A 72,089-nucleotide genomic window follows, 5' to 3' on the forward strand; every position below is an offset into this window, starting at 1 on the left:
GGATTCCCCTTCCTCTTACACTGTGAAAAATGTTGGTAGTAAAATTCAGGTGGGGAAACACCTCTGCCCAAGATTCCCCTCACAGTGGAAGACTGCTAACAGCCAGTACAGAGGAAAACATAACTGCAATCTAGGGTATCATCATGGCAGACTTGCATGTGACAGAACACTACATTTCTGAGAGAGTGGGCATATCTCAGGAACATGTTGGACATGTCATAAGAGTTGCGCTTGACATGCAGAATGTCTCATCTCGATGGGTCCAAAGAATGTGGATAGAAGAAAACAAATTCCAAAGACATGTTATGTCAGCCAGAAACTTGACCCTTTTGGAGTCTGTTTCTCAAACTTTCCATGACAATGGATGAAGCATGGTTCACCACATTCAATCCAAGATTCATTCAAAACAATGGGAACATCGCTCCTCACCCACTCCCCAAGAAGTTCAAGTGAGTAACATCTGCTGGCAAGGTGATGTCTTTGTTTTTTGGGATTTGCTATGGTGTTATCCTGGCTGAATATCTCAAAAAAGATGAAACAGTGATTGTAGCATATTCTGCTCAACTAATGCATTTGATGGAGGCCATCAAAGTGAAACATGTTGGGATGTTGACAGAACAAGTGGGCTTTTAACAGGACAATCTGTCCACACACACATATCCATCATTGCAATGCCTGCCATCAAGACCTGTGGCTTTGAACTGGCACCCACCTTATTCACCAAATTTGCCCCCCCCCCCTTTTCCTCTGACATTCATCTCTTTCCTAAGCTCAAGAAACATCTAGCAGGGACTCACTTTCGATCAGATGATGACTTAATGGCTGCAGTGGAGACTTTTATGCTATGCGGGAAGAAACATTCTACAAGGAGGGAATAGTGGACCCGCAGCACTGGTGGGAAAGATATGTGGCACTAGAAGTGGACTACATTGAAAAATAGTCATAAACATGTAGAATACTGATAGCCTGTATTCGGTGGTCCAACAACTGATCAGTCACCCATGATATGTGAATTTAGTGAAGACTTTGACATAAGTGACACTGAAAAAAGTATGTTGAAGATAGTGATGATGAGAAAATTATTGAGACTGAATATATTTCTTATGCACCTAACTTCAACTCCTCTTCATCCAGTGATACTGTACACTGGCCAATACATGTTCCAAAACATATCAGAACTGTGACTATGAAAAGGGTATTGAAGTATATCAAAACAAGAAGAGACCTTTTGAATTGTGAACACACCAAAGGGATGCATTGTTGTTAACTTCATTTTGGCTTTACTCACATTTGAATGAGACTAAATATTTCAGGCAATGGATGCTATCCTTTCCATCAACAAAGAAATTGTACTGTTTTTGTTGTCAATGATTTACTTCTGATGGCAGTACCAACAAAAATAAATGTATTTGTGGTTTCTGTGAGTGGTGGAAATGGGGCCCAAAAACATAAATCATCACCTGGACATCTATCAAATTTAGAAGAATGGAAAACACTGTCAATGGGCTTGAAATGTAATAAAACCACTGACAAAGATAATCATTAGGTTTTTTAATGATGAAACCAAGAAGTGGGGTACTTTTTACATCACTTTCTATATATTACAGCACTTTTAGCCCCATAAGAATTTCCTTTCCATGGTCATTTTGTAGGAATTTCATTATAAAACAGAAGAAACTGCTTAGAATTAGTTCAATTGATAAAATATGACCCAGTATTGAAAGATTATTGTTTAAAACGTTAAGATTCTGCTGGTGGTCCAAACAGAGTACCTTCTTATTTGTCAAAGAATAATTATTGAAAGCTCACTTGATGAAAGCAGAACTGACCAAATGATTCAGATAACTAGATATGTCCACACGGGGAACATATTGTGGAAGTTTGAGAATTCTCCTTAGGTTTTCTAATGTCAAGAAGATTGCAAAGGATATATCAAAAGATATTTAATAGCAGCTGAAAAGGTGGGCTGGATATTGCATTGTGTCATGTCAGTGTCAGGTATAAATAGTGAGCACAGCAAAAAATTCAAGAAGTCAATCCAAAAGCTCTGTTCAGTCCCTGTGCAAATCATTCTTTAAATCATTGTGCAGTTCATGGATTCTCATATGTTCCCTTACGCACCATCTGTTTAGGAACTGTAGAGAAATTATATTCATTCTTCTCACCTTGTACATATAGAAGGGAGTTACTTGTCAAAAAAACGGGGAAAAGTTTGAAATGATTTTTGAGACACTCTGGGGTGCCTACTACAGCTCGGTTAAAATCATAAAATGAATTCTGCAAACATTTGTGAGCGCTATGGAAATAAGCAAGATCCATCGGGTGATTTTACTTTTTTAACCTACATCAGCTTTTGGCAAATGATACTAGAGGAAGCCAATTAGTACAACAACATCTACAGTCTCCAATAATGACTTTGGATAAAGGACTACTGTGCGGCTGGTCCCAGCGGTGGTTCGAGTCCTCCCTCGGGCATGGGTGTGCGTGTTTCTCCTTAGGATAATTTAGGTTAAGTAGTGTGTAAGCTTAGGGACTGATGACCTTAGCAGTTAAGTCCCATATGATTTCCCACACATTTGAACATTTTGATAAAGGACTCACTGAATTAAAAATTCTGAGTGAATTATTAGTGACAAAACAAACTATGATTACAGACAGTGCTGTTATTTTTGTCACTAAAAAACTGCAATGGTATGGACATTAACATTGATGAATGGGGAAGATGGAGGGTAAATAGAACAATTCTGGGTTAACTAGCTCATGATGCTGGATTATTGATTCAAGAAGTAGTTCGGAGACCAGTGTTTGAATGCACAGATCAATTTATACAAGAATACCCATCCATGCACGAAATCATCAAAATTTTCTTTATTGTTGAAACAAAATTTATACTTGGTGCTCTGGATGTAGCTCTGCGGGATCTGGTAGAAATTTATGAAAAGTTTTCTAAAGAGCCACTGCTGTGAGAAAGAAAAGGGTATCTTAGGCATCTATATGCAAATCCTATGAGTGTGGATGTTGCTGATAGATGAACAGCCCAAAAAAAACTTCAGTTTACAATAAATGGTACTCCACCTCCCCAGCTGGCAGATAGTGGAAATTCTCCCAGATGTCAGTAATTTGTATTTGTATTTTATTTATCTCTACATTTACAGATCATCTGACCATGCTGTTAAGGAGACACATCAATTTTAGCCTTATGATATACATAATTACATAATTCCCTAACACTAATTTTTACCAGTACATGTTGATATTGCACATAGTAATATTATTAAATTGTTTTTCTTATGATGTAACAGTACATTATATTTGATATGTATACAATATTATACACAACGTATTAACATTAAACAGTCACACTATTCAAATGATGGCCATAGCAATATTATTAAATAGTTTTTTTCTAATGATGTAATGGTACATTATACATGTATACAATATTATACACTATGCTATAATATTAAACAGTCACATTATTCAAATGACAATTTCATCGTTCATAAATTTCTCAGTTGAATAGTAGCATCTTCCCACCAGAAGATCATATAGTTTTCTCTGCAGTGAACCTATCTCCATGCTCAGTACATCTTTACACTTGAGTTTACTGTAAATTTTCACTCCCATGCACTGGGGTGTCGGTAGGTAGAGTTTTAAGCAATGTTGTGGAAGCATGAAAATTTCTTTGCGTCTAGTGTTCTACAGATGTTTGAAATCGGTTTCTTCCATTAGTTCAGGGTTCCTATGTAAAAAGATGATAATATCAAATATGTACATTGCAGGGATAGGTAATATTTTTAGGTTCTTGGATAAGGGGTGGCAGGATGTTCTTGGAGGGGCAGCACACATTTTTCTAACAATTCTTTTTTGAAGTAGCAGGATTCAAGACATTTAGCTTGAATTTCCCCAAAAAATTAAACCACATTTAATCACAGATACCTAGTAACTGTGGTACACCACTTTTCTGCAGATTATGTCTGTTATACCAGATAGTACATCCATTGGAAAGGCAAGGCTCTTTAATTTTGAAGTTAAATAATCTATATGTGCTTGACAGTTTAGATTGTTGTCCAAGTTTAGTCCCAAGAATTTAATGGTCTGAGCTTTGTCCATAATTTGATTTTTATGTACAATACTGATGTCACTGATTTTTGATTGCTTGGTTGTAAGTTGCGCAAACAAAGTCTTTGAAAAGTTAAGTTTAAGGCCCTTTTGTTGAACCCATGTATCTAGGTTGTTTAGTGTGTTTATAACACCATCTGGAATTTCTCCCACATTTTGTTTTTCAAGGAGTACTGAAGTATCATCAGCGAACATGAGTAACTGGGCATTAACATTAAGAGGTAAATTGTTTATGTAAAAGAGAAACAATATTGGCCCTAAGATTGAGCCTTGAGGGACTCCTTGTGATACTGTATCCCACTGTGACACATAATTTATGGTGTTAGATGTTATGATTACCCTTTGCTTCATGTCTGTCAGATAAGACCTGAGCCACTCCAGAGCATTCTGTCTGATGCCATATCTGTGTAGTTTGTGGAGTGATTCACAGAATCGAATGCCTTTGGAAGGTCATAGAAGGTACCTGCTACTTTGTTGCTTTTGTCTAGTGGTGAGAAGATTTTTCTTCTATAAATTCATTAATAGCACTCATAGTGCACTTCCCTTTTTGGAACCCATAGTGGTTTTTAAGAATAACATCATGTTTCACAATAAAATTTGTTATTCGCATTGCAACTATTTTTTCAAATACTTTGTATAGCACTGGGCGGATATAGATGGGGGCAGTAGTTTCTCATATCCTCTCTTGATCCTTTTATGAGCAGTGGTTTTACCTCCGCATACTCAAGCGCATCAGGGAAGTTGGCTTCCTCAAATGACTGATTGATTGTTATGGACAGAGGGTGTGCTATTTTATCACTTCCAAATTTAATTACACTGGTGGGTATTTGATCCCACCCTGCAGCATTTTTCTTTTTAAGGACAAAATAGCATTTTTTACATCTTTGGCTGAGACTTTACAAAATGTCACAAGGGGGTCACTATTCTGATCCAGGCTGTTTTTATACGTAGTCACATTTACATCAGATTTTGTTATATTTATGAGAAACGTATTAAAACATTGAGCTATTTGTACAGGGTTTGAAATAGTATCGTTGTTTTGTTTGATTTTTGAAATTTTCTGGTGGTTAACAGTTGTACCCAATTCTGATTTAATAAAGACCATACTGCTTTAGACTTATTCTTATCTCCTAAGTGAACGTATCATTTGACATTCTTTTGGCAGCTTTAACAGCACTTTTAAATACAACTAGTTAACAAATTCAGGGTCTTTGCTGCTTTTCATTCCTTTATTCAGCTATCATTTTCGAACACTAGATACTTTTAAGCCTGCAGTAATCCAGTTTAGTTTTCCTTTTAACTTTTTGTCCCAAGTCCTAGATGGGAATGATTCATTGAATAACTCTAGAAAACTTCTTAGAAAATTATCAAAGTTCTCAGTATGTGACACACTAATATGTATGGGCCATTCCACTGCATCTACCATGTCACAGAATAGGTTCAAGTTATTCTTGGTAATGAAATGCCCAAGGTGGTCCAAATATTAACAAATTAGTGTCTCTTGTAGCATCCAGCAGCTGGTGGTCAGCATCTGTTCACCGAGTTGGTGCACCTGCTACAAATATTTATTTAGCAATAAATTGTGATCTCCAAAAGAGATCACAACCACCTCCAAACAGGAAAATAAGATGTGACAGAACAGGAAAGATACCCACTATCCCACACTAAGTAAATGTACTGGTCTATTCTGGTAATAGGATTCTGGGCCCAGGAACATCTTAAAAAGGAGACGATCCATAGCATCTCAAAATCTCTTTGCAAACATTATATTAGCACACTTAACACAAATATGCTGGTCAAACTAGACAATCTCAAACAGCTAATGGATGTACTATAAAAATGTCATATCAAAATCCTGACAATGCAACAGAAACATTTCAGAGATTAAAACAACTTCGTCCTGACGAAGCAACCGTTGGTTGCGAAAGCTAGAATTTTGTGTGTATGTTTGTGTGTCTAAAATATATATATATATATATATATATGGTTATAATAGAGGGAAACATTCCACATAGGAAATATATATATATATATATATATATATATATATATATATATATATATGGTTATAATAGAGGGAAACATTCCACATAGGAAATATATATATATATATATATATATATATATATATATATATATATATATATATATATATAATAGAGTGAAACATTCCACGCAGGAAAAATATATCTAAAAACAAAGATGATGTGACTTACCGAACGAAAGCGCCGCCAGGTCGATAGACACACAAACAAACACAATCATACACACAAAATTCTAGCTTTCGCAACCAATGGTTGCTTCATCAGGAAAGACGGAAGGAGAGGGAAAGATGAAAGGACGTGGGTTTTAAGGGAGAGGGTAAGGAGTCATTCCAATCCCGGGAGCGGAAAGACTTACCTTGGGAGAAAAAAGGACAGGTATACACTCGCACACACACCCATAGACAACCATACATACACAGACACAAGCAGACATTTGTAAAGGCAAAGAGATTCGGCAGAGATGTCAGTCGAGGCAGAAGTACAGAGGCAAAGATGTTGTTGAAAGACAGGTGAGGTATGAGCGGCGGCAACCTGAAATTAGCGGAGGTTGAGGCCTGGCGGATAACGAGAAGAGAGGATATACTGAAGGGCAAGTTCCCATCTCCGGAGTTCTGACAGGTTGGTGTTAGTGGGAAGTATCCAGATAACCCGGACGGTGTAACACTGTGCCAAGATGTGCTGGCCGTGCACCAAGGCATGTTTAGACACAGGGTGATCCTCATTACCAACAAACACTGTCTGCCTGTGTCCGTTCATGCGAATGGACTGTTTGTTGCCGGTCATTCCCACATAGAACGCTTCACAGTGTAGGCAGGTCAGTTGGTAAATCACGTGGGTGCTTTCACACATGGCTCTGCCTTTGATCGTGTACAACTTCCGGGTTACAGGAGTGGAGTAGGTGGTGGTGGGAGGATGCATGGGACAGGTTTTACACCGGGGGCGGTTACAAGGAGAGGGTAGGGAAGGTGGTTTGGGGATTTCATAGGGATGAACCAAGAGGTTACGAAAGTTAGGTGGACGAGGGAAAGACACTCTTGGTGGAGTGGAGAGGATTTCATGAAGGGTGGATCTCATTTCAGGGCAGGATTTAAGGAAGTTGTATCCCTGCTGGAGAGCCACATTCAGAGTCTGATCCAGTCCCGGAAAGTATCCTGTCACAAGTGGGGCACTTTTGGGGTTCTTCTTTGGGAGGTTCTGGGTTTGAAGGGATGAGGAAGTGGCTCTAGCTATTTGCTTCTGTACCAGGTTGGGAGGGTAGTTGCGGGATGCGAAAGCTGTTTTCAGGTTATTGGTGTAATGGTTCAGGGATTCAGGACTGGAGCAGATTCGATTGCCACGAAGACCTAAGCTGGAGGGAAGCGACCATTTGATATGGAATGGGTGGCAGCTGTCAAAAGGAGGTCGGTAGCATGTTGGTGGGTTAGATGTGGATGAATGTGTGAAGCTGGCCATTGGACAGATGGAGGTCAACGTCAAGGAAAGTGGCATGGGATTTGGAGTAGGACCAGATGAATCTGATGGAACCAAAGGAGTTGAGAATGGATAGGAAATTCTGGAGTTCTTCTTCACTGTGAGTCCAGATCATGAAGATATCATCAATAAATCTGTACCAAACTTTGGGTTGGCAGGCTTGGGTAACCAAGAAGGCTTCCTCTAAGCAACATATAAATAGGTTGGCGTACGAGGGGGCCATCCTGGTACCCATGGTTGTTCCCTTCAATTGTTGGTATGTCTGGCCTTGAAAAGTGAAGAAGTTGTGGGTTAGGATGAAGCTGGCTACGGTAATGAGGAAAGAGGTTTTAGGTAGGGTGGCAGGTGATCGGCGTGAAAGGAAGTGCTCCATCGCAGCGGGGCCCTGGACATGTGGGATATTTGTGTATAAGGAAGTGGCATCAATGGTTACAAGGATAGTTTCTGGGTGTGACTGATTGGGTAAGAATTCCAGGCGTTTCAGAAAGTGGTTGGTGTCTTTGATGAAGGATGGGAGACTGCATGTAATGGGTTGAAGGTGTTGATCTACGTAGGCAGAGATACGTTCTGTGTGGGCTTGGTAACCAGCTACAATGGGGCGGCCGGGATGATTGGGTTTGTGGATTTTAGGAAGAAGGTAGAAGGTAGGGGTGCGGGGTGTCGTTGGGGTCAGGAGGTTGATGGAGTCAGGTGAAAGGTTTTGCAGGGGGCCTAAGGTTCTGAGGATTCCTTGAAGCTCCGCCTGGACATCGGGAATGGGGTTACCTTGGCAAACTTTGCATGTGGTGTTGTCTGAAAGCTGACGCAGTCCCTCAGCCACATAGTTCCGACGATCAAGTACCACGGTCGTGGAACCCTTGTCCGCCGGAAGAATGACGATGGATCGGTCAGCCTTCAGATCACGGATAGCCTGGGCTTCAGCTGTGGTGATGTTGGGAGTAGGATTAAGGTTTTTTAAGAAGGATTGAGATGCAAGGCTGGAAGTCAGAAATTCCTGGAAGGTTTGGAGAGGGTGATTTTGAGGAAGAGGAGGTGGGTCCCGCTGCGACGGAGGACGGAACTGTTCCAGGCAGGGTTCAATTTGGATGGTGTTTTGGGGAGTTGGATCATTAGGAGTAGGATTAGGATCATTTTTCTTCGTGGCAAAGTGATATTTCCAGCAGAGAGTACGGGTGTAGGACAATAAATCTTTGACGAGGGCTGTTTGGTTGAATCTGGGAGTGGGGCTGAAGGTGAGGCCTTTGGATAGGACAGAGGTTTCGGATTGGGAGAGAGGTTTGGAGGAAAGGTTAACTATTGAATTGGGGTGTTGTGGTTCCAGGTTGTGTTGATTGGAATTTTGAGGTTTTGGAGGGAGTGGAGCTGGAAGTGGGAGATTGAGTAGATGGGAGAGACTGGGTTGGTGTGCAATGAGAGGAGGTTGAGGTTTGCTGGAAAGGTTGTGAAGGGTGAGTGAGTTGCCTTTCCGGAGGTGGGAAACCAGGAGACTGGATAGTTTTTTTGAGGTGGAGGGTGGCATGCTGTTCTAATTTACGGTTGGCCTGTAGGAGGATGCTCTGAACAGCCGGTGTGGATGTGGGAGAGGAAAGATTAAGGACTTTTATTAAGGATAGGAGTTGACGGGTGTGTTCATTGGCTGAGTTGATGTGTAGGTGAAGGATTAGGTGGGTGAGGGCAATGGATTGTTCAGTTTGGAACTGGTATAGGGACAGATGGAAAGAAGGGTTGCAGCCAGAGATGGGAACTTTAAGTGTGAGGCCTTTGGGGGTAATGCCAAATGTCAGACAAGCCTGAGAAAATAGAATATGGGAGCGTAATCTGGATAGGGCGAAGGCATGTTTGCGGAGGGAATGTAAATAAAACTTAATGGGGTCATTGTGGGGGTGTTGTGAGGGTGACATGGTATTAGAAGGTGGAAAGTGTAAGATGAGGCTGAAATGAAAATGAAAATAAAAATATATGGGAAGAGATAAAGGTGGACTGGAAAGTAACTGGAGATCTGGTGTGAAAAAAGGTGAGAAGGTGTTGGTTACAGCTGGGCTATGTTGGACTTGGGTTGGTAGACAGCGATGTGCACAAAGGTTAGGTGGTTGTGTTGCCGCCAAAACACGTTAAAGGACGGAGAAATTCGGGAAAATTTCGAAAAAACTGCGTGTAATATATTAAAAGGAGTGGTTTTGTGGTGGCAGATTGTGAAAATGAGGCTAACAATTGTAGGAAATAATGACGTTAAAACCTGTGGGAAGCGGATAAAAATTATCAGTGATGTGGGAAAAACGGAAATGGAAATAAAGCGAAAGTTATTAGAATTAGCCGAAATGGTTGTTTAAAAGGTGAAAGGAACTGTTTGTGAACTAGAAATGGTGGATTTTATAGCGGCGGTAGTGTTGAAAGCGGTAAGAAAATTTTTTGGTTATGGTTTGGAAGTGGGTTACGTATTATTAAGTATATGTAGGCGGGATAAAATTGTATAGCAGATTATGGTAAAAAGGAGAAGGTGAATACAAAGTGAAACTACTGGCAAAAACAGAAAGAGAAAATAAGACGACAGAAAAGATTTCGAAATGCAACAGTGACAATAACAAACGTAATTGTTGGGTTCAAATTACTGATATCAATATAATTGAGGGAAACATTCCACGTGGGAAAAATATATCTCAAAACAAAGATGATGTGACTTACCGAACGAAAGCGCTGGCAGGTCGATAGACACACAAACAAACACAAACACACACACAAAATTCATGCTTTCGCAACAAACTGTTGCCTCATCAGGAAAGAGGGGAAGGAGAGGGAAAGACGAAAGGATGTGGGTTTTAAGGGAGAGGGTAAGGAGTCATTCCAATCCCGGGAGCGGAAAGACTTACCTTAGGGGGAAACAAGAACAGGTATACACTCGCACACACACACACACATATACAGACACAAGCAGACATATTTAAAGACAAAGGGTTTGGGCAGAGATGTCAGTCGAGGCGGAAGTGAAGAGGCAAAGATGATGTTGAATGACAGGTGAGGTATGAGTGGCGGCAACTTGGAATTAGCGGAGATTGAGGCCTGGTGGGTAACGGGAAGAGAGGATATATTGAAGAGCAAGTTCCCATCTCCGGAGTTCAGATAGGTTGGTGTTGGTGGGAAGTATCCAGATAACCCGGACGGTGTAACACTGTGCCAAGATGTGCTGGCCATGCACCAAGGCATGTTTAGCCACAGGGTGATCCTCATTACCAACAAACACTGTCTGCCTGTGTCCATTCATGCGAATGGACAGTTTGTTGCTGGTCATTCCCACATAGAATGCATCACAGTGTAGGCAGGTCAGTTGGTAAATCACGTGGGTGCTTTCACATGTGGCTCTGCCTTTGATCGTGTACACCTTCCGGGTTACAGGACTGGAGTAGGTGGTGGTGGTGGGAGGGTGCATGGGACAGGTTTTACACCGGGGATGGTTACAAGGATAGGAGCCAGAGGGTAGGGAAGGTGGTTTGGGGATTTCATAGGGATGAACTAACAGGTTACGAAGGTTAGGTGGACGGCGGAAAGACACTCTTGGTGGAGTGGGGAGGATTTCATGAAGGATGGATCTCATTTCAGGGCAGGATTTGAGGAAGTCGTATCCCTGCTGGAGAGCCACATTCAGAGTCTGGTCCAGTCCCGGAAAGTATCCTGTCACAAGTGGGGCACTTTTGTGGTTCTTCTGTGGGGGATTCTGGGTTCGAGGGGATGAGGAAGTGGCTCTGGTTATTTGCTTCTGTACCAGGTCGGGAGGGTAGTTGCGAGATGCGAAAGCTGTTGTCAGGTTGTTGGTGTAATGGTTCAGGGATTCCGGACTGGAGCAGATTCGTTTGCCACGAAGACGTAGGCTGTAGGGAAGGGACCGTTTGATGTGGAATGGGTGGCAGCTGTCATAATGCAGGTACTGTTGCTTGTTGGTGGGTTTGATGTGGATGGACGAGTGAAGCTGGCCATTGGACAGATGGAGGTCAACGTCAAGGAAAGTGGCTTGGGATTTGGAGTAGGACCAGGTGAATCTGATGAAACCAAAGGAATTGAGGTTGGAGAGGAAATTCTGAAGTTCTTCTTCACTGTGAGTCCAGATCATGAAGATGTCATCAATAAATCTGTACCAAACTTTGGGTTGGCAGGCCTGGGTAACCAAGAAGGCTTCCTCTAAGCGACCCATGAATAGGTTGGCGTACAAGGGGGCCATCCTGGTACCCATGGCTGTTCCCTTTAATTGTTGGTATGTCTGGCCTTCAAAAGTGAAGAAGTTGTGGGTCAAGATGAAGCTGGCTAAGGTGATGAGGAAAGAGGTTTTAGGTAGGGTGGCAGGTGATCGGCGTGAAAGGAAGTGCTCCATCGCAGCGAGGCCCTGGACGTGCGGAATATTTGTGTATAAGGAAGTGGCATCAATGGTTACAAGGATGGTTTCCGGGGGTAACAGATTGGGTAAGGATTCCAGGCGTTCGAGAAAGTGGTTGGTGTCTTTGATGAAGGATGGGAGACTGCATGTAATGGGTTGAAGGTGTTGATCTACGTAGGCAGAGGTACGTTCTGTGTGGGCTTGGTAACCAGCTACAATGGGGCGGCCGGGATGATTGGGTTTGTGGATTTTAGGAAGAAGGTAGAAGGTAGGGGTGCGGGGTGTCGTTGGGGTCAGGAGGTTGATGGAGTCAGGTGAAAGGTTTTGCAGGGGGCCTAAGGTTCTGAGGATTCCTTGAAGCTCCGCCTGGACATCGGGAATGGGGTTACCTTGGCAAACTTTGCATGTGGTGTTGTCTGAAAGCTGACGCAGTCCCTCAGCCACATAGTTCCGACGATCAAGTACCACGGTCGTGGAACCCTTGTCCGCCGGAAGAATGACGATGGATCGGTCAGCCTTCAGATCACGGATAGCCTGGGCTTCAGCAGTGGTGATGTTGGGAGTAGGATTAAGGTTTTTTAAGAAGGATTGAGATGCAAGGCTGGAAGTCAGAAATTCCTGGAAGGTTTGGAGAGGGTGATTTTGAGGAAGAGGAGGTGGGTCCCGCTGCGACGGAGGACGGAACTGTTCCAGGCAGGGTTCAATTTGGATGGTGTTTTGGGGTGTTGGATCATTAGGAGTAGGATTAGGATCATTTTTCTTCGTGGCAAAGTGATATTTCCAGCAGAGAGTACGGGTGTAGGACAATAAATCTTTGACGAGGGCTGTTTGGTTGAATCTGGGAGTGGGGCTGAAGGTGAGGCCTTTGGATAGGACAGAGGTTTCGGATTGGGAGAGAGGTTTGGAGGAAAGGTTAACTATTGAATTGGGGTGTTGTGGTTCCAGATTGTGTTGATTGGAATTTTGAGGTTTTGGAGGGAGTGGAGCTGGAAGTGGGAGATTGAGTAGATGGGAGAGACTGGGTTGGTGTGCAATGAGAGGAGGTTGAGGTTTGCTGGAAAGGTTGTGAAGGGTGAGTGAGTTGCCTTTCCGGAGGTGGGAAACCAGGAGACTGGATAGTTTTTTGAGGTGGAGGGTGGCATGCTGTTCTAATTTACGGTTGGCCTGTAGGAGGATGCTCTGAACAGCCGGTGTGGATGTGGGAGAGGAAAGATTAAGGACTTTTATTAAGGATAGGAGTTGACGGGTGTGTTCATTGGCTGAGTTGATGTGTAGGTGAAGGATTAGGTGGGTGAGGGCAATGGATTGTTCAGTTTGGAACTGGTATAGGGACTGATGGAAAGAAGGGTTGCAGCCAGAGATGGGAACTTTAAGTGTGAGGCCTTTGGGGGTAATGCCAAATGTCAGACAAGCCTGAGAAAATAGAATATGGGAGCGTAATCTGGATAGGGCGAAGGCATGTTTGCGGAGGGAATGTAAATAAAACTTAATGGGGTCATTGTGGGGGTGTTGTGAGGGTGACATGGTATTAGAAGGCGGAAAGTGTAAGATGAGGCTGAAATGAAAATGAAAATAAAAATATATGGGAAGAGATAAAGGTGGACTGGAAAGTAACTGGAGATCTGGTGTGAAAAAAGGTGAGAAGGTGTTGGTTACAGCTGGGCTATGTTGGACTTGGGTTGGTAGACAGCGATGTGCACAAAGGTTAGGTGGTTGTGTTGCCGCCAAAACACGTTAAAGGACGGAGAAATTCGGGAAAATTTCGAAAAAACTGCGTGTAATATATTAAAAGGAGTGGTTTTGTGGTGGCAGATTATGAAAATGAGGCTAACAATTGTAGGAAATAATGACGTTAAAACCTGTGGGAAGCGGATAAAAATTATCAGTGATGTGGGAAAAACGGAAATGGAAATAAAGCGAAAGTTATTAGAATTAGCCGAAATGGTTGTTTAAAAGGTGAAAGGAACTGTTTGTGAACTAGAAATGGTGGATTTTATAGCGGCGGTAGTGTTGAAAGCGGTAAGAAAATTTTTTGGTTATGGTTTGGAAGTGGGTTACGTATTATTAAGTATATATAGGCGGGATAAAATTGTATAGCAGATTACGGTAAAAAGGAGAAGGTGAATACAAAGTGAAACTACTGGCAAAAACAGAAAGAGAAAATAAGACGACAGAAAAGATTTCGAAATGCAACAGTGACAATAACAAACGTAATTGTTGGGTTCAAATTACAGATATCAATATAATAGAGGGAAACATTCCACGTGGGAAAAATATATCTCAAAACAAAGATGATGTGACTTACCGAACGAAAGCGCTGGCAGGTCGATAGACACACAAACAAACACAAACACACACACAAAATTCAAGCTTTCGCAACAAACTGTTGCCTCATCAGGAGGATTCCTTGAAGCTCCGCCTGGACATCGGGAATGGGGTTACCTTGGCAAACTGACCGATCCATCGTCATTCTTCCGGCGGACAAGGGTTCCACGACCGTGGTACTTGATCGTCGGGACTATGTGGCTGAGGGACTGCGTCAGCTTTCAGACAACACCACATACAAAGTTTGCCAAGGTAACCCCATTCCCGATGTCCAGGCGGAGCTTCAAGGAATCCTCAGAACCTTAGGCCCCCTGCAAAACCTTTCACCTGACTACATCAACCTCCTGACCCCACCGACACCCCGCACCCCTACCTTCTACCTTCTTCCTAAAATCCACAAACCCAATCATCCCGGCTGCCCCATTGTAGCTGGTTACCAAGCCCACACAGAACGTATCTCTGCCTACGTAGATCAACACCTTCAACCCATTACATGCAGTCTCCCATCCTTCATCAAAGACACCAACCACTTTCTCGAACGCCTGGAATCCTTACCCAATCTGTTACCCCCGGAAACCATCCTTGTAACCATTGATGCCACTTCCTTATACACAAATATTCCGCACGTCCAGGGCCTCGCTGCGATGGAGCACTTCCTTTCACGCCGATCACCTGCCACCCTACCTAAAACCTCTTTCCTCATCACCTTAGCCAGCTTCATCTTGACCCACAACTTCTTCACTTTTGAAGGCCAGACATACCAACAATTAAAGGGAACAGCCATGGGTACCAGGATGGCCCCCTCGTACGCCAACCTATTCATGGGTCACTTAGAGGAAGCCTTCTTGGTTACCCAGGCCTGCCAACCCAAAGTTTGGTACAGATTTATTGATGACATCTTCATGATCTGGACTCACAGTGAAGAAGAACTTCAGAATTTCCTCTCCAACCTCAATTCCTTTGGTTCCATCAGATTCACCTGGACCTACTCCAAATGCCATGCCACTTTCCTTGACGTTGACCTCCACCTGTCCAATGGCCAGCTTCACTCGTCCGTCCACATCAAACCCACCAACAAGCAACAGTACCTGCATTATGACAGCTGCCACCCATTCCACATCAAACGGTCCCTTCCCTACAGCCTACGTCTTCGTGGCAAACGAATCTGCTCCAGTCCGGAATCCCTGTACCATTACACCAACAACCTGACAACAGCTTTCGCATCTCGCAACTACCCTCCCGACCTGGTACAGAAGCAAATAACCAGAGCCACTTCCTCATCCCCTCGAACCCAGAATCCCCCACAGAAGAACCACAAAAGTGCCCCACTTGTGACAGGATACTTTCCGGGACTGGACCAGACTCTGAATGTGGCTCTCCAGCAGGGATACGACTTCCTCAAATCCTGCCCTGAAATGAGATCCATCCTTCATGAAATCCTCCCCACTCCACCAAGAGTTTCTTTCCGCCGTCCACCTAACCTTCGTAACCTGTTAGTTCATCCCTATGAAATCCCCAAACCACCTTCCCTACCCTCTGGCTCCTATCCTTGTAACCGTCCCCGGTGTAAAACCTGTCCCATGCACCCTCCCACCACCACCTACTCCAGTCCGGTAACCCGGAAGGTGTACACGATCAAAGGCAGAGCCACATGGGAAAACACCCACGTGATTTACCAACTGACCTGCCTACACTGTGATGCATTCTATGTGGGAATGACCAGCAACAAACTGTCCATTCGCATGAATGGACACAGGCAGACAGTGTTTGTTGGTAATGAGGATCACCCTGTGGCTAAACATGCGTTGGTGCACGGCCAGCACATCTTGGCACAGTGTTACACCGTCCGGGTTATCTGGATACTTCCCACCAACACCAACCTATCCGAACTCCGGAGATGGGAACTTGCTCTTCAATATATCCTCTCTTTCCGTTACCCACCAGGCCTCAATCTCCGCTAATTTCAAGTTGCCGCCACTCATACCTCACCTGTCATTCAACATCATCTTTGCCTCTTCACTTCCGCCTCGACTGACATCTCTGCCCAAACCCTTTGTCTTTAAATATGTCTGCTTGTGTCTGTATATGTGTGGATGGATATGTGTGTGTGTGCGAGTGTATACCTGTCCTTTTTTCCCCCTAAGGTAAGTCTTTCCGCTCCCGGGATTGGAATGACTCCTTACCCTCTCCCTTAAAACCCACATCCTTTTGTCTTTCCCTCTCCTTCCCCTCTTTCCTGATGAGGCAACAGTTTGTTGCGAAAGCTTGAATTTTGTGTGTGTGTTTGTGTGTGTATATATATATATATATATATATATATATATATATATATATATATATATATCTTCAAATATGTCTGCTTGTGTCTGTATATGTGTGGATGGATATGTGTGTGTGTGTGAGTGTATACCCGTCCTTTTTTCCCCCTAAGGTAAGTCTTTCCACTCCCGGGATTGGAATGACTCCTTACCCTCTCCCTTAAAACCCACATCCTTTCGTCTTTCCCTCTCCTTCCCTCTTTCCTGATGAGGCAACAGTTTGTTGCGAATGCTTGAATTTTGTGTGTATGTTTGTATTTGTTTGTGTGTCTATCGACGTGCCAGCGCTTTCGTTTGGTAAGTCACATCATCTCTGTTTTTAGATATTTTTTCCCCACGTGGAATGTTTCCTTCTATTATATTCACATCATATATATATGCCATTGCTTGGTGAGTAGATTTTTTATCTATCCAATTTGTATATAAATAAAAAGCTTTTGGAGACAGTGGCTCCTTCTTCAGGCAGAAGGGTTGAAGGGGAAGGAATAAGGGTGAAGGAAAAGGACTGTAGAGGTCTAGGAAGAAGAGGTAGATTTTGGGAAAGTCACCCAGAACCACAGGTCAGGGTAGACTTACCATATGGGATGAGACAGAAAGACTGTTAAGGACTGCTTCGGATGAGATTTGAAGACCTGAGAGCTTAAAGGTGGAAGACGGGGCACCCCTTCTCCTAGATCTCTCCAGTCCTTTTCCTTCTTCCTTCCCCTTCAACCCTTCTGCCTGAAGAAGGAGCCACTGGCTCCAAAAGCTTGCCAATCACAACCATCTGTTATGTGTGTGATCTGCCACTGCTTGTAGATTTTTTTATCTATTCAATTAAATAATTTTGCCATCAGTGTGGAGAAAGTGTGATGAACTTGTGGTAAAAGGTACACTGTGCAAGTTCTGGATGCATGAAAGATGTGCCAAAGTGAACTCAAGTTTGTAAATGACTATTCACCTTGGTCATGTTGTGACTGTGTATGTGATAAACAGGCAGAACTGTTAAACACAATAAGCTCAAAAAATGAAATCATCAGTACACTAAACAGTGACATTGAGACACTTAAAGAGAAATAGTAGCCTTAAAAGAAGAAAATACAAACCTTACAAGTGATAAAAGTGCATGTAAGTGCAGAAATAGTACATCTTTGTATGAACAAAATCACAAAAATCAGCATGTTTCATATTCAGAAAATGTTGCAACAGAAGATACACCTGATACTCCTGAAAAAGTGATAAATAATACTAACTGCATGGGAACCACAAATCAATATAAATGCCAATAATGTACTAGGTACTGAAAGCTGGTTGAAACCTGACATAAATAACAGTGAAATTTTGAACTCGGATTGGACAATATTTAGGAAGGATAGGACTGATGTGCTATGGGAGGTGGTGTGTTCATTGCAGTTAAAAGTTGTTTAAGTGCAGTTGAGATTGATACTGAGTTGGACTGTGACATAGTCTGGATAAAGCTGTCAATCAGACAAGAATTGACCAAGATGGTGTTTAAATATGTTATATCATTACTGAAATGTACCTTTAAAAATTATCATTTCTGTATGTTGTTTGGATTTGTGTGTATATATAATGTGAAACATGTAATACCTTTGTATGCTTATGGATTATTTCTGTTTAATTATTTGTTTCATGCATATATAACGAAATCAAGTTTGATGTTAATAGCCTATTGTATGACACACCCAATACTCTCAGATGGATTTTCAGCTGGAGTCCATGGGCAAAGAATAAATAAATAAATAAATAAATAAATTGTATTAGGATGTTTTTATAGACCACCAGCATCCACAGCAAACATTGCAGAACATTTCAGGGAAAGTCTTGAGTACATATGAAATAAATATCTTAATTATCCATTAGTTATAGGTGGAGACTTTAATCTGGCATCCATTGACGGAAAATTACATGTTTATCACAGAAAGCAGAAGCAAAGACTCGTGTGAAGTTATTCTAGGAGCACTCTCAACATACAACCTTGAGCAATTGGTTAGAAAACCAACTGGAGATGGGAACATACTAGATATCTTGGTGACAAATAGACCTGATCTTTTTGATGAAGTTAATCTAGAAGAAGGTATTAGCAACCATAATGTCGTTGTGGTTTCTATGTCAGTGGAAGTTGCAAAAAAACCAAAGAAACAGCGTAGAGTTTTCTTGTTTGGGAAAGCAAATAAGTGTCATTAATGAATATCTTCATAGTTAGCTCCAAGCATTCACTGCGGGACACAAAGATATTGAGCATCTTTGGTCAGAATTTAAAGGTTTTGTCCAACATGTGCTAGAGAAGTATGTGCCTAGCAAAAATGTAGGGGAGGGAAAGGATCCACCTTCGTACAACAAACATATTAGGACGTTGCTGAGAAATCAGAGAATTTTGCACATTCATTTTAAACTTAGTTACTGCCCCATTGACAAACGGAAATTATGTGAAATGAAAGCAGGTGTCAAAAGAACAATGAGAGATTCTTTTAACGAATTTAAAAGCAATATTTTATCTGCAGAGTCTAAAAATAATCCCAAAAAATTTTGGTTGTATGTAAAATCTATGAACGCTACAAATAATTAAATACCTTTTCTTACTGACAGTACAGGTAATGTAACTGATGATGATCAACAGAAGGCCGAAAGCCTAAATCTAACTTTCAAAAACTCATTTCTGGTAGAGGACTGCAGCACCATCCCCCCTTTCAATTATCAAACAAATGCAAGGATGGCTGACATAGTGTTTAGTGGATCTGGGATTGTAAAACAGCTAAGATCCTTAGATGCCAGGAAGACATCTGGCCCAGACGGTATCCCTGTTATATTTTATGTTGAATATGCTACAAATATAACACCAGTCTTATCAATCATCCATCAGAAATCATTGGAACAAAGGAAAGTTCCACGGGACTGGAAGAAAGCCCAAGTCATAGCAATCTATAAAAAGGGTAGAAAATTGGATGCACATAATTACCGACCAATTTCACCGACATCAATTTGTTGTAGAATCATGGAACATATTTTGTGTTCAGACATAATGACCTTTCTAGACTCTGAGAAGTTCATCTGCAGAAACCAGAGGAAACAGCGGTCATGTGAGACACAGCTGGCCCTCTATGTGCATGATATACAACAGGCTCTAGATATTGGATCCCAGCTTCATGCCATATTTCTCGACTTTCGAAAGGTGTTCAACTCAGTTCCACACTGTTGCTTGCTCTGAAAAGTGCATGCTTATGATCTATGAAATGAAATATGTGGTTTGATAGATAGTTTTCTAACAGAGAGGGAGCAGTATGTCGTCCTGAATGGGGTGACTTCAACAGAAAGAAGCGTAACTTCAGGTGTGCCCCGGGGCAGTGCAATAGGTCAGCTGCTTTTTACAATTTACCTAAACAGTCTGGTTGATGGTATTGACAATAACATTAGATTATTTGCTGATGATGCTTTAGTCTACAGGATGGTAGTATCACACAAAAGTTGTGAACAAATCAATGAGGACTAGCAGAAAATAAATGCGTGGCGTAATGACTGGCAGTTATCTCTCAATATTAGTAAGTGTAACCTACTGTGTATAACAAGCCACAAATCGCCTTTGATGTATGAGTACGAAATAAATGCCCAGTCTTTGGAAGCGGTAACATCCGTCAAGCATCTGCGTGTGACTATTAGAAATGATCTCAAACAGAATGATCAGATTACACAAGTAATGGGCAAGGTGAACTCTAGATTGCGGTTTATTGGTAGAATCCTGAAGCGATGCAGTCCTTCAACAAAGGAAATAGTTTACAATACGTTAGTTCATCCAGTCTTAGAGTATTGACTCTTACCAGTTGGGTCTGATTCAAGAGATTGAGGAGGTCCAAATTAGAGCGGCAAGATTCATGACTGGTACATTTAGCCATCATGAGAGTGTTACAAATCTCATAGAAAGTTTGAAGTGGGACATACTTAAAAGTAGACAGCGCACTAAGCAGAAGGGGCTGCTCACTAAATTCCAAAATCCGATCTTTGCTGATGATATAGAGCATATATTATTACCACCAACTTTCAGATTGCGCAATGCTCACCATTCAAAGATGAGGGAAATTAGAGCTCTTACTGAAGTGTTCAGACAGTTGTTTTTCCCCTCACACAACCCATGAGTGGAACAGACGGGGGGAAATATGACTTTGGTGTGAATTGTGCCCTCTGCCACACACCACTTGGTGGCTAGCAGAGTAAATATGTAGATGTAGATGTAGACTACTCGACAGAACAAGAAGAAAGACAGGCATCAAAAAGGAAAAGAGGGCGGAAAAAGACTTCATAACAATCAGTTCAAATACATCGTGATTCCAAACTGTGAAGCCGATGTGTGCTCAGGAATCAGAACACATCCTGATTTAGGTTTTCTGTCATTTTCCTAAATCACTCCAGGCAAATTCAAGGATGGTTCCTTTGAAAGGGCACAGTTGACTTCCTTCCCCATCCTTCCATAATCTGATGGGACCAATGACCCCACTGTTTGATCCCCTCTCCCAAAATCAACTAATCAACCATGAGCAGAAAAAGTCAAGTAACATTCTACAGCTACAAACATAGAATTAGTGACCAGACTCAAAAAAACCATTTTTGACATAGTAACAGGCTTAATAAAAAAAATGGCTTCAAGAAATAGAAGATCACCTAACAAGCATGATTCAATAAAGAAATGATAAATGAAAAGACAAATTCAGAAACAAAAATTTTAACACAACATCTGGAGTAAAAGAAAGGAAGAAAACAAGGAAAATAAAGACAGAAGAAAAGAAACAGGAACACATTCAAAAAATGAAGAGATTCTGGGAAGAGAAGAAAAGAAGAAGGAAATATGAAAGAAACTAAATAATCACACATTTTTTGAGTTCAGACATTGTCTTAAAGGCAAAAATGTGTAATAATAATGAATGTGACTTGAGTAAATCACTATGCTGCTATACTTCTTGACCATTTGTGTCTCAGTCTCGTCATGTGTGAGCAGTTTTTGTAAACTGAAAAATTATCTTTCCTCTACGATGACAGTCTGTCAGTTTTATCAATTGAAAGAAAAGTTTCAAATGAAATAGATTTCAGAGACATTTTTGAGAATTTCAGTAAAATAAGGGCATTACAATATGTACTGTAATAATGTCAATAACAATTACTTTCTCTTACTAAGCTTGTGAAATTAACTGATATTATAACTGTACAAGCTTTGTTTCCAGGCATATAAACTGAAGAGCAATTTTCTTATTCCACTCTTTATTATTTCTTTACTGTCTACCAGATGTTTACTGTCTAAATCCTGATTCATATTCTAAGTTTCTCACCTATATCTTTAAGTATGTATAAAACAGTTACTAGATTATAGAGTACACACATCATAAATACTAGATTCTTTTGTCAGCCATTACATCTATGTTTATTTTTTACAAAATGTACACTACAGATAATCTCTCATTTACTTTTACCACCCAGTGCCTCCAACAGGATCAGTCTGCCTCTGTGTACAGCAAGTAATTGTACCCCTTAGAGAAATGGCAGCAAGGGATGGGAAGAATCACCTTGTGCACTCAGTCAGTATGCATGGAGGTACCATTCACCATGTTAAGAGGCTATTCTGACAGCCATTAACAGCAATGGGCGAAGTAAGCTGCAGGTTTTGACCATGTTGGTACAAGATATCTTTGTGTTGTGGGGTGTGAGGTCATATGTGGGTCAATCCAGCAAGTGGCAGAGAAAATTGAGAAGTCTTGATCACTGAGTTTCTGCAGGGCTCACAATCCACAGTATTGCCCCCAGAACTGACTGGGAGCCTCTGGCTCTGGGCCATGCATAAGGCTTGAGCAAGAGGCTATAGAGGTTCTGGGGGCAGAGATCTCTGCCCTTGGCAGATGATTGTAGGATCTCCCAAAATTGTTCAGGATGCACTACACATTATAGACTATTATCCAGGTGGCTGACTGTGTGCAAATTGAACACTAGGTTTTTTATCTGAGATGACTCTCCATCCATTTTAGAAAATGATAGCTGAGACCTTGCAGTTTTCGTGTAAGAAAACCTCCCCTACACCCTCTCATAGCTGACAAACCCTGTCTCACAGACCTACTACACTTACCCCACCCTCCAAAACTCTCTCCCACCACCACACAGAACCCAGAACCTAAACAGACTCGCAACACAGTTATGAATCTTTCCTCCAGAAGCCTTAGTCCCACAGAAATACCAGTCCTTTCCAAAGGCCTCACCTTTCGTCCCACTCCCAAACCCAACCATGCAGGACTAGTAAAAAGACCTTCTCTCCTTCTCCCAGTCCCTACAGTGGAAACACTTTTTCGCCACCAACCCGACCAATCAGACTCAACCAAAGGTCAATATTGAACCTTGCCTATCTCAGTTCACTCCTCCATCCAACTGTGATCCACCTCCACTGCCTCCAAACCACCCTCTGTTAACTTTCCAGAATTTCTTAACCTTGAACCTTGTCTCAACATCATTCCACAAATCCCTCAACATGCAAACTAACCTTACATCCGCAGAAAGAACTGCAGTCCACCATCTAAAAACTGATCCCGACCTTATAATCCTACCTGCTGACAAAGGCTCCACCACCGTTGTTTTGAACTGCAAGGATTACGTGGCAGAAGGACTCCGTCAGCTGTCAGATACTTCCACCTACAAACCATGCCACAGTGATCCCATTCCAGTAATCCATCAGGATCTCCAGTCACTACTCAAATCCCTAGGTCCATCCCAGAACATCTCCCCAGAGTCCATCTCTCTACTTACCCCTACCACTCCACACACCCCCACCTTCTACATGCTTCCTAACCATGGCCTTACCTAACCACCCAGGATGCCCCATTGTGGCTGGTTACTGTGCCCCCACTGGGAGAATTTCTGCTCTCTTAGATCAACACCTTCAACCTATTACCCGGCCAACTCTCCAGTTCCTGTCCCTTTACCACACAGTGCAACTGCTCATCACTATTGATGCCACCTCCCTGTATACTAACATTCCTACTGCCCATGGCCTTACCACTATTGATCACTACCTTTCCAGATGCCCTATGGGTTCCAAACCAACAACCTCCTTCCTAGTCTCCATGACCAACTATATCCTCACCCACAATTACTTCTTCTTTGAAGGCATTACCTCCAAACAAATCCGTGGTACGGCTATGGGCACCCACATGGCACCATCCTATGCCAACCTATTCATGGGCCATCTAGAGGAATCCTTCCTAAAAACCCAGAATCCTAAACCCCTCATCTGGTTCAGATTCATTGATGACATCTTTGCTATCTGGATTGAAGGTGAGGGCACCTTATTCACATTCCTCCAGAACCTCAACAACTTCTCCCCCATTTGCTTCACCTGGTCCTACTCAACCCAACAAGCCACCTTCCTAGATGTTGACCTTCAGCTCCCTGAGAGATGGCTACATCAGTACCTCCATCCATATCAAACCTACTAACCACCAGCAATACCTCCACTTTGATAGCTGCCACCCATTCCATACCAAGAAGTCCATTCCATACAGCCTAGCCACCCGAGGTCATTGCATCTGCAGTGACGAGCAGTCCCTCTCAAAATATACCAAGGGTCTCACTGAAGCCTTCACTGACCGTAATTATCCTCCCATCCTTGTACAAAAACAAATCTCCCGTGCCTTATCTTCCCAGTCTCCCACCACATCCCAAAGTCCCACAGTCCGGCCACAAAGGAGCATTCCCCTCGTAACTCAGTACCATCCGGGACTGGAGCAACTGAATTACATTCTCCGTCAGGGTTTCGAAATGAGAAATGTCCTGCCCGCTATCCTTCACACCCCTCCTACCATGGTATTCCGCCATTCACCAAACCTACACAATATACTCGTCCATCCTTACACAACCCAAGCTCCCAATCCCTTACCTCATGGCTCATACCCCTGTAATAGACCTAGATGCAAGACTTGTCCCATACATCCTCCTACCACCACCTACTCCAGACTGGTCACTAACATCACCTATCCCATCGCAGGGCTACCTGTGAAACCATTCATGTGATTTACAAGACAAGCTGCAACCTCTGTGTTGCATTCTATGTAGGCATGACAGCCAACAAGCTACCTGTCTGCATGAACGGACCCCGACAAACTGTGGCCAAAAAACAAGTGGACCACCCTGTTGCTGAATATGCTGCCAAACATGATATCCCTCATCTCAATGACTGCTTCACAGCCTGTACCATATGGATCCTTCCCACCAACACCAGCTTTTCTGAACTGCGTGGGTGGGAACTTTTCCTGCAATACATCCTATGTTCCCGTAACCCTCCTGGCCTCAACCTTCGTTAGTTACTGTCCTCACCCATCCAGCATCCTCTCTGTTCCCATTCCAGCACTACACAGCTATCATTTCACTGCCACACCCAGTCTTTTAATTTCTTTTTATTTCTTTTATATCTCTCCTTTCCGCTACTTACCCCTCTCCCCTCTGCACCTTCTCTCCTGCCCTCCGTCTAAACTGCAACACTTCACTGCCCACCACTCCCACCATACTATCCCTCCCCATCCCTGCCACAGCCTCCTCCTTACCCCCACCCAGTCACCAATCCCATCATGCACTGGTGCTGCTGTTCGCAGTGTGGTTTCAGCTCTCTGAGACTGCACTTTCCTTCTCTGGTATTGTTACATTCCATCCTGGGTTTTCCATTGTTCAATTTGGAATTTAATCCATCTGATGTTATGATCCCAAGAATAACTAAAATTTTTTGTGTGGTGTCACCGCTAGACACCACACTTGCTAGGTGGTAACTTAAATCGGCCGCGGTCCTGTAGTACATGTCGGACCCGCGTGTCGCCACTATGGGATCGCAAACCTAGCGCCACCACAAGGCAGGTCTCGAGAGACTGAGGAGACCTCAGCCCAGTTGTACGGACAACATAGCTAGCGATTGGACATGCTAAGCCTTGCTCTCATTTGCCGAGAGATAGACAGTAGAATAGCCCTCTGCTAAGTTAACTGGCGACCACCTAGCAAGGCGCCATTTGTATCAGTGCCTATAGCTTACTAATATTCAAGAGAGATGTATTCCAAGGACTAATTAAAAGTTAAGTAACAAGCATCTATGTACTTTTCTTCTTATTCATTTATAAGTCTCATGTTCCAGACTTCACGCCCGTCTGCGTTAGCATTGCGTGCCCTATCGGCTACAGCATTGTGTCTAGGCTGTAGGGTCTAGACACAACATTTTGCTCTTTCATTCTATATCTAATGGGTAATCTGAACAGGGATATGTAAAATTCATATTTATTTAAAAGTTCAGTGCTCTTATATTTCAATTGTTTATATTTACCTTCCTTATTGCAGTGATGCAAGTGGTTTTAATGGAAGCCTGTGTAATTAAAAATTACAAACATTGGGAAAAACTAAGCAGCTGGGGAGGTATTGTTACCAATCATTCAAAAGAAGACATTCCTGACTTTCCAAAAACATATTTAGAATTATCCAAAATTAGTTAACTTATAAAATAATTGGTTTTAAAATTTGGGACCCTTAAAATTTCAGTTGTGTATTTTGCTTAGATGGCTGCCAAGTTCTGAACTTTGACAATTATATTTTATTGCTGTATTTTTTCTGAATCAGACAACACCTCTCACTGCTTTATTCAGTCAGTAATTAAGATTTTGAATAATGTAGAATCATAAAACATTTATTTAAAGATGATGCCACACTCATAAACAGGGGAGCTCATATGACATATAATACTAACATTCCATGTACTTTCATGAATTATTAACCTGAAACTTTTTCATAAACCAAACAATGCAAAGCCTTACATTCCATGTAAAATAGTAAAACCTAACCTAGATAAATTTCAAAGCGTTGTGTAGTTTCAGACTTCACATCATGTTCTTAAACTTGTCTTTAAGTAGCCACCCCCACCCCAGAAATGGCAGTTTTGGATTGCATTAGAGTCTGTGACCAGCAAGTACTTGACTAACTTATACATATTGGTTAAAGTGACAGTTTGCAGTTGGGAAGTAAACACTAAACCTTTATGCATCTCGAAGTATGCAATGGGCCAGCAAACAGAGAACATATCAGTGTCGATCCATAGAAGTCTGCCACCAATATTTGTACTACCAACAAGTTTGTCATTTAATGTAGTATGTCTGTAATCACAAAATATCTTTGCTTCTGAAAATCTTGTGCAGAACAATAAACGTGTCACTTTAAAGTGTTAGTATTCCACAACCAATATTTGTAGGAGAGTGTTATTAATTCTGTGATCATACCTCTACCTATTCCACACTCACTATTACTTTCATGTTTCTGTCACTGTACTTTATGCTACTATGAAATCTGACAAAGACTGTGACTAATGAGTGGGTGCTTCTTACACATCTGTTTTCAACAGAAGAGATGCACATTTCTTTACCTGTATAAACTGTGAAATGTAAATGTGGAACTGGTCATCAAACATGGTGTACCACAAATAAAGTGGGATGAACTACTTTTAAAATTATTTCATGTTCAATTTACATTATTTGGCACATCCTTCATAATACCAGTTTCCATGATATCTTTTTGGTACAGCAAGATATGTGACTTCAACTTTCAGTGAAATCAGGTGCAACATCTAGCTGCAAGAATGTGAACTGTCACAAGTTTTACTGTTTCTGTGATGTTTGTTCCCTGGTGCTGGACCATAACAATAGGCCCTTTGTCAAAGTTGCTATGTCAGAAGATTTCTCCATGTGCACCCATATCAACACAAGAATGCTTCCCTATTCATCTCTGCTTGACTTATATACTTTCTTTCCCATGTCATTTACCTGCAGTAACAACTGGCAGCATTCAGTCTTCTAGTGTCTTGCCTCATCAGTGTATGTACCTAGTAGAACAGTTCATAGTGGCAGGGACCCTTCATCCTAGGCAATTGCCCTAAAGAGATTTCTAAGGAAAATGTATTTCTGAATAACACATGTAACACAGAGAAATAGGCCATGGATAGAGAGCTGATGAATGAATCACATTTGGCTGTCAAGAGCACAATTTACAAAGGATCTTTTTGAAAGATCTGTCATAAAACCCAAACAAATTTTGGTCATATGTAGCGGGTGTCAGTGGCAGTGATGTTAGAGTCCAGATACTCATGGATGAAACAGGAACTGAAATTGAAGATAGCAAAATACAAGTACAAATAATGAACTTCATTTTCTTATGTTCTTTTACAAAGCAATGTGCTGCTCCTTTTTATTTCTTACATCACTGTAAAGAAGAGTGGTATGGATATTGTGAAACAGCTAAAATCAATGAAGAGTTCAAGACTTCATGGGATCCTTGTCATATTCTGTATGTAATTTGTAACTGATTTACCCTCATTTTAACCAATAAAAAGAAGATCCCTAGAACAGAAAACTGTGTCCATTGACCCGAAAAAGTACAGATCACCTCTATCTACATGAATGGTAATATGAGAAACACGAAACTGCCATCCAATCTCATTTATGTCCCTCTGTTGTAGAATCCTAGAACATATTCTGTGCTGAAACTTAATGATATATTCAGAAACATCAACCATGCAAAAACAATCTTTTCTTTTCACACATGACATTCTGAAAGTCACTGATCAGGAAAATCAGGTTGATGCAGTATTTCTGAATTCTCAAAAGTATTTGACTCAGTTTCATACCAAGTTTTATTAACAAAAGTACAATTATGTGGGGTATCAAACAAAATTTTGTAACTGGATCGAGAATGTCTTAGTAGACAGGTTGCAGCACATAACCTTGTATGGAGAGTCATCAGCAGATGTAAAAGTAACTTCAGGTATGCCTCAGGGAAATGTGTTGGAACCCTAGTTGTTCATATTGTATATTAATGACCTAGCAGACAATATGAACAGCAAACTTAGACTTTTCACAGAATGTATAACAATGTACTGTATGAAGAAGCTGCTAAAATATTCAGTCATATTTGTATAAGATTTCAGAGTGATGCAAAGACTAGCAACTTGTTTTAAATGTACACACATGTAAAATTATGCACTTTACAAAATGAAAAAAATGTAATATCCTACAACTACAATATCAACAATTCAATTATCATCAGTCAACTCGTGAAAATAAATGTGTGTAAAAATTTATAGAGTTGTAAAATGGAATATTTGTGTAGGCTGTCATAGGTAAGACGGTTGGTAGACTTTGGTTCGTTGACAGGATACTGGGAAAATGCAGTGAGACTACAAAAGGGACTACTTACTTGTGTGTCCCATTTTAGAATATGCTCAGCTGTGTGGGACCCACATCAAATCGATCTAACAGGGAATACTGAATGTATGCAAAGAAGGGCAGCATGAATGGTCACAGGTTTGTTTGGCTCATCAGAGGGTGTCACATAAATGTTGAAAAACCTGAATTAGCAGAATCTTGAAGATTACCCCATGTAAGACTACTTACATAATTTGAGAAAACAGTATAATGTGAAGAATCTTCAGATCCCTACATATTGTTCATGTAAGGATCTTGGAGACAAAATTAGACTATTTACAGTATGGACAGGGGCTGCTAAGTACTCTGTGCCAAGTACTCCATAGAGGTTTGCACAGTACATATGTAGACATAGATGTAAACATTGTTTATTGATTGTGTAGTTGACAGACTTTTCATTCTCATCTGGATCTTCATAGTTTACTTTTTGAACAGTCTGATATTTCATCTTCAATAACTTACTGTGCGTACTCGCTTATAGCAGATTGATGTGTAACATATACATACATGTGACAGAAAATAGTATTTATTCTATCTTCCAAGCTCATGTTCTTTTTCTAGCAAAAGTACCCGCATTCACTCACTCACTCTCACACACACACACACACACACACACACACACACACACACACCTGGGAGTGTGTGATAGGGTGTCCGTTGTTTTGTGCATGAGTGTGTTCACTATTGCTACAAAATATCACTATCATCAGTGGCCTATAAACTGCCCAGTAAATAATGGATTTCAATTAAACAAAGCCTGAATAAGGAATTAGGTATTTTGTGTTTCTGTCGTACCTATATGTGCTTCTAACAAAACGAGTAAAGATAAATACAACATTTATAATGGTCTCATCAGTGGTATAAAAGCATGTAGGATAATTCCCCCCCCCCCCCCCCCCTCTTGCTGTGATACATTGCACTATGCAGATAAGATAGATATTGAAAAATAGCTAAGTGTATGATCCAATGTAAAAGAAAAATTGCTTGCAAAAAAATGCGTAGTACAGTCAGCATCTATCAAATTGCCACAAATCATTAATTATACAAAAAATTTGTAGTGACCAATAATAATTACATACATTATATATTTTTACAAATCACATGGGGCATATGGTAGATACAAAGATGATGATCCTTACACAACATAGCAGGTTACAAGGCATAATTGAAGTGATTTCACAGATCTACTGTAATTATATTATTTAATGTATTGTCACTGGGCTTTGCACAAATGTACAAAAACTCAAAAAGTTTTTTATAACATGTTACTAGTTCTCCATATGTGCTCCCCTAAAGATTCTGTAGATATCAACCTGACAATCAAATCCTGTTCATTTTCAACAAGCATGTGTCTAACAACCTGTTCAAAACCACTGTTGATTTGAGCTCACAATTCTGGTAGGTTTGTTTGTAGAGCAGATTAAACCCAATCTTTCCCATAACTCTCACAAAAAATCACATGTGATAGGCTGGGAGAGCATAGAGGCCATGGCACAAAGCTCTGATCATCAACCCCACCAAGACTGATCTATCAGTTTCTCAGTTTCCTGTTTAATAATCACCAACATCATGATGGAAATGGGGTAGAGTACCAGCCTGTTGGTAGATGAAGTCCACACTGTCAGTCTCCACTTCTGACAGAAGATAATTTTCCAACATGTCCAGACACACATCCTGTAATGGTCTTCTCACAGAAGAAAAAGGGACCATAAACTTTAAACCACAAGCCTGCACAGAACACATTAACTCTTGATGAGGCTGAAATGTTCTGCATGATATTGTAGGGATTCTCATTCCCCCAGATTCACACATTGTACCTGGTTCACTGTGCCATTCCCAGAAAACTTTGCTTCACCACTGAAGATTAGTTTCTCACAACATCCGTCAACTGTACTGAAAATTAAAAATATCTGACTTTGTCATTGGGAGTTGAGGCCTGTAAGATCTTCCAAACAGTCAGCTGTGTTAAGTTCAGCTCTGTGCTTGCTCTGTTTGTCAGTCTCTGTGGGCTGCGTATGAAGCTGCCCCACAAGCAGTCAACTTTTTTTCCACTCACTGCAGGCTGACCTGTTGATTTCCCCTTGAAGAAGCATCACAAAGCTTTAAATTGTGCATACCATCACCAAATGAAGTTGTCAGTTGGTGAATATTTGTCAAACTTCATTCTGAAGTGACATTACACTGTTACAGCAGACTGATGTGAATACATTTGAAATGCACAATAAGCTTTCTCAGCACCTATTTCCATCTTGCCATCTGCCCTGTGCTGTGCTCTGGTGGCAAAAGTCTGAATTGTGGCTATAACAATAAAATTTTTTGAGTTTTTCTATAAGAGTATTGAGTTTTATGACAATATGTCAGTTAACATAGCTACAATAAGTTTATAAAAATGCTTCAATAATTTATAATAACTTTTTATATGTGTCACCAGATTTGAACATTCCAATTAGAATTTCATGTACATATACCAATAATTTAAAAACTTCAGAAAATATTAATAATACAACAAAGTCCTTCAATATTAAAATTTGTTTGTAATTAACAAAATAGAAACACATTTTTCATAGTTCATATATTTTGTGAAATAAACACAGGAACACTTATTATATTTGTTTGAGTCCATTTTTTCAGTAGTCCATTTCTTAGCTCAATCCCCAGTATTTATTACTTCTTGGAGGGAGTCCTTTTGAAACCATCCTGGCATTGCTGTCACTTTGCTCAGTGACTATTTTTTTCAAATTATATAAGAAACTAACAAAAAAGACTTATATTACCAAACAGTATTACAAAAGTATAAGAAACCTATAAAAATTTTTAAGTCCTTACAATAAACACAGAATATTTACTCTATTTTTTCAATTTAATGCAATGAATATTAAATTAAGCAGATGAATGCTGTGATGGAGAGACAAAGGAAACTAACCAATCACCAAAATCCAATTATTTTTTAATATCACTGATATTAGCTGTCGATTTCTGTCAGGTGCCTTTATATTTTTCTATTTAATCAGATTGATCCACATGGGCGATCTTCACAAATTAGTTTAATATCTGACTTCATTGGTGCAAATTATTCATCAGGTGACATTACAAAGAAGGTAAATACATAAGTAACCTGAAAACAAATTCACAACAGTGTATACTTTATGAAATGTTGAAATTTAAGATTTCATTCTGCATTTTCAAAACATTTTATTATACTCTCTCAGGATTAAAATTGTATTCCAGAAAACATTAAACTGTGTTTAACCTTACTGCTACAACTTTTATATAAATTCTAGGAAATGTTGCCTCAAGTTACATAGATGTTTTACCACAGCAAATATTTTTTTTTTATATATAGCCATATTTTAACATTTGGCAATATCTATTATGTATATATCTCATTTTCCTAGTTTCTTCATTGTTTACTTACAATTCGTTAACTATCACAAAGCAGCATTCCTATCAAGTGCTCTTACCATTGCTACATCACACAATACTTCTCATATTCCTCATTATTAATTAATATACTTCATTTTTCCCGAGGACATGCAGCTTTACTGTATGATTAAATGATGATGGCGTCCTCTTGGGTAAAATATTCCGGAGGTAACATAGTCCCCCATTCGGATCTCCGGGAGGGGACTACTCAAGAGGACATCGTTATCAGGAGAAAGAAAACTGGCGTTCTACGGATCGGAGTGTGGAATGTCAGATCCCTTAATCGGGCAGGTAGGTTAGAAAATTTAAAAAGGGAAATGGATAGGTTAAATTTAGATTTTCTTTTTTTTTTTTTTTTTTTTTTTTTTTTTTTTGTGTGGTTTTAGGGCACACAACTTCAACGGTCATTAGCGCCCAGACTACGTTAGGAATGCACCGCGAGTCACAAGTTTAAAACAGCAACGAAACAGAAAACACGATAAAAGGCAGACTGACAGGCATAGGATTAAAAAGGAAAACAGCATAATCAAATGTCCTGTGAGAGGGTTGTCAAATTGATAAAATGAAGAACGCGAGCAGCTGCTCGTGGGTCATCCGCTAAAATGGCTTCTACAGTACAGGGCAGGCCAAGATCAAGACGCAGGGTGTTAAAATCCGGACAGGACGTTAAAATGTGGCGGACCGTCAGCAATTGCCCACATGGGCAGAACGGCGCCGGCGCAGCCGTCAGCAGATGGCGATGGCTGAACCGGCAGTGTCCAATTCGTAACCGGGCCAAAACTACCTCCTCCCGCCGAGAAGGGCGGGAGGAGGACGTCCAAGCCACGGGAAGAGGTTTCAAGGCCCGAAGCACGTTGTCTGTAAGTGCAGCCCAATCGGCATGCCACAGCGATAAAATGCGCCGACAAATTACCCTGCTACAATCCGACGAAGGGACACAACAAGAAGCTGTCCGAGGCTGGAGGACCGCAGCCTTGGCCGCGGCATCTGCAGCTTCGTTCCCAGGGATACCGACATGGCCAGGAACCCACATAAAGCTAACCGGAGAACTGACGTCCACCAGCTGCTGAAGAGAGCGTTGGATCCGGTGCACGAAAGGGTGAACCGGGTACGGATCACTGAGGCTCTGGATAGCGCTCAGGGAATCGGAGCAGATGATATATCCAGAATGTCGGTGGCGGCAGATGTAAAGAACAGCCTGGTAGAGGGCAAAGAGCTCAGCTGTGAAGACCGAACAATGACCATAGAGCCGGTATTTGAAACTTTGTGCCCCGACAATAAAAGAACACCCGACCCCGTCATTGGTCTTAGAGCCATCTGTATAAATGAAGGTCATATTAATGAACTTCGAACGAAGTTCGACAAAACGGGAGTGGTAGACCGAACTGGGGGTAACCTCCTTCGGGAGCGAGCAGAGGTCAAGGTGGACGCGAACCTGAGCCTGGAGCCAAGGTGGCATGTGGCTCTTGCCCACTCGAAAGGTTGCAGGGAGTGAAAAATTAAGGTGGTTAAGGAGGCGACGAAAGCGAACTCCAGGGGGTAGCAGGGCAGAGACATACAACCCGTATTGACTGTCGAGAGAGTCATCAAAAAAGGAACGATAAGACGTGTGGTCGGGCATTGCCAGTAGCCGACAGGCATACCGACAAAGCAGTATATCGCGCCGGTAGGTGAGTGGCAACTCACCAGCGTCAGCATGAAGACTCTCGACGGGACTAGTATAAAACGCTCCGATCACAAGTCGTAAACCCCTATGTTGTATGGAGTTGAGGCGGCGTAAGATGGATGGCTGTGCAGAGGAGTATACGAAGCTCCCATAATCCAGCTTGGAGCGGACGATCGACCGATATAGGCGAAGGAGGACGGTTCGATCCGCTCCCCACGACATACCACTGAGAACACGGAGGACATTTAGAGAACGGGTACAACGGGCAGCCAAATATGACACATGTGGAGACCAACTAAGTTTCCTGTCAAATGTAAGACCTAAAAATTTTGTTGTCTCCACGAATGGGAGAGCAACGGGACCGAGTCGTAAGGACGGTGGGAGAAACTCTTTGTAGCGCCAGAAGTTAATACAGACCGTCTTCTCGGCAGAAAAACGGAAGCCATTGGCGACACTCCAGGAGTAAAGACAGTCAAGAGAACGCTGAAGACAGCGCTCCAGGAGACACGTACGCTGCGCGCTTCAATAGATGGTAAAATCGTCCACGAAAAGGGAGCCTGATACATCAGCTGGGAGGCAATCCATTATTGGATTGATCGCTATGGCGAAGAGAGCGACGCTCAAAACTGAGCCCTGTGGCACCCCATTCTCCTGGCGAAAGGTGTCTGACAGGACAGAACCCACACATACCCTGAACTGTCGATCCATTAAAAAGGAACGAATAAAAAGAGGGAGGCGACCGCGAAGGCCCCATGTATGCATGGTGCGGAGAATGCCCGCCCTCCAACAGGTGTCTTAAGCCTTCTCCAAATCAAAGAACACAGCCGCGGTTGGGCGCTTCCGCAAGAAGTTATTCATAATGAAGGTCGACAAGGTAACCAGATGGTCAACAGCAGAGCGGCGCCTACGAAATCCACATTGTACATTGGTAAGTAGGCGTCGAGACTCGAGCAGCCAAACCAATCGAGAGTTAACCATTCGCTCCATCACTTTACAGACACAGCTGGTAAGCGAGATGGGTCGATAACTGGAAGGCAAGTGCTTGTCCTTCCCCGGCTTAGGAATCGGGACAACAATAGACTCGCGCCAGCATGCGGGAACATGTCCCTCAATCCAAATTTGATTGTAAGTACGAAGAAGAAAACCTTTACCCGCAGGAGAAAGGTTCTTCAGCATCTGAAGATGAATAGAATCAGGCCCTGGAGCGGAGGACCGTGATCGGCCAAGTGCGTTTTCGAGTTCCCGCATGGTGACTGGGGTATTATAACTTTCACGATTCGAGGAGCGGAAGTTAGGTGGCCTAGCCTCCTCTGCCTGTTTGTGGGGGAGGAAGGCAGGGTGGTAATGAGCGGAGCTCGAAACCTCTGCGAAAAAGCGGCCGAAGGCATTGGAGACAGCCTCAGGGGCCACAAGGACGTCATTCGCGACCGTCAAGCCAGAAACTGGTGAGTGGACCTTAGTGCCAGATAGCCGGCGCAGGCTACCCCAGACAACAGAAGAAGGAGTAAAACTGTTGAAGGTGCTTGTGAAAGCAGCCCAGCTGGCTTTCTTGCTTTTTTTAATAATACGACGACACTGTGCACGTAATCGCTTATAATTGATACAATTCGCCACTGTAGGGCGACGTTTAAAGGTGCGTAAAGCACGTCGACGAGCACGTAAAGCGTCTCTACATGCTGCGGTCCACCAGGGGACCGGTACGCGACGTGGAGAAGAAGTAGGGTGAGGGATGGAATATTCAGCAGCAGTGAGAATGACTTCCGTGAGGTGTGCGACCTGACTATCGCAGCTTGTGAATGTTTGATCCTGAAAGGTCCCCCTGGAAGAGAAGAGCCCCCAGTCTGCTTTGGAGATGTTCCAACTAAATGAGCACGGAGAGGGGGTATGCTGCAGGAGATGGATAACACACGGGAAGTGGTCGCTCGAATATGTATCAGAAAGTGCATACCACTCGAACCGGCGTGCAAGTTGGGTAGTACATATAGAGAGGTCTAAATGGGAATAGGTGTGAGATGTGTCCGAAAGAAAAGTAGGGGCGCCAGTATTGAGGCAGACAAGATTGAGCTGGTTGAAAAGGTCTGCGAACAGGGAGCCCCTCGGGCAGGATGCTGGAGAGCCCCAAAGGGGATGGTGGGCATTGAAGTCTAAAATGGTGCAGGTAGCTGAGCAATAAGTTGCATCATGTCTGCCCTGGTAACGGCAGACGACGATGGAGTGTAAACGGTACAAATGGAAAATGTAAAAGTGGGGAGAGTAATGCGGATGGCAACTGCCTGCAGGCCGGTGTGCAACGTGATGGGATCGTAGTAAATATCATCCCGGACCAGCAACATAACCCCTCCATGAGCTGGGATACCTACCACAGGGGGTAGGTCAAAACGCACAGAGGTGTAGTGTGCCAAGGCAATTTGATCGCAAGGGCGTAGCTTCGTTTCCTGGAGGGTGACGACGAGCGGACGGTGCAAGCGGAGCAGCAACTTCAAATCCTCTCGGTTGGAGCGAATGCTGCGAATATTCCAGTGAATAAGTGCCATCGTAAGAAAAGAAAAAGGAAGATGAAAGAAGGAGTCACCTCGAAGGCCGCTGAGGGCCTGGCTTCGAGCGAGCACTGCCGCCGCTATCAGTAGGCGGACAGTCATCGTCCATTGGGTCTATAGGTTCATCGGCCATCTTGGAAAGATGGCCGGGAGGGGGAGCTTCCTCCGCCGGTGAACGGCCAGATGTTCGGCTACCAGCAGTGCGGCCAGGCGAAACGGATGACGGCCTGGGGCGGCAACCGTTGGGTGGCGCAGGAGAAGAAATGCGCCGTGGCGGAGAAGGAGAACTGTGCTTCCTATTTGTCTTCTTGGAAGGTCGTTTGGTGGAAGTACCAGTCGAAGGCTGGGAGGTCGAGGTACGTAGGAAGTCTGCACGGGACGGTTCCTTCTTGAAGGCCCGTGCATCTGACTTCTGGGTCTTCGTCTTAGCAGAAGCTGATGAAGGGGCTGGTGTCTGTGGGGTGATGGGAGGAAGAGGAGACGTCGACCGCGCGATCTTAGCACTGGCCGAACGGACGTGGTGCTGAAGGTCAGATCGCATGTCTGGGTCGCCACCTCCCTGGTAGTCTGAGGAGAGGCGAGGACAGCTGTATTTTCCCGCTGGGAGCAGCGTGGGCTTCCTACTAGCCAATAGCTTGCGAGCAGCCGAGGTGGACACTTTCTCTTTGACCCGAATTTCTTGGATACAGCGTTCTTCCTTATAGACAGGACAGTCGCGGGAGGATGCGGCATGGTCACCCTGACAGTTCACACAACGAGGAGACGGAGGTGGACAGTCACCCTCATGGGCATCCCTGCCACAAGTGACACATTTAGCCGCATTGGAACAAGACTGTCGAGTGTGATTGAAACGCTGACACTGGTAGCAGCGCGTAGGTGTCGGGACATAGGGGCGAACAGAAATAACCTCGTAGCCCGCCTTGATGCGCGATGGCAGCTTAACACTATCGAAGGTCAAGAAAAGTGTTCGGGTCGGTACAAGGTCATTGTTGACCTTTTTCATGACCCTATGGACAGCCGTCACGCCCTGCTCAGCGAGGAAAGATTGAATCTCCTCGTCAGTCAAGCCATCGAGGGATCTAGTATTGACCACACCACGAGACGAATTCAAAGTTTGGTGAGCCTCCACCCGGACAGGGAACGTGTACAGGAGTGTGGCCCAAAGCAGTTTTTGTGCCTGAAAGGCGCTCTCAGTTTCGAGTAATAAGGTACCGTTACGCAACGTGGTACAAGATTTGACAGATCCGGCTATGGCATCTACGCCCTTCTGGATAACGAAAGGGTTGACAGAGGAAAAATCCTTTCCGTCCTCAGATCGGGAAACGACGAGGAACTGTGGGGCAGGCGGTAGTACTTTTGGCACTGGTAGCTGGTCAAGTTTCCGTTTTTGGGCAGAAGTCGAGAGAGATGGAGTGAAATCCATTGCGGAGGAATCCCCCATGATTGCCAGCGTCTCCGATGGCGCGCTCCTTCCTTGTGGGGACCCTCTCAGAGGGCACTCCCGCCTTAGGTGAATGTTTACACCTCAGGTCACACCTCCCGAGAAACAGACGGAGGGACCAATCGGCATGGTCAGAAGGTATCAGCTCAGGCAATCACCCCTCCCCAGGCCTGGCCTTTACCAGGGGGTACGCGCGTGCCTTACATGTCTACCCAGGGCGGGGAATTACGCATTACCCCGTCACCGGCTACGCGCGCGAACGCGTGGGTTGGCCTTCAGTCGCGCACAGGGAGGAAGGAAGAAGAGGAAAAAGGAGAGAGAGAGGGAGAGAGAGAGAGGACAGACTGTCTCAAACGCCGAGGCGGAGACCAGAGAAGGCAAGGAGAAGAAGGCAATGAGAAGGCAAGGAGAAGAAGGCAATGAGAAGGCAAGGAGAAGAAGGCAATGAGAAGGCAAGGAGACTTTGCAGGGGAAAGTTTAAGGAAGACAGTGGGGTGGAGAAGAGCAAAGAAAGGAACCAACCAAAGGAAGGAAGAAACGAGAAGTGAAAAAGCAAAATGACCGCAAATAGAGGTCGTGGAACCGTCCGTCTCCGAACGCAGGCACTAACTACCCCCTTGAGGGGGAGGGACTCCTTTTAGTCGCCTCTTACGACAGGCAGGAATACCTCGGGCCTATTCTAATCCCCGGACCCGCAGGGGGGAAATTTAGATATAGTGGGAATTAGTGAAGTTCGGTGGCAGGAGGAACAAGACTTTTGGTCAGGTGATTACAGGGTTATAAATACAAAATCAAATAGGGGTAATGCAGGAGTAGGTTCAATAATGAATAAAAAACCTCCTTGTAGAATTTTGCACAGAGCATAACTTAATCATAGCTAACACTTGGTTCAAGAATCATAAAAGAAGGTTGTATACCTGGAAGAATTCTGGAGATACTAAAAGGTATCAGATAGATTATATAATGGTAAGACAGAGATTTAGGAACCAGGTTTTAAATTGTAAGACATTTCCAGGGGCAGATGAGGATTCTGATCACAATATATTGGTTATGAACTGCAGATTGAAACTGAAGAAACTGCAAAAAGGTGGGAATTTAAGGAGATGGGACCTGGATAAACTCAATAAACCAGAGGTTGTACAAAGTGTCAGGGAGAGCATAAGGGAACAATTGACAGGAATGGGGGAAAGAAATACAGTAGAAGAAGAATGGGTAGCTCTGAGGGATGAAGTAGTGAAGGCAGCAGAGGATCAAGTAGGTAAAAAGACGAGGGCTAATAGAAATCCTTGGGTAACAGAAGAAATATTGAATTTAATTGATGAAAGGAGAAAATATAAAAATGCAGTAAATGAAGCAGGCAAAAAGGAATACAAACGTCTCAAAAATGAGATCGACAGGAAGTGCAAAATGGCTAAGCAAGGATGGCTAGAGGACAAATGTAAGGATGTAGAGGCTTGTCTCACTAGGGGTAAGATAGATACTGCCTACAGGAAAATTCAAGAGACCTTTGGAGAGAAGAGAACCACTTGTATGAATATCAAGAGCTCAGATGGCAACCCAGTTCTAAGCAAAGAAGGGAAGGCAGAAAGGTGGAAGGAGTATATAGAGGGTTTATACAAGGGCGATGTACTTGAGGATAATATTACGGAAATGGAAGAGGATGTAGATGAAGATGAAATGGGAGATAAGATACTGCGTGAAGAGTTTGACAGAGCACTGAAAGACCTGAGTCGAAACAAGGCCCCGGGAGTAGACAACATTCCATTAGAACTACTGATGGCCTTGGGAGAGCCAGTCATGACAAAACTCTACCATCTGGTGAGCAAGATGTATGAGACAGGCGAAATACCCACAGACTTCAAGAAGAATATAATAATTCCAACCCCAAAGAAAGCAGGTGTTGACAGATGTGAAAATTACCAAACTATCAGTTTAATAAGTCACAGCTGCAAATTCCTAACGTGAATTCTTTACAGACGAATGGAAAAACTGGTAGAAGCGGACCTCGGGGAAGATCAGTTTGGATTCCGTAGAAATGTTGGAACACGTGAGGCAATACTAACCTTATGACTTATCTTAGAAGAAAGATTAAGAAAAGACAAACCTACGTTTCTAGCATTTGTAGACTTAGAGAAAGCTTTTGACAACGTTAACTGGAATACTCTCTTTCAAGTTCTGAAGGTGGCAGGGGTAAAATACAGGGAGCGAAAGGCTATTTACAATTTGTACAGAAACCAGATGGCAGTTATAAGAGTCGAGGGGCATGAAAGGGAAGCAGTGGTTGGGAAAGGAGTGAGACAGGGTTGTAGCCTCTCCCCGATGTTATTCAATCTGTATATTGAGCAAGCAGTAAAGGAAACAAAAGAAAAATTCGGAGTAGGTATTAAAATTCATGGAGAAGTAAAAACTTTGAGGTTCACCGATGACATTGTAATTCTGTCAGAGACAGCAAAGGACTTGGAAGAGCAGTTGAACGGAATGGACAGTGTCTTGAAAGGAGGATATAAGATGAACATCAACAAAAGCAAAACGAGGATAATGGAATGTAGTCAAATTAAATTGGGTGATGCTGAGGGGATTAGATTAGGAAATGAGACACTTAAAGTAGTAAAGGAGTTTTGCTATTTGGGGAGCAAAATAACTGATGATGGTCGAAGTAGAGAGGATATAAAATGTAGACTGGCAATGGCAAGGAAATCGTTTCTGAAGAAGAGAAATTTGTTAACATCGAGTATAGATTTTAAGTGTCAGGAAGTCGTTTCTGAAAGTATTTGTATGGAGTGTAGCCATGTATGGAAGTGAAACATGGACAATAACCAGTTTGGACAAGAAGAGAATAGAAGCTTTTGAAATGTGGTGCTACAGAAGAATGCTGAAGATAAGGTGGGTAGATCACGTAACTAATGAGGAGGTATTGAATAGGATTGGGGAGAAGAGAAGTTTGTGGCACAACTTGACTAGAAGAAGGGATCGGTTGGTAGGACATGTTTTGAGGCATCAAGGGATCACAAATTTAGCATTGGAGGGCAGCATGGAGGGTAAAAATCATAGAGGGAGACCAAGAGATCAATACACTAAGCAGATTCAGAAGGATGTAGGTTGCAGTAGGTACTGGGAGATGAAGAAGCTTGCACAGGATAGAGTAGCATGGAGAGCTGCATCAAACCAGTCTTAGGACTGAAGACCACAACAACAACAACTTCATTACATCATATACTTCATCATAATGTCTCATTACTACCTAATTGTTACTTGACTGTATATGGTATACTTCTTTATTACAACATGTTAAACATCAAAATCTTGTTTCGCCTTATTTACAAAAGGACTCTAAAGAATGACACTTCATAGCAGCAAATAAGAATCGCTAACATTTACAACACATAACTTGTCTTTATATAACAGATAACACTTAATTTATTGAAATCATTGTTTTGCTTTAAACAGTATAGTTTTCTTTGGTCCAGCTTTGAGGGCTACACTGTGATATTCTTTACTCAAAACCCACATTACTATATTCAGTTCAGTAATTTAATTTCACTTTAAATTTGTGGGGATATGGTTTGAAAATATAGGCACAACACATGATAACTTAACAACTTTATTTGCAATTTTCTGTATGGAGGATAACACAGAACCAGCTGGCTCAAGTTAAGTGATTGACAAAAGCGACATTTTCTAATTAGAAGAAAACAAATTCATAAGCTGAAGAATGCAGAAATAAACTCATTAACATGACAGACGTGGTTCAGATAAATAATGCACATGGAGTTTGGCTAATATGCTGTGACATGATAATGACCAACACATGGAGAATATAGGTCGAAGCATTACTCATAGAAAACAACACTTAGTGATACATATCCAAAGACATGTTACAACCTACTGTGACCAGTGAAAGGGAAATGCTTAGTGCTGCAGAATCTGCACACCGAGCATGGATTCTGGCAGACAGAAAAGCAAAAGCAGACTTGACGTTATCCCTCAATCCCAGTGAGCTCAAGGAAGTAAAAACTGCATTACATTACATCAGGTGTGGTATTAACCGCATCTTCATTAACTACACCCAGCAAGCCACTCACATCAACATAAGTGAAAGCATTTTTAAATCTCCCACTAAAATGCCAATTGGTAAAGCTGTCCTTCCATCGCTCACTGTCTGCAAGGAGGGGCACCATTCATACACACCACCAGAGCACACTAAAATGAAATGACCCTTACTCAAGAAACTCTGATTGGCCAGCTCTTTCTTTAAAACAGCTGCAGTTCAGAGCTCAAGTGCTTCTATACACTTATGAACATTAGTTTGAAAGACTGCAGTGAGGAACATTACAACAAAGTAGCACAATGCTACTAAGTATTACTAATATTCAAAGAAATATATCAGTATCACCATTCAAGGGTATTTCTTACAATTAAGAACATTACTGTCACTTGTATATGAGTCAGCATTGCTGAAGAACCTATGGTATTCAAATTTATGTATAACTCAATTATTAAGTGTACATAGGGTAAATAAACTCTTTAATGTACTACCTTTTTTTAGATGTCTGCTTGGATTTACTGGCCACCTCCACTACCAATAGAGCATCAGGTATGGCTAAAATTAGGAATCAATATTGCTTACAAAGCTATGCTGTTTAACAACATCTACTTCACAAAATGCACTCTGGCGGTGATGTGGCACATCATCTTACTGAATTCTTTGATGCGATGGAGAAATTGTAAGCAATGGATGTCAACATAAATGGTGATCTATTGTCAACAGCACTGCTCTACAATATTCCAGACAGTTATGACAATTTTATATGTGCTACTGAATCCTATGAAAATCTACCACATATTGTGATGCCAAAAGAACAAATCTTTGAAGAACACAAGGATTTAGGAAGAAAGTGAGAATGTGAGTGCTATGAGGTTTGTTAAATGAGGCAACAATTTTGTGAACAAGTCAAAAAGTAATGTGATCTGTGGTGCTGATAGTACCTCACTCAGGAAGCATGGCACTTGTATGGCCAGCAGTTGGACAGTGCTGGTCACTGTCATTGTCACTCTCGGACAACACTGGCTACAATGCCACAAAAATAAGCAAGTGAAAAATCAGTGTACAAATGCAGCTTTTGTAACAAGAAATAACACAAAGAAGTTGAATGTTTGGTCCCCCCCCCCCCCCCCCCAATAAGAAACCAAGTGAGCAAGCTGAAAACAATGTCAAGAAAGCTTATTGCTGTTTCTGTATGAATGAATCTCCTCCGAAGTTTTGTGACTCCATCAGTTTTTGGTGCATAGGCAGTGGTTGTGCATCACATGAGCTCAAGGGTCAAAAAGTGTTCACACATGTGACGAAATTGCAAGAGAATGAATTGCCTTCAGACAACAGTGCTACACAACTAACAACACAAGGTAACATACACATTGCAACAACAGGTGACTAAACACAAAGAAATACCATGATGTGCGGGTGGCATTTGAATGACATTGGAAATCGCTCATATGACAGCCCTTGCTTACTTGACAGCCAAATTTATGAAAACATAATTAGGGATTTGATAACAGCTACTTACTTGTGTCAATCAAGATTATAAATGTGACTGCTGCTCATTTAATTCACAACAAATTTAAGCTAGGTCCTTAGGTTCCTAACCATAGCCTTGGAAACCACAACTTATTCAGAAGAAGTGGTCATATGTTTCTGACAGGAAAGAATATAAATGCTATTGCTGATTGTTTCATCTGCAGCTATTTTATCCTTCATTTTTTAATCAGAATGAAGTAATGAAATCAAGGAAACTCATTACTGGAATAGCACACACTTGTATGTAACTAACATAAAGTATTCCAGAACATAGTTCTGTTACATGAATAATAAATGCTCCAAAACACGCACAAAGACTTTAAAAAAAGAACAAAACGATATTAGCATTTGCCAGGACACTAACCCTCTTCCTTCAACTCTGTAGCTGCAAGTCTCCAACTGACCACATTGATCACATACAATTTTGAGCAATATTATTGTTTATCATCAATCTCCTAAAGGCTTTTACATACTCATACCAAAACTCCATCCAAACAGGCCTTGGAAGGCCCAAAGGAAATAACTGACCACAGTTTCATCCTCAACTGATAGGCTCACTGGATGCAGGAACAGAGAGGCATTTGGTCAGCCCAGTGCTCTCCCAGCCATTGTCAGCTTTTGTACCGAAGCCACTACTTCTCAGTCTAGTAGCTCCTCAATTGGCCTCACAAGGGCTGAGTGCATACCACTTGCCAAAAGTACTTGACAAATCTAAATGGTCACCCATCCAAGTGCTAACCAATCTCAACAATGCTTAAATTCAATGATCTGACAGGAACTGATTTTACCACTGCAGCAAGGCCCTTGGCAACATGTCATCAGAACTGATATTTAATTAAAATAAATTATACCTAGAGTGATGTATCTGTGATAAATCTTCAATGTGCTGTTGACTTCAAATGCCACATTGCCATAAGACTGTGGCACTTCCTAATATTAGTTACTTGTGTCACAAATGCAGCCAGTGTGTGCCATTTACATAACAGGGAAAATACTTTACACATGCCAAAACTTGGACTGTATCTCATTCTAGTGGCAAAGGTTGTGGATATCAACTACACAGTCATGTTTGAGAAAACTTGTGCTGCTGTATGAGATATTGATGTTAAAGTCAAAGTGCAAACTGAGTTGGTAACTTATTTTATACACAAGAAAATAGTTCATAGATGTGATGTGCAAATCTGCTATGTTCAATGAGGCCATTCTGTGAGGACCCTATATCATGACATGTTGAGTTATTTACTATCATTTCTAATAGTTGAGAGTCAATTTACTGAACTGCTTAATCATAGTGACTATGTTGCAGCTAACTCTGGTTTTCCCAAGGATGAAGTTTAAAGTAATTGCTGCCCACTGACAATATTTTTTAATAAAGTATGATTGTTGTTGCTGAGCACCATTGCTGGGTGACAGCTGGTAGTCAGCAGGAAGAGGTGTGTTGCATGAGGCATGAATTGGGGTTCATAATAAATATGGGCTGGCAATATTTGGTTGCAACTGATAATCTATTTGGTATGTGAATGTTCATGCCACATAAGTTCATTTCAGAGTTTCAGTGTGGAATAACAGAAGTCATACAGTGGCATGCAGAATATCAATAATTATGAATGTTTCAAAGTATTTGCTGTGTCTTTTTTTTTTTTTTTCACAGTTAATATTACTGTCAAGAACCTTAGAACTATAACTGTCCTGTATAGTACCTGTCATTATCCACTTCAATCAATTATTATCAATCATTGGATTGTACCTATCTCTTAAGATTAATGGGGGTTAAGAGAGGCAGCAGTGTTGTCATATATAGTATGCATCAGTGGTTCATGTTATACATGGAGATTGGTGACAAGCACCTTACAGAATGCAACAACCTCCAGATCTGGAGCCCAATTGCTAGCAATAACATATGGTGAGTGAGGTTGGCATTTTCAGTGGCAGCTTGATTTTCAAGCAATGTTGGACAGGAAAAGGAGTACAGACAATGAACAAATATTTTGATAACAAATTGTGTTTGTAGTATGCATTTCAGTAACAATGGCTAGTCAAACAGAGAATAGTGACGTCCTTAATGGAGATGACAGTGCTCATCAGGGCAGTGTTGATATGGATCTTGTTGCCAATAACAAATGAGAACTAACTGATACAATTTGAAATTTAGATCCCATGGAAATTTGAAACTCAGTGTGGAACCTCATGAGATGCTGTGGGGAGAGAGGATGTACCAATGGAGTTTTTATGATAACTAGATACAAAAACTGATGAAAATAAGCTGTATTTGGACAAAAAACTTGTCAATATTAACAAAAAATTGATGTTGTCAAAGAAGAACTCAGCACAGATCTGAACAAGAACATAGTTTGACATTAAAATTAGATTTAGATAAAATGTTAGGACTTTGAAATGAGTAACAGAGTTAGTTTAATAATTCTGCACAGGAAAGTAGCAAATCACAGAAAGAGGAACAGTTGGAATTCATGAACAAAGTCATGACACTGTTGGCAAATGAGTGAGGATGTAACTAAACTTCAGACAAAAGTAGACTAACTGCAGGAAGTAGTAAAACAAGTTCTGCCAAACAGTGTAATCACAAATAATGAGGTAACTCATGCTAAAACTGTATGTGAGGAAAATAAGAAATCAGTCATTAAAGTAGTCGCAAGTGCCCAACAACAATGTTCCAATTTTGAATCAAATGTGCAGGCAGTGGAAGGTACAATGAAGAACATTAAAATATCAAATACACTAGGTGACACGAACATTATCTGACAAGAAATAGAAACATTAATGCAAGAAAATGATGGTACAGTTTGTTGCACAAATATTGCCTACAACATATTTGGTCGAGGACAGTTTAACACAAACAATTACATCCCATGGATTTCATGAAACAATTTAAAGTTATATTTCCACAAACTAAAGATGAATCAGAAAAGATATACAGGGTGTCCCAGCTATCTTGTCCACCCAAAATATCTCTGGAACAATAACAGCTATTGGAAAATGACTTTCACCGGTATCAATGTAGGGCTGGGGCCCATTAATGTACATATTTAGAAACATTCTAAAACGAAAGCATATGTGTTTTTTAACACAAACTTATGTTTTTTTTTAAATGGACCTCCTATATTTTTTCTTCAGCAATCCATAGCATAACAAAGCACATACACAAATGCGTTTATTGCATTGCAATATTCCCGTTACATCCCGAGATATTGAGACGCAAAGTTGACACTTGAAACACCCGACATGCACTGCTAGCGCACGTCCTGAGGCTCAGGCGTGAACCCCATGCTGCCCATAACCGCGATGTGATTGACATGTGTAATCACACCTCTAGAGGTAGCAAAAAGTAACGTAACTGATATAAATAACCGGTTACTGAGAAGTAGCGGTTACTGCGATAACCGTTCCTCTGATTCTGGCAGTTATTTCAATAACTGTTTAGTGTCAACAGTGCCTCGCGCCACCTGTTGACCGAAGATCATACTGCGCATTTGGAAGGCGTTCTATACACCATGGGAATAACTGTGAGACTGCGCGCCATCTGTTGATAAGAACTGTGTACTATTTCGTGGGCCTTCGTTACTTTTAGCATAAACAATTAAATAAAGTTAATGTCCGAGCCGTGGCTGATAGGAGCTGCAGTGCAGGCATTAACAAGTACAGTTGATCCCTTGAGCCACCGCCTTACGTGTTAATTTAGCTTGGATGGGTAGTACAAGGAGAGTTACTAAGGAATTCGAGCGACTATGGAAATAACTGTCAGAGATCCGTATTCTCCTCTGGCAGTTTTCGTTATTGGCTCGTAGTTCTAGTTCTCTGGCAGATATCAAGCTACCACCGCAGGTAACCTGGAAGTTGGTAACGGAATAACTATGTGTCTAGACGTTCCTGACTCGATGACTCCAGTTAAAGGTCGTAGATCCCGGTGATATTTCCAGAGAGGATAGTAACTGGAGCGAACAAATATTTTCGTACTGCTACGGAAATGACGGTGGGCCATCGGGGAGAGGGGATGGCAAATAACGAGAATCTATTGTCTCATTTCTCTGCAATTCTTGGTGTTCCGGAACAGGTGTCACTCCCTTTCCGGCCTTTGGTTGCGTTAGAGTGTATTGACTTTCGTTCCGCGTTCTTGTTTTTCTTTGTGTTGTTGCTATTACTACCAATAGTTGCCAACATGAAGAGGTCGAGGACAAGCGAAATGTGGTCATAATTCGAAACTCTTGATCGAGAGTTTGCGAAATGTACTTTGTGCGGTAAGAAATTATCGTACGAATCGACGACGACGAATTTAAAAAAACATCTTCAGAAATCACATTTAATTGTGAATTTCTCTTCACAAAGACCTTCGGAGCTAGATTTGGGTGAGTAATGAAAAAAATATATTTATTGCAATTACAGTTATTTCAGTGCATGCATAATCATTTATTTTTTATTTTATTAATTTTTTAAAAAATAAGAGCATGCTATACAGTGTGGTGCTTTGTGCATTTTTACACGCGAGTTTTCATTTGTTGTGACTACTTAAGCTGTCGATACCACCGCACCTGTTTGCCTTGACATTTTCAAACATTAAATTATATTGCATATGGTGCCGGAATACTTAATTATTTAATTCGAAGTTATTGTTGCAGGTGTAGTAACGATAGTGCTAATAAAATGCCACTGTGTGATATATGAACTGCCGTCTCGGAATTATTAGTAACTAATCGGATAGCAGATTGTATCAGTGCTGATTCCTGTGTATCATTTGTTTTTAACCCTGATGATGCCGGGGGGGGGATTAGATACTGTTTCATATTTTAAAATTTTGAAAAGTATAATTGTTTTTAATGGAGTCTTCAACTGAATTCCATAAATGTTTTAAATTTTGAGGTTAAACTTAACCCAAAAATTTGACACATTAATAGTACATGTGACTTTCCACAGTGACAGTCATATTGAATATTTTGAAGTTCAGGGCCCTACTTACAGATCAGTATTTGTTTAAAATATGATATGTCAACAACAATTAAGATATTTTTTTAGGGTGGAAATACAGTACCCTCCCTTCCTCCCAATACACATTATTGAAAATGTGTTGGTGTTGCTAGGATTAAAGAAGAAACTTGAAGCTATAGTCATTACTAAAACTGAGTCAATTGTCAACTTGTATGAAGTAAATATTCAAGCTGCAAGTACCATGTAGAATACTGTACGCAAACATTGTAATATATATCACCAAAAATAATATGGCATCATTTCTATTGTGCTTATGCTGATATGAAACCTATTTTTCTGTAGGTGAAACCCTTCCTGTAGAGGTGATCCTTGGCACCAGTAGTGTGGAAGAGGAGTGAGCTGCTCCAGCCCCCTCAATGCAGCAAGGTGTTCAAAGTTCTATGACATCGTACCTCTCCAAAAGGATCAGAGTGAATCAGAAAAAGAAGATAGATGGGCAACTTCTTCAGCTGTTCACTAAAAACTTCCAACCATTTTCAGTCGTTGAAGATTCGGGGTTTTGTGTGGGCCCTTAATCCTGGTTATGAGTTACCAAGCAGGAAGCATATTTCAGATGTAATGCTGCAAGCAGCATACAGAGCAGCAAAGGAGAAAGTGGTAGACAAACTGTCAGCTGCGAAGACAGTTTGTTTGACCACAGATTGCTGGACATCGGCAGCAAATGAAGGTTACATGGCGGTGACAGGGCATTTTGTGTCTGAAGATTTCACCTTGCAATCTGTGTTGTTAGGATGTTCCCAATTCTCTGGTGCACATACTGCTTCGAATCTGTCGGCATCTCTAATAGGCACGACAGATAACTTCAGGCTGACAGACAAAGTTTTGCTGGTTGTGACGGATAATGCACCAAATATTAAAAATGCAGTATCCATTTTACAGTGGAAACACTTTGGGTGCTATGCACATACACTAAATCTTATTGTGCAGAATGCACTAAAACAGTTTGTGTCAATTCAGCAGAAAGTCAAAACTATTGTAGCATTCTTCAAGAGAAGCTGCAAGGCAACAGAAAGACTGCTGATATACCAACAAAATAATGGGGCAGGTCATGTTAAAAAACTGGTGCAGGAGGTGCCAACAAGGTGGAACTCTACTCTGTGTATGTTAGAGCGAATAGTTGAAATTAAAGATGAAGACTTCACTTGTACTATTCACAGTTGATTTTGAACAACTCACAGACGAGGAATGGAACATCTGCTCAGAACTCTGCTCTGTGTTGAAGCCATTTGCACAGGTTTCAACACAGCTTAGTGCTGAGTCATATCCTACTGGCAGCCAAGTAAGTTAAGCAGCTTTTTTCTTGCTAAAATGTTAGCTGTGGTATTATGGCATAATCATTTCTGAGATATTGTACTGTTTGTGTTATATTGAAGAACTTATTCCAATTTTCAGGTTGTTGTTCTGACAAGGGGATTATCAGTGTTTGCAGAACTTTTGAAAAGGCCATTTAACAGTGTGACAAGGACTGTCATTGAAGAATTAACAAAAGGCCTGAAGGACCGTTTCCACAATGTAGAGATGAGCAAGTCTATAGGAGTAGACACTCTACTAGATCCACACTTTAAATCTCTTGTGTTTGAAAGCCGAGTTGCAGCAGATAAACAGCTTATTGAACTAGTAGCACAAAAGATGGGTGACAGAAGACTGACAAACACAGGCCAGAGCCATGAAACTGTGTCAACAGAGGCAAACTTGAAGTATAAGGTAATAGTGTTTTGCATACAATGGAAAACTTGACCTTTCACTTAAAATGGAGGTACATTTGCACTGAGTTTAATGTTATGACACGTGAATGGATTACCAGTGATGTATATGTAAATACTGGAATTTGTAACTTAGAACTTAATTTCAGTATCGGCTTTGAAATTTGGTCACTGGATACAACTATATTATCTTTCATATTGATAGCAGCAATCATCAGATTGCAATCCAGTTAAGTACCTGTGAGGCATGAGATGTCAAAAATACTTGTGGGTTATTGGTAGCCTGTGTCAAGGCATGTGGCACCTCAAAGTTTGTAAGTACAGTAGCATTTTGTTTTCTGCTTTACTTAAAAATTGTTAGCTGTAGCACCCATTCTGACATTAAATTATTTTGAATTTCAAGTTTCTTAAAATGATACTGACATCAGTTTCATGTGTGTTAACACTAATCCATGTATTATTGTTAATATATGCTGCTATTTTCCTCAGATGTTAACTGAAATTGTTTTATTGTAATGATAACAACACTTCAGCCTTTGCAAACTTGCAGTATAGGTTACCTGCTGAGAAATATTTACTGGAAGAAATGGTTTCTTGAATAGGACTGAAAGGAATACCACTGAAAATGCCAAACGTGAATTGGTGAAACATCTTGTGCTCAATACTAAATTTCATTTGCAAAACACGGAAGTTTTCCTATCTTTGTGGTGGAACACAACAAATTCTCATAATTTTGCTAGTTTGTATTCTAGAAAGAGTGCCAGAAATGGAAGAGTATAATTTTTATTAAATCTGGCATTAAATGTAAGTAGGTTGGAGTACAGAAAGGGTGCAACTGGCCTTCCCCACTGTAGCCTGACGTGCTCCAACATGCATTTGTACTGATGTGCAGGTGGTTATAACACTAGTATCAAACTGCATGGTACCCACTTACTAATGTGACCTACCCTTGCATGATCTGCTGCAGACAGCAAGAAATCCGCTACTGCTCTTGCTACCCGTCCAACAGTTGTGGAGGATTTTTTCCCCTTGGTGCTTGCCATGAAATGTTTTGCCCTCTGCCCTTAAAATCTCAATTCTTGTTACATTTTTCATCCATTTTTCTATCTCCTGATGGACCTGTATTGATTAGTTTTTTAATCAATGCAGAGGTGATTGTAGAACTTTTGCTAGTGGCAGTGTGGAGGGGCTCCACTCTTTAAAAAATAAAATTACATTGTGGGACATGGAATTATTATTAGAGGCTTTCGTGGACATTTTGTTTACTGAAAAAGTCAGTCATTATCTGAGGTATTTAAATGTTAACTTCAATTCTAAAACTGCATCAAAAGATAAATTTCAGTAAGTCTTTAACAAGTTTCAGTATCTTGCTTCACATGCTGGACCCTCCAACTATAAAAAACAGTTTTGCAGAGAACAGCTATTCAGATGTTAACATCCCAGAATTTGTGTAGAAGATATCCCTTATATTGTTAGTTTCATTGTGGTCACACTCTACAGTGTAGTGTTATCAGCATACATATAGAAGTTTGAAGAACATATTAAATTAATTGCTAGACATGTCTTAAGTGAATACGTCTACTACTAATGTGAGTCAGCTAAGTAGTTGCTGCAAGTTATGTTGTTTCTAAAGTGTCTTTAGACAAGGATATTTCTGCTGTTTGTTTCCTGTTCTTCTGTTTCAGATAACTACTCATATATGCAGCAACTGCTGAAGCAGCCTCTGGCAGTTTATTGAAGTTCCGTGAACAGTCTTGTGTGGTCTGTTTGTGTAAAGTGATAAAGAAAAATGTTAAAGTGTAATTGCATATGTAATTGTGTATATATTTAATCATTATTTTTGCTAGTTGTAAGATCTATTTTCATGTAAATCAGAACATTGTATAATAGGTAACAACCGAATGAGGCAGTGTAGCTATTAACAGCACTGACCTCATATTCGGGAGGATGGGGTCCGCTCTGTCTGGCCATCCTGATCCGGGTTTTCCTGGATTGCTAAGGCAAATGCCGGGATGGTTCCTTCATCAAGGCCATGGCTGACCACCTGTCCCGCCCTTAAAGAAATCCTTTAAACATTGTGTGTATACCCATATTTTGAATTATTGATGTTTGTTGTATTATGTTGAGATATTCTTGGATGAAATAAAAGCCGGCCGCGGTGGTCTCGTGGTTCTAGGCGCGCAGTCCGGAACCGCGTGACTGCTACAGTCGCAGGTTCGAATCCTGCCTCGGGCATGGATGTGTGTGATGTCCTTAGGTTAGTTAGGTTTAAGTAGTTCTAAGTTCTAGAGGACTGATGACCACAGCTGTTAAGTCCCATAGTGCTCAGAGCCATTTTTTTTTTAATAAAAAAAGTTTATACATTTGTATTTGTGGTCACATGTTAAATTACCGAGAAAATTGCAGAGTGGTTATGGCACCGAATTTCCATTCAGGTGCATTGGGATCCTTCGTCTGTTTGAACATCCTGATTCACATTTTATATGGGTTCCTTAAATTCCTTTAGGCAAATACTTTTGTTGTTTCCACTGAATAGGCCATGGCAGATTACCTGCCATTTCCAACCTGAGTTTCTGCTCAGTCTCTGACATGTTAACTATTTATTCATTCTCTTTATAATGCTGCAATGTTTTAAGTGTTCCATATCATTGTGGAAAAGTCAGAATAAAATTGATCATCTCACATGTACATACATTTGTGTTGGTTACCATTTTTTATTTTAACTTATCTTCCTTCCTTTTGTTCCCTGTACTCTTAAGTAATTTGTTGAAAACCCATGAGCTCAAAGACGAGCACTTACTACCATTTTAGGATATATTTTATGTACAAATAAGGTAATCTCTCATGTGGCATGGTAATGTGTCTTTGTTGAGGTGATATTACTGCCTCATTAACTTAGGTGTCTTACATAGAACATACAGAAATTAAACAGCTGTGCAGTAATATATTTTAATTTTGGGGCAGGATAGGAAACTCATCTCAAGTGATACATGTATCACATCTCCTACCTTCTCAAGAAATGTCAAAATTTGTGGCACTACTGTGAGCACAAACACTCACTTGCTGTCTCATACATAGTATGGAAAGCTATGAAGTGAAGTGTAGTAGTGTGTATGCAACATGTTAATACTTTCTAGGGATTTTAAACTTACTGAAATGCCTTGAGTATTGGTGGTGATCTAAAAATGGAACATAGTTGAGTATCTTCTCCAAGTATACCCCATCACTAATGCTTGGTAGCATCATGATGAAAAAGTGCCAGTGCTGTATCAGGTCAACTTGAATACAAAGAAACTTATGTAATTTGGTGAGACTTAGCTTTGTGGCATTAGCGAGAGAAAAATGAGTTTTCTCAATTTGTACACATCCATTGCAAATAGGCTTTTTTTTCATTTAATTAGTTTTTGGCCACTGACTTTGAAACATTTTATACATAGTTTGGAGCATACCACTTTTATGCAGGAACATTGTCCAGTGTACACTTCAAACATATGTATTGCAATTGAAGCATTTCACGGAGGTATATTTGGCATGAATACAATATGCTTACAACAATAATCACATCAGATACTTTGTCAGTGTATTTAAATAAAAGTATAGATTTACTTACATTTGGGCCTATTAGCACTTGTGCATACTATATGAACGTTTTTGAATAAAATATGCTTTTTTGTTTTCAAAGAGCTCAAGTCAGTTCATTTTCTATTATGTTGAGCAACACTGAAAAACTCTGTTAGGTGCACTCATTGCTATGTTGAGGTTGTTATATGCAAGACAGCCCTTCATTTTGAGTGCTCATCTTGTCTTGTTCATGAATTAGTCTTAACCATTCAGACAGTTAACTGTCATGATATTAAACTGCAAAAAGATCAGAGCAGGCAGCTGGCATTGACAGATGAAGTGTTTCGAAAGGATTCGTGTTATTGCCTTGTGTGAGACAGAAAAAAAGCAAAACGTGGAATCCACAGGTAAAGCATTCCCCAGGAAAGGAAATTTTGTATTTCCTATAGATGAATATCTTAACAGGGACTGGTAGAGTAACTTAAGTAAAAAGTATTATTTCAGTTTTGACAGCACTTTACTGCAACAAATCAAGATCAGATTTCTGAAAACTTACTGCAAATTTGTATTACCTACACAATACCATTAATTCATACTCTTCACAATCTGGATATCCAAAGAAGAATTGTATAAAAAGAGTGAAAAGGTATTGTAATGACATCTAAGACATTAAGCCTTATGAGTTGTTAATCAATCATTCAGCACTGGAATTCTGGATACAATAATGCCAAACATGAGAGATACACAACAAACTGAAGGCTTGGACTGTCACGAGATTGTCAAAATATGTGAATATATTGCAGTACACTGGAGCTGCTAATATGTACAGTATTAATATACTGCCAGAACAAAACATAGTTATGCACTTTCAATAAATTTATCACGCACAGAATACCTGATCTTGACTATTGTGACCAAGTGCTGTCAAAACTGAAATATGCTGGTAGCAGAATTTTTACTTAAGCTGGTCTAATAGTCCCTGTTAAGATATTCATCTATAAAGTACGAGTTGCCTATCAAAAAGTCTTTCAAACTCTCAGTAAACCGTGCTTTATCTGAAACAAAGTTTTTAATGGTTGCTGGCAGTTTATTGAAAATGTGTGTTCTTGAATGTTGAACCCCTTTCTGGTCCAAGGTAAGTGATTTTAGATCTTTATGTAGATAGTTGTTCTTATTCCTATTATTGATACTATGTATTGTGCTATTGGTTGGAAATACTTGCAACAAATTTCATTAAAGAATAAATATACTATAAAGCAGTGGTTAGAATATGAAGTTCCTTGAACAGGTTTTTACATGGTGTTCTTGAATTTATACCACAAACGATTTTTATCAGGCCTACACGCTTTTACATGCTAAAAACTTTTGGTCCGTTGATGAATTACCCCAGAATATGATCCCTTATGACATAACAGAATAAAAGTATGTTAACTTTTTTACATTTGTGTCTCCTACATCTGACACCATTCTAACTGCAAATACAGATTTGTTTAGGAGCTTTAGCAATTCTGTGGTAAGCCCTTCCCAACTGAATTTATTATCGAGTTATAATCCCAGAAATTTAACACTGTCAATCTTTTCGATCTACATGTCTTTATATGTTATGGAATTACAGAACCTTACGTCACGGGTCAAAGCAGATGGGTGGAATCGGATGCTTCCATCCATCCTATGTTATACACATGCTGCAGCTGCAGAAATCGAGCAGTTTTCCAACTAGCGTACTCACACTTTCAACCATATGACTATCTTATAGAGGAGTAAACGAATCTTTCACATTACGTATATTTTTGTGATGTATTACAAGGCAGTACACTTATTCTATTAAGTAAACAACACAAGAAATTAAGGTTCGAATTTAACCTATTTAAGTATTCAGTTTACATATTTCTTCAAACTTAAAAACGCACGTTGTTAACACTTTACTTAAACAGCGCTGTGGCGAAGTTCCGCGTACTTTCTGTTGCAGCTGCGAGGATGATATTTCTAATAGCGACCGATAACTTACATACATATAATACGAAGCACTAATAATCGTTCTAACATCAACTAAAATATACCCGGAGTTAATTAACTAAGGTTATGACACGATTCATACGACATTCCTGCCATTTCACACTACTCGCAGTTATACTGATAACTATTAACTAAACAGATGGATTCCAACTATGTCGTTATTTAACTGTCGGAGTATTCGGTATTCGCTAGCGGAAAATAACTTGACAGTTATTAATAACCGTTAACGATAACGGTTATCAAAGAATAACTGGAACTGTGATAACGGTTACTCCAGAATAACCGTTTGGCCCACCTCTACACATCTCCATACTTATTAAGAGGTCCGAAACGAATAATACGGTCTGCTGCCATCAACTCTCATAAGCACATAATGGTTTCCCTCTTGCACGTTTTACGTATCTACGTACGTAATATGAACCAGTACCGATAGGTGTACACCTGTCAGGTTGTCTTATTTATCCTGCACACCCAAAATAAGGTTTATCTAATGCGTTATATGACCCATTGTGCCTGTCGCGCAGGGCCTGGCTCTACAAAGTCAAGTGTCCAACGTAGTTGCCACTACTGCCACAGTTACCACTTCGCCTTGTTTATGATTTGCAACCCATGCAAACTCCTGTACTCCACCACCCTCCGAGCATCCCATTTGTTGTTGCTTTGGCGTGCAGTACACCGCTTGCCAGTGTAGTCGTGCATCAGAGTAATCTAGTGATGGCATGGAGGTAGTACACATTGTGAATAAACGTTGTGTTGTGGAACTTATACTATACAGTATAATGAACACACATGAAGATATGGTAGAAATGCTGCTGATCTATGGATAATGTACGTTGACGGGAAATACGTTATGAGATTGCTTGTTTGTTGATAGTACTGTTAGCGAACATTATGATTATTAAGTTAATATGTCTGTTTTCTACCCTACTCTACATACCTGTACTGTACCCTGTTGTAGGTGGAAGAAATGCTGTTCAGACAGAATGACTGTACAGAAAACGATTCCCTGACAAGCTACCGCCTTCGCGCCGGATGTTTGGTCGTCTCACATCTCGTCTACGTGAAACGGGAAGCTTCAATCCAAGACCTCGACATCGTCCTAGAACACGCACAGATGAACGTGCTGAAGTTGCTGTGCTCGCTACCATAGCTGTGAATCCTCAAATCAGCACACGTCAAATTGAACGTGAAGTTGGTGTATCGGAAATCAAGTGCACAGCGTATTCTTAAACTTGGAGATACCATTATCGGACCTTTCTTTATAAATGGCATCCAAAATGGCAGACAATACTCCAGATTTATACGACACAATCTTCCTTTTCTCTTGGACACCGTACCTCTGAACCGGAGAATGGTCATGTGGTATCAGCATGACGGATGCCCTGCACATAACGTCTTACGAGCACGAAGACTTCTGAACCGTAAGTTCCCTGGTAGGTGGACTGGACGAGGTGGCCCAGTTAGGTGGCCTGCCCGATCTCCGGACCTTACACCGCTGGATTATTTTCTTTGGGGAGCAGTGAAGGATGCTGTTTACCAACATGAACCAACAACACCAGAGGACATGAAGCAACGCATTATTGATGCTTGTAAAGCTATCAAAGAGGAAACAGTAGTAGGAAGTAGGGCATCCTTCATCCGTAGAGTGACCCTATGTATGCAAGCCAATGGGCATCACTGTGAGCATGAGATGTGAACGCTATGTTTAGTATGTAGTGCTAGTATCACAGTGGAAGTTTCTACAAAGGGCCATTTTACCCAGTGATGTTAAGTAACATTTGTTTGCAACAATTTGTCATTTAACATATTAGATAAACATAACATTGATAATTATGTGATAATAAAACTAATTGGTTAAACATGTTTACATTCATCTTCTATGTCCTACCTGAACTTCCCAAATCAAAACATTTTTACCTAAACAACGGTAAAACTTTTAGTCCACTTACTCATTTCACTAAAACCATCAACATGAATTTTACTATTACGAGTGAATGCTTAAGTGTCACTTGCGCTAGATCTACAGTAAAGTAAAGTTTTAACGTTGAACGGCATTACCTTTTTAGTAACGGATTAACGATAAGCGAAGTTAACTTTGTGACTAACGTTGCGGTACACAGATATGTTACAGAACCGCATCACCCCTAGCCTATGGGATAAATACCTGCTGGAATGTACGACGTTAATGCAGGATGGCAGCAGACTGTATTATTCATTTCGGACCTCTTGATAAGTATGGAAGTGTGATTACGCATGTCAATCACATCGTGATTACGGGCAGCATGGGGTTCACACCTGAGCCTCAGGACATGCGCTAGCAGCGCATGTCGGGTGTTTCAAGTGTCAACTTCGCGTCTTAATATCTCGGGATGTAATGAGAATATTGCGATGCAATCAACGCCATTGTGTATGTGCTTTGTCATTCTATGGATTGCTGAAGAAAAAATATAGGAGGTCCATTTAAAAAAAACATAAGTTTGTGTTAAAAAAACACATATGCTTTCGTTTTCCAATAGCTGTTATTGTTCCAGAGATATTTTGGGTGGACAAGATAGCTGGGACACCCTGTATATTGTGTACATCACATCATTGCAGGTAACTAGAACATGGGGAAATCATGTGTCCAATCAGCATACTACACTACAGATCTTGAAAGTGTGTTTCCCCCCCAAATATTGGTCACACAAGAAACAAATAAACATTTAAAAAACATTATTTTTCCATGCCTAGTTATTATGAGTACAAGAGGTCCATGTATAACCTTTTTCACAAACAGTGGGAATGTAATAGTTACATGAGTAATCCTATTAGTAATGAGAAATTGATCATAATTTTGATAAAGCATTTACAATGTAAAGTAAGGAAAAATTAGTACATTGAACATTTGGTGACTTCAGTGAATTATTAAATCATTTGGAAGAGATTGACAATGAAGGAATGTTGGTGGGATCAGAGCAAAATTTAACTCACTGGAGTCAACATTTTCAGTGATGTGATGCACCACAGCAAGATAATTCTGGCTGTCTGCAGTGGAATCAATAAAATGGCAATCAACAGCAGTAAGATGACCCATGAAGAGATGAACACTCATGAAATTATGTGTGCAATGATGATGGGTTTCAAAATGATGAGAGGAAGTAAAATGAGTATGGACAACAGAACCAACATATAGTACACAAAGTTTGGGATCACTCATCACTTTGAGATGTGGATGACAGACACTGACAATGCCCATAATCACTGGTAAACTAAAATCTGTTTCAGGTGAGATCTTTTTCTGGAATGTGTGAACAGCCTAGTGGGTCAAATGTGAGAATGCAGATGATGAAATGTGAAAGTGAAGATTTTTAGACTGAACTACTGTGAAAAGATGTGCATGTCGTCAATGAGGTGTTGAATCCAGTAACTGAACTTAGTGCAAATGGCCAGAAAATTAGAGCAATTTTAGATTTTGACAATGATACTACAGTGATCTCCAAGAATTTATGTGAACAGCTTCATGAAATAGAAGAGGTACCTATGTTTCCTGTCAATAGTGTGCATATAATTACCATAACTGGGCATAGAAGTCATGCTATTACTGGTCAGGCACTCAGGTCCAAGATTTTACATAAATGCTTGGACATGACAAATAGCTATTGGCAGGTGGAACTGGAAGAAGGAGGCCAAAATTAAACTGTGTTCTTGTACAATGGACGATGTTACCATATGAAATGGATGAAATTCAGCTTAAATGTTTTGTCAGAAGCATTTGCTAGAGCTTTATATAAGATTCTTGGAGAGGAACTTCTACTGGATGTGATAGCGTACAGTGATGATGTTTTGATTGCATCTCTGACATGCAAAGAGCACACAGACACACTAGATAAAGTTTTAGAGTCACACTCAGTTTGCAAAAGTTGGAGTTCACACAGGATAAGATACAGTTCTTGGGAGATGTTGTCTCGATGGCAGAGACTGAGCCAGATCCAAAGAAATTAGAAGTAGTTTAGAATTTTCCAGTGCCAACTTGTAAGAAGCAGCTTCAGTCTTTTTTTTATTTTTGCAGCTACTGCACTTGATTTCTAAAGCAATATTGTCTATAATCAACTGTCTTACTATCATTAATAAATACAAATTCACCCTGGATGTGAAGGACTGATCAACAAGAGGCATTTGATGAGATAAAGAAACAAAGTTTGGGAGCTCCACTATTGCACCTGTCAGACCTTAATAAACATTTTTTCCATGGGATGGAGTCCATGAAATTTAGACTTCGTGTTCTTCTATATCAAACAGTCAGTGATGATGGTAAAGAACACTATAATAAAAATGGATTTGCAAGTCATGTTTTGACAGCATGGGAATGGTCATACACAGTGAATGAGCATGAACCACTTGCAATATTTTGGGGCTTTGAACAGTTCTGCTAGTTTCTACTTGGACAGCACTTTATTGTAAGGACTAATCATGAGGCATTATCTTTCCTTCACTTTAAATTATTGTGTAATTGTTTTGCCAGATGTGCCCTTGTTCTTAAGGATTACAGTTTTGAGATGCAAGAGAGACCAAGCAAGACAAATGTGGTACCTGATAGTTTTTCACATCTTCCATGAAATGTGAAAGATGTTTACATTGAGACACCATGTAAAAAAGATCAAAGAAGAATCCAAAACTCATTGGTTTTTACACAATATAAAAACACAGCAACAGGCAAATGAGGTATTAAAAATGGCAAAAACAATGCATTCAGATGAAGCAGAGATTAAAATTACTTAATTCATAATGAAATCTTTTACCAAAGAATGGACTGTGTTTTGGATTCATTGAAGCTTTGCATACCACAGCATATGATTTATGTTCTGATCAAACGTATCCTCTACACTTTTGCACATTTTGCTCTGAAGAAATGTTTACAACAGCTTCAAAAATATGTACCAAAGTGTTTACACTGCAACATAAAGGGTTCAATAATCTGCCTCAAAAAGTTGTGAGATCTTTTTGGAAATCTTCCCAAGTCTCAAACAATTTGTGGAATGTAATTAAATAATGGGCCAAGTGCCAAGAAACTGATTTAGAGATAATCAACAAAATGTGTATGACTCTTCAACAAAAGCAGTATAAAAGTTGGGGATCACTACACAAACACAAAAACTGGAGAGGTTTCTTGTCACATATGTGTTTTTATTCTATGTAAATGGATTTAACAACAAAATGATACAAAATTTGAAGATAATGAAGTGTTCTGTTTGAAATGGGTTTAACATAAATAATGATACAAGTGCCATCATTTCCATTTTCACTCGTTTCACAAGTTTCTCATAAAACCATTTATTCTCTTCTTTTACAAATGGTATCACTTTAACTAAATCCCTTCTCTTTTCTTCAGACAGCCTACATTCACAGTGTAGTGTTTCAAGCTGTATGTGTTGAAGATCAGAAGGCTTCACATTTCTCTTCAGGATGTAATATTCCTTGAAATCTTCAAATACTTGCAGAACCCCAGGCTGTTCAGCAGTCAGTCTGATCCATTGAGCCTTTGAAATATGTGCATTGGTGATATTCATATATTTTTCAGCAGCTGACTTAAAGTTGTAGAAGTCTATTTCTTGCATAATAGTCACTATGCATGATGTTGGGTGTGTAGTTTCAGTGATGAGGTGAACTAAATCTTTTGGAACACTGCACACAGTTAGCCCCTTTTGTTTCTCAATGTGAGCAAAATCACTGTTTGCATAAAGTAACCCTTTGCTGTAATGTAAACCCATGTTGTTGTTCTTGTGGTCTTCAGTCCTGAGACTGGTTTGATGCGCTCTCCATGCTACTCTATCCGGTGCAAGCTTCTTCATCTCCCAGTACCTACTACAGCCTATATCCTTCTGAATCTGCTTAGTGTATTCATCTCTTGGTCTCCCTATACGATTTTTACCCTCCACGCTGCCCTCCAATGCTAAATTTGTGATCCCTTGATGCCTCAGAACATGTCCTACCAACCGATCCCTTCTTCTAGTCAAGTTGTGCCACAAACTTCTCTTCTCCCCAATACTATTCAATACCTCCTCATTAGTTACGTGATCTACCCACCTTATCTTCAGCATTCTTCTGTAGCACCACATTTCGAAAGCTTCTATTCTCTTCTTGTCCAAACTATTTACCGTCCATGTTTCACTTCCATACATGGCTACACTCCATACAAATACTTTCAGAAACGACTTCCTGACGTTTAAATATATACTCAATGTCAACAAATTTCTTTTCTTCAGAAACGCTTTCTGTGCCATTGCCAGTCTACATTTTTATACTTTGACCATCATCAGTTATTTTGCTCCCCAAATAGCAAAACTCCTTTACTACTTTAAGTGTCTCATTTCCTAATCTAATTCCCTCAGCATCACCCGACTTAATTCGACTACATTCCATTATCCTCATTTTACTTTTGTTGATGTTGATCTTATACCCTCCTTTCAAGACACTGTCCATTCCGTTCAACTGCTCTTCCAAGTCCTTTGCTGTCTTTGACAGAATTACAACGTCATCGGCAAACCTCAAAGTTTTTATTTCTTCTCCATGAATTTTAATACCTACGCCAAATTTTTCTTTTGTTTCCTTTACTGCTTGCTCAATATACAGATTGAATAGCATTGGGGAGAGGCTACAAACCTGTCTCACTCCCTTCCCAACCACTGCTTCCCTTTCATGTCCCTCAACTCTTATAACTACCATCTGCTTGCTGTACAAATTGTAAATAGCCTTTCACTTCCTGTATTTTACCCCTGCCACCTTCAGAATTTGAAAGAGAGTATTCCAGTCAATATTGTCAAAAGCTTTCTCTAAGTCTACAAATTCTAGAAATGTAGGTTTGCCTTTCCTTAATCTATTTTCTAAGATAAGTCGTAGGTTCAGTATTGCCTCACGTGTTCCAGTATTTCTATGGAATTCAAACTGATCTTCCCTGAGGTCGGCTTCTACCAGTTTTTCTATTTGTCTGTAAAGAATTCGAGTTAGTATTTTGCAGCCGTGACTTATTAAACTGATAGTTCGGTAATTTTCACATTTGTCAACACCTGCTTTCTTTGGGATTGGAAGTCTGAGGGAATTTCGCCAGTCTCATATATCTTGCTCACCAGATGGTAAAGTTTTGTCGGGACTGGCTCTCCCAAGGCTGTCAGTAGTTCTAATGGAATGTTGTCTACTCCTGGGGCCTTGTTTCAACTCAGGTCTTTCAGTGCTCTGTCAAACTCTTCACGCAGTATTGTATCTCCGATTTCATCTGCATCTACATCCTCTTCCATTTCCATAATATTGTCCTCAAGTACATCGCCCCTGTATAGACCCTCTATATACTCCTTCCACCTTTCTGCTTTCCCTTCTTTGCTTAGAACTGGGTTTCCATCTGGGCTCTTGATATTCATGCAAGTGGTTCTCCTTTCTTCAAAGGTCTCTTTAATTTTCCTGTAGGCAGTATCTATCTTACTCCTCGTGAGATAAGCCTCTACAATCCTTACATTTGCGCTCTAGCCATCCCCGCTTAGCCGTTTTGCACTTCCTGTCGATCTCATTTTTGAGACATTTGTGTGCCTTTTTGCCTTCTTCATTTACTGCATTTTTGTATCTTCTCCTTTCATCAATTATATTCCATATCTCTTGTGTTACCCAAGGATTTCTACCAGCCCTCGTCTTTTTACCTACTTGATCCTCTGCTACCTTCACTATTTCATCCCTCAAAGCTACCCATTCTTCTTCTACTGTATTTCTTTCCCCCATTCCTGTCAATTGTTCCCTTATGCTCTCCCTGAAACTCTGTACAACCTCTGGTTCTTTCAGTTTATGCAGGTCCCATCTCCTTAAATTCCCACCTTTTTGCAGTTTCTTCAGTTTTAATCTACAGTTCATAACCATTCATTGTGGTCAGAGTCCACATCTGCCCCTGGAAATGTCTTACAATTTAAAACCTGGTTCCTAAATCTCTGTCTTACCATTATATAATCTATCTGAAACCTTCTAGTATCTCCAGGGTTCCTCCATGTATACAATCTTCTTTCATGATTCTTGAATCAAGTGTTAGCTATGATTAAGTTATGCTCTGTGCAAAATTCTACCAGGCGGCTTCCTCTTTCATTTCTTCCCCCCAATCCATATTCACCTACTACGTTTCCTTCTCTTCCTTTTCCTACTGTCGAATTCCAGTTACCCATGACTATTAAATTTTCGTCTCCCTTCACTACCTGAATAATTTCTTTTATCTTATCATACATTTCATCAATTTCTTCTTCATCTGCAGAGCTAGTTGGCATATAAACTTGTACTACTGTAGTAGGCATGGGCTTTGTGTCTATCTTGGCCACAATAATGCGTTCACTATGCTGTTTGTAGTAGCTAACCCGCACTCCTATTTTTTTATTCATTATTAAACCTACTCCTGCATTACCCCTATTTGATTTTGTATTTATAACCCTGTAATCACCTGATCAAAAGTCTTGTTCCTCCTGTCACCGAACTTCACTAATTCCCACTATATCTAACTTTAACCCATCCATTTCCCTTTTTAAATTTTCTAACTCATAGAAACATCATAATCTTGTTTTTGTTCTGCCCACAGCAGTTGTCATTCCACATTATTAGTTTCTTTTTACAAGTACATGTCGAAGTAAAAATTTTGTGCACAATGGAAGCAGTTTCATTCCTACCACTGCCACATATGGCCTCATGCCAGAGAAACTCGTGACCGGTTTGATTATAACCAATGCGAAAGTTGTAATTTCAGAGTCGCTGTAAATAGTACATTTTACTATGCTTTAATGAAGGAAGAGAAATAACTTTTTGCAAATCCATTGCAGCTGTATGTACTTCCGAGTTGGGCCCTTGACTCTTGATCGTGTCAGCTTTCATGGAATCCATAGCTTTCTTTGCTCTTCTTTTTTTATGGCATTCTAGCTGCAGTTTATTGTCTTTATTATTAGGATCACACCTCAGTTTGGCTTTAAGAAGGTCACATGTAGAACAGATGTCACTTGACAAATGATGAAATTTTAGCTTGAGGAATTTGTCTTTAAAGACTTTTGCATAGAAGTGGCATGTGATGTTAGTGTCTTCATGCTGGCTTTGAAATTCCTGAAATAAATGATAAACAGTCAGGTCTTCATTTAAGTATTGTTTGTCGCACAATTTTTCCCTTCAATATTGGCTTTCTTGTCTTGGTATAGCATTAATATGAGCAACAACCAGCTTTCCATCTTCTTCTGTATATTTCCTTTGTTTTGTCTTATTTTCTCGCTTTTCTTCATTTACAATCTCACCATTCTGCTTCAACTGTCTTAATGTCTGAGCTCTTCTTTATGTCAAACCAAGAACCTCAATAAATGTTCCTTTACATACTCTTATAATATCTTCCTCATCATCAGGCAATGTGTAACACATTCTTGGGTATGACCAGTTGTTCTACACCTTCCTCAGTAGACAGCTGAGTAGTTTCATTACTATCATTATATACTTTTGACCTTTGCCTCTTCACTTTGCAAACATGTATGTGAGACATTGCATAGTTATTTTGCTTCACTATATCGTTTAGTGAGTACAATTTGTTAAACAACTTCTGGTCATATGAAAGATGCCTACACTTAAACTGATATTTACAGGAGACCTGAGAGAGTGAAGCAGTATGTATAATATGTTTAAACCAATGTGCCTAGGTATTTACGGGTAAGTAAATGATTTCATTCAAGAGTTAACTATAACGTCAAAATCAGAACAATGATTTTTGTCCACACAAAAATCATTTCAGTAACAAATTAAACACGTTAAAATACCAGAACATAACTTATGCAGATTCTGACCCTTGTAATAAAAATTAAAATGGCAGTCAAAGCCAACCTGGTGCTTGGGAGCCTCTTCAGCTGGAACCACAGTGCTGTCTTTTTGAGTATATTCCTTTCCTTCACTGCATAATTTCTTCCTTTCACTTTGAGCACTACCTTCACCTCTCTTCTTCCGTTTTGGTGCAGTTTTCCTTTCTATTTTTCAATATTGTGTATTATGTATATGAAATAATTCCTATTGTTGCAAGCAAGCCACAGAGTTACTTCAACTGTCAACAATTCACACAAGTACATACCAAGCCAATAACAGAGAACAGAGAGTGCATGACTCATTATTTGAACATCCATGTTGGTATTAGACGCAAGTGCCATCTTGTGACAGCTGTAAATATTGTTTCGCTCTGTTCTGGTGCTTGTATCAGAGTATATATTATTGGTGTTTGCAGTTACAGTGGAATTCCACCTATACCGTATTTACTTGAATCTAAGCCGCACTCGAATCTAAGCCGCACCTGAAAAATGAGACTCGAAATCAAGGGAAAAAAAATTTTCCAAATCTAAGCCGCACCTGAAATTTGAGACTAGAAATTCAAGGGGAGAGAAAAGTGTTAGGCCGCATCTCCAAATCGAAACATAGTTGGTCCATTGTAATATGAGAGACAATTTAGGTCGAATGAATGACGATACACCTACAGTAGTTTGGTTCTAGTCGTAAGCTTAGCAGTTAAGCTTTACCAGGTAGCCATTGCTATGCGTCAGGCGCTCCGTCCGTATTTATACGGGTACCCTTCCTTTTTCACGTGCTTCGTCTGGTTTGAATTGATTGCTTATTTTTCTTTGATCTGATAAGCGCAGTTTTCTTTGTTATAGGTGTTTACGTCACTCTAAGCTCAAAATGCATTACTGTACTGTGTCATGCACTGTTTGTCGCATTCTGATAGTGCGTGTTTACGGCCTGTCGCCGCTCACGGCATGGCTTGCTTTTGTGCGCGCTACCGCCGCTTACAATTAAAAAAAAGAGAGAGGAATTGTCTCATTAGCCAAACAATGGCACGAGACTGCTATTTGTTGTTACTTACACTGCTGCTTTCTTTTATAATGATCAACAAGAACCAAATAATAGACTGAGTATGATAGATGATGTTCTGAACGGGAGTTTAGCAAAAATTTTTCTCCGTTTCAAAATCTTTGCAGGCGCCTCTTTAGTACATTACATTATGCACAGAAATTAGAGTCATCTTAGATTTAAAAATCGAGTCAATTGCCGTGCTTCAGTTCTGACTGTATCACTGTTAAGCATAAGAATAATACAAATATAAACATGACATTATATGTATATTCTTCCGCGTTTGCTGTTGTCTCACTATAGTTTTGTGGTTTATTAGGCAGACAGGATTTAAATGAGATAGCAGCAAACACGAAACAATACATGGCAAAATGTTTATATTCGTATTATTCTTATGGTGACGAGAATACTGCATGTGATTCACAATTTATAAAAGTTCCTATTAGCAACCATCTCTTTTCACAGATAGGAAAAAAATCCAGAATGTAGAGTTGGCCATATTGACAAAGATCCCAAACAGTCTAGCCAGTCGGGGTTTCGTAGTACATTGAAATGCTGCTGCATTCGAAGATGAACCATACGGAATTTGTATTTACTTCGTTGGATAATATATGAAATTCATTGGTCGAAACTAGGGGTGGAGAAAAAAACCTCGCCTTCCACCTTTTTTTTTAATTTATTTACTGACGCAGAGGTTTTAGCGCCAGTATTTATCTTTGTGCCTACACAGCACAGGCGTCTAAAGCTAGCGAAATGAGGGATGCTCAACTACCGGACCTACCGATAGATGGCTCTAGCGCGTGTCGGCCAAAGATCATATCATTGAGTGTGGTCCACCATATCTGAATTTGGCGAGAAACGAAGTGTCAAAACACGGATGAAAATGTTTTTCGTTTTGCGCCCTGATAAGTCTTTTATATTGGATGTTCTAGATATCTACACATCAACATAGTGAAGTGTTTCTAATCTAGCGAGAAAAAACAGTGACAGTTCTGCTATGAAATTCCTAAATTCGAGTGTGTTTTGGAAGTTTAACAAGCTGGCCTATAAATTGTTTACTATTAATTTTATGAGTGCTTTACTTATTTGGCCGTTTTAAAATACTATTTAAGATTCAATGGATCTCAACAAATTACCTTGGTTGCCAAAGCTTTTAACTGCAGGTATAATTCGGAAAATCAAGTGTGGAAAACAGTGAAGACGTCTCTTGAAAAAAAGTTGACATCGTTTGCTTAGGGGTATATTTACTGACAACAGAAATTACAACTGAACTATGAAAGTATTACTTAGTTATAAACGGAAAAACTGTTATTTTTCTTTATCTGAAGTGATGCATTACCGATCTGCATATATGCTGACACTGTAATTGCAACATGCACTTACGAATTTGGCTCTCTCTTTGATCAGAAATTTAAATGCCGTGATTTTATTAATGCCTGTACATGACATGGTGTATTTTAATTGAGTGATAAGGTAGAAGCACCAGTTTTTGACAGTGCTTCAGTCTTTGATACGAGACAAGAAATACATTTAAATGAGACAAACACAAAGGCCAACGTTAAAGCTCCTCTTAAATGCATAACTGGTATCATTTGGAAGTTAAGTGTAGTAATAATATTACATTCGACTGATCCATGATGATGTAGGAAGTGAAGGAACTTGTTGAAAATAACATCGATCACAGCTGTTAATTTTAAGGTTGGGCTGTCTAAAAACTGTAATTTTCCAGTCTGACGCGTTTCTAGGCGCTCAGTCCGGAACCGCGCGACTGCTACGGTCGCAGGTTCGAATCCTGCCTCGGGCATGGATGTGTGTGATAGCCTTAGGTTAGTTAGGTTTAACTAGTTCTAAGTTCTAGGGGACTGATGACCACAGATGTTAAGTCCCATAGTGCTCAGAGCCATTTGAACCATTTTTTCCAGTCTGGCACCCAAATAATGACTGGTACCATGGTTTTATTTTAAAATTGAATTCAAAACATGTCAGTGAGCAAAATCAATTACACTATGAATTACAACCATGGAATTTTATTTCTGTGAATCTTGGTTCCAGTCTTTGACATCGTGTCAATCACTGGAATGACTGGTTGTCATGATACGGCCCAAGCAAAAAACAAACCTGAAAGCGAAACCTGCAGAAGCTGTCCAGACAGGCACCCCAATGGCTGCTACAATCTGTGTGAGACAAGGGTGACATTATATTGCAAATTTAGTGTAAAAAGTTCCATATTGTCTGACTTTGTCCTATACTGACAGGACATTCTAGTCCAGTCGATTTTCTTATCTGCAAAAGTACACTAGCCAATACCAGTGGTACAAAGGTAGTGCCAAATTACAAACTATCCAGTAACAACAGAAGTATTGCTGGACAATGTACAGTAAATAATATGTAATAACCTGAGAAATTCAGAGTTGGTTTGAAGAAATAGAACAGCATTTGGAAAGAGAGTAACATTTTGAAAATAACAAATGACACAAGTCGGGTTTTCAGTTCTTATGAAACCTCACTTAATTTTCCCTCTCTCTCTCTTCTTCTTCTTCTTCTTCTTCTTCTTCTTCTTCTTCTTCCTCTCTCTTCTCCATTCTCAATGGAAAAATGTGATAAAATAAAAGTGCAAGAAAGTTGTGTACAATGTTGGAAATGATGAAAAAGAAAATCTCACTATGCTTTTAACAGAATATGCTGCTGTAAAGCTTGCTCCTCCTAAGAACATGATTTTCTCCTGTATATATATATATATATATATATATATATATATATATATATATATATATATATATATATATATATATATATATATCCCCTCCTTCATGTGAAGACTACTCCTGTAATAATAGCTAATAGAATACCAAGAACATGAGGGTGTCACAGTGGAGATTTGTTTTCTGGTACAGATGTCTGATACAACTATTCCACAGCAAGACTTACTTTCAATAGGTGTGATAGCAGTGCATTCCCATAGGATAACAGAATATTATGTCCTCCAGGAATCACATTGGGTACACTACTTACAGCATAAACTGTACAGCAACTACAATGTTTTGTGAGCAAGTAATACCGGTCAGTATCTTTAATTTTAACATAAGTCTTGACTCCCTTAATTACCTGCTTATACGTGTGCTTGTACTACAGGTTATTGGTAAAGCAAATACTTATTGAATAGGTCTTCACACTTTTAATACTTAGCAGAAATTCTGAAAAAAGTAAATTCTTTTATTACTGTACCACCTCTATGGTGAATTAAGAGGTACTGACTGGTTTCATTGAACATTTAATAGAAGCCTTCTTTTTACCTGTTATTGATAAAGAGCCATTCCAAGTTCTGTACATTACAATCTCTCACATTTTTCAGGAGGTTTGTTATTCTGTACACTAATATTTCTTCTTCTAAATGGTAAATATTGCATTCAGACCTTGTTGGTATTAAAGGTAATTCATGAAATAAATTATATTTAAACCAGAAAGTTATAGGTTCCACATGACACATGAAAAGTACCTTGTTACACACATGTATCTACAGATTGCAAAATGTTTGTGAATTTGAGTTACAAACTTTTTAAAATAGTAATATGAAGATCACAATACTTTGGGTCTGCAATAACTCAAATGTAAAATACCTTAGTTCCCTATGGGAAACTTTGTTCTTTACGTGACTCGAGCAACTGCTTTCACTCATAATGGAAAACTAATTGGTTTATGTTAACTTGCAAAAAGTGTAACCATTGTTACATAATTTCTGTGAAGTAAGATTCCTTAGTGTTAATTCCTTCCTTTCTCATAGTAACTTGATAATTTCAGTTCCATATGGGACATATGACAAAAAATAAAAAAAAAATGAAATGCTGTTATTACTATGACCAAACAAAATCTTTTTAACATGTAGTACACAGTTCAAATCAGCAAAAAGTGTAACTGTATAATTAAGGTAAATGTTGATGAAAATTAGGCATGTAACATGAATACTGAAATTTCCTAATCCACAGCTTGTGGTCGTGTGGTAGCGTTCTCGCTTCCCGCGCCCGGGTACGGTTCCCGGCAGGGTCAGGGATTTTCTCTGCCTCGTGATGACTGGGTGTTGTGTGATGACCTTAGGTTATAGGGGACTAATGACCATAGATGTTAAGTCCCATAGTGCTCAGAGCCATTTGAACCATTTTTTGAAATTTCCTAGATTTCCAAGTGTAACTGTAATCACTGTATTCAGTACTTTATAGTGCTAGAAAGATAATTCTATATGATTATTTGCATTCTCTTCCCCTCCCCCTCCCTCAACACAGGAAAATATAATAGAAAGACCTCCTAGCAAAATAAAGCCAAAATTCAGAAAATTAGGTTTTGCCTGAATCAGGCCCCCTTATTCTAGAATGGTTCTAAAGTAATAAGAATGCTTACGATCAATTGGAATATTGTGTTCATTCTAGGAAGTATTAAAACAAGAATTAAGAGAGTAACAATTTTATTGCTCTTATGTTGCAGAGTATCCACAAACATTACTGTTTGAAACATAGGGCCACTGCATACTACATTAGATCACGCCCATTCTGTGATTAAACTGTTTTCTTAAAGTGAAAAATTCAAGTTAACATAGTTATTGAGGGAAATATTTTCTCACACTGAAAGCTATCTGTCAAATAAGTCTCAGAACTTTTTCCTTCATTAATTTCACACAAATCACCTGTTTTTAATGCAAGTGCATGTTTTGTAACACCAAACATCTTAAAATAAGCTTATATAATAAACAATTATAATTTTGTTACAATATCTACACAGGATGTAAAGAGTTAATTTTACTTCAATGTGATTCATTCTTTGAAGTTCATCATTATACAAAAACAAATCTATGGACAAAATAGTTTTAAAAAATCTGTCAAAATGTCACACCCATCTGCATGAAATGTACCAATACATAATCTTTTCCAATTTGAGCACTATACATGATTAAACAATATGAGTTTATTTAACTTCTGCCTTATACTTGATTTGTTGTTTAAACTTTTCTCAGCAGGCTTTTTTTCCATTTTTTTTACGTGTGTACAGGAGTACAGGGCAATCTTACAAACAAGTTGAGTCTGATGTAAGTCCTCAATCCCAATTTCATAATGGTAATCATGACCAAGAGCAGGAGCAGGAGATGGGTAATCTACAAATTTAATTTTAACACAATGCAAAATATTGGCCTGTATATATTTCTGTCGCATATCCCCAGCAATCACAAACATCTGAAACAGTTTCTGAGTATTCTACAACAGAGTACACGCAGTCACTTGTTTTAACCAGTTTTCCCCAGTTAACAATATTTACAAATGCATTTTTATTGGCCATATTGGGAAAAGCATAGAGATAAATACATTCTAATGCAGATTTAACTACTGATGGCTTCAGTACGTGAATACAGTCTTTGCATGTGATCTGCCTTGA

At 40.2% G+C, this 72,089-nt stretch overlaps 1 protein-coding gene and 1 long non-coding RNA gene across 2 annotated transcripts; one reads left to right on the forward strand and one right to left on the reverse strand.

Annotated features, from left to right (window-relative positions):
• Positions 1 to 31,402: 31,402 nt before the first annotated feature.
• Positions 31,403 to 46,711, reverse strand: LOC126237358 (uncharacterized). The gene is made up of 3 exons (XR_007545062.1): positions 46,693 to 46,711; positions 31,815 to 32,006; positions 31,403 to 31,642 (listed from the first exon to the last, which is right to left on the reverse strand). It is a non-coding gene; the product is annotated as an uncharacterized LOC126237358 (long non-coding RNA).
• Positions 46,712 to 49,660: 2,949 nt separating this feature from the next.
• Positions 49,661 to 50,612, forward strand: LOC126235503 (E3 SUMO-protein ligase ZBED1-like). The gene is made up of 3 exons (XM_049944222.1): positions 49,661 to 49,810; positions 49,924 to 50,235; positions 50,384 to 50,612. Exons 1-3 carry the CDS (start codon positions 49,661 to 49,663, stop codon positions 50,393 to 50,395), a joined length of 474 nt encoding a protein of 157 aa, XP_049800179.1. The 3' UTR covers positions 50,396 to 50,612.
• Positions 50,613 to 72,089: the final 21,477 nt, after the last annotated feature.

Source organism: Schistocerca nitens, chromosome 2 (assembly GCF_023898315.1).
Source record: "Schistocerca nitens isolate TAMUIC-IGC-003100 chromosome 2, iqSchNite1.1, whole genome shotgun sequence".
NCBI lineage: Eukaryota > Metazoa > Arthropoda > Insecta > Orthoptera > Acrididae > Schistocerca > Schistocerca nitens.

Coding starts and splice junctions, on each gene's coding strand:
- LOC126235503 (XM_049944222.1), top strand. CDS start 49,661: ATGAAGACTTCACTTGTACTATTCACAGTTGATTTTGAACAACTCACA. Junction 49,811..49,923: donor CATATCCTACTGGCAGCCAA/GTAAGTTAAGCA, acceptor TCCAATTTTCAG/GTTGTTGTTCTGACAAGGGG.